General features: G+C 41.9%; 1 long non-coding RNA gene across 1 annotated transcript; it reads left to right on the top strand.

Moving 5' to 3' along the window:
* Positions 1–10,981: 10,981 nt before the first annotated feature.
* Positions 10,982–34,060, top strand: LOC309840869. The gene is made up of 4 exons (XR_014298831.1): positions 10,982–11,147; positions 27,263–27,323; positions 32,227–32,298; positions 33,120–34,060. It is a non-coding gene; the product is annotated as an uncharacterized lncRNA (long non-coding RNA).
* The last annotated feature ends 38,029 nt before the right edge of the window (positions 34,061–72,089 follow it).

Here is a 72,089-nt window from a genome sequence, read left to right on the forward strand (position 1 = left end):
CTGGTTATCCTATTACTATGGTATTCTCTCCCTCTTGGCTAATGCCACCCAAGAAACAAGTGATATATATTATTATGTTCATTCATGGAGTGAAGAGTTAGCCTGAGAGAGAGAAGAAGAAATGCAGAAAGGAAAATGACTCATTCACGAACAGGTGTGCCAATGGAGACCCAAGACAGAATGGAGTTAAGCCCTAGATCTTACTATAGTATCCCTGGCCACTTATAGCTCAGGAAAACAGGGTGGGACAAAACTTCAGTATGCTAGCCCATTCACTAGGCTCCCAGAGGTTGCTGAGACCTCATGCGCTTGTCAGTGGGGGCAGGGCTATGAAGAGGTAGGACTTTGAATGTTCACTGATATTTTCTCCAGCATCCTTTGCCAAAAGTTGTGACTATCAATGCCTATCTATTCTCTGGGATATTTGTCTTGGGAAGGAAATATCGAATGGGGCTGATATTTGTATGTATAATACAGGTGGGCATGTATATTTATATTTGTAGGTAGACTAAGAGGTAATAAAACATATTTTAAAATACCTGTTCTGGGGGCGCCTGGGTGGCTCAGTGGGTTAAGCCTCTGCCTTCGGCTCGGGTCATGATCTCAGGGTCCTGGGATCAAGCCCCGCATCGGGCTCTCTTCTCAGCAGAGAGCCTGCTTCCTCCTCTCTCTCTGCTTGCCTCTCTGCCTACTTGTGATCTCTCTCTCTCTGTCAATAAATAAAATATTAAAAAAAAATAAAATACCTGTTCTGTATATGACAAAATATTGATGGTATACTTGGTAAGACCAGAGAAGAACTACAAAAAAGAAGAACTAAAGCAATTAAATATCTGAATAGAACTTCAAGATAGCGATGAAGGAGGTGCTTCAGAAGATAGACAAAAATATTTTTTGAAGACTTTCCAGATGTCAACACTGGTTCACATATATAATTTCTTCTGATTCTGTGAGAACACTGTGAGGTGTGGAGTATCAGGGTCCCATCTTACAGACGACCAAGTACATTGGGAGGGTAAAGAGATTGTCCAGAGTAAATGGCAGGAGGAGAACTGAACCTAGGTTTGTAGACTCAAAATCTCTTGTTCTTGTGTTATTGCACTAATAAGCAGTGGCATTTTTTTATCTTATCTCTCATTTTTTATTTTTTAATATAAGACATTTTATATATCTTAGATCTAATCATTCTATAAAAAAATCTGAGTGTTATTCTGATAGGAAGTCACTTTTCCTGAGAATGGCATTTATAGATGCATAGCCTGTTTCTCTGTGATGTCCAATAAAGCTTACAGACATAAAATTTTTCTAGAATATTACTGGGAATAAATTTAAGGTGATATTTTAATTGTTATTCTGAGCACCCTGTGTCCACTTTGACTTTGTATCCCACTGATGCCACCCACCACTTCCATAGGGGGTTCAGAAGATAGCGGACTCCCTGGTGTAGAGGTGGGGGGCACTTCTGGAAGGTGGTGGAGGAAAACTTTAAAAAAGCTCTGGTGGTGTTCGCTTCAACAGCACATTTACTAAAATTGGAATGATGCAGAGAAGATTAACATGGCCCCTGCATAAGGATAACACATAAATTTGTGAAGCATTCCATATTAAAGAAGCAAGCAAGCAAGCTTGGGTGGCTGTGCTGGGCATGGAGATGCAAGGGAGGATTTGTTGCCCTTGGTTCTGGGAGTGATGTCAGCAGACAGCCTCCAGCACTCAGCCCCTTTGGGAGTTGCCTCACCCGTGGGCACGCATTCCAGGGGTTTGCCCACTTCCAATAACCGATTGAGGCAGAGGGTAAAAGTGCAGCTCTTTTGGGTCCATTGGAGGCCAACTCTGAGGGGTTATTTGCTCCAGTATGTCCCATGGAGTCAGCTGAGGCTATTGGACCAGCATCGCAGCCAGACTTCTCCCTGTGCCCACTGCCGCTTCCTTTCTCTCCCTTCCAGAGGTGTGGATCCCAGAGGCATTCCCTATTTAACATCCTGAACTCTAAACTCTTTCTCAGAGTCTACTTCTTGGAGAACTTGAACTGCAACAGTTCAGTTTATCTATGCTTGCTTTTGGAGCAGGGGTGGGTAATTTTCTGTAAAGGGCCAGACAGTAAATATTTCAGCCCTTGCAGTCCAACCCTGTCTTTGTAGTGTGAAAGCAGCCATAGATAATATGTGGATAAATGAGCATGGCTGTGTTCCAATAAAACTTTATTTACAAAAAGAAGCGCTTGGCTGGATTTGGCCATGTGGATATAGTTTGCCAGAGAATTACTGATTACTGAGAATAACTGATTCATTTCAGATGATTGGAGAATTCTGGCGAATTCCTGATTAATTTCTTCATGCCCAATATTGCATAAGTTACAAAGCAGCTCATTATTGTGCATAGTGAGTGCTGAATGCTGGATAAAGCAGTAAGATACACTCTTAACAGAGCTAACAGCCCACAAATACAGTTTCAACATAGGACAGATTTATGATCTAATGCTAGAAGGTACTTTTAGAGGTTGTCTTCTGCTCTAGGCAGAGCTGTTCCCCTTTAGCCTGGTTCATTAGCAACTTGGCATTCCCTTCTCAGGATCCATGGAGATGGAGAAAGAAGACTCCCAAAGGGAAGAGTGAGGGAAGGAAATGGCCCAGGCCTCTGCCAGCACTTTTGCCTATTATTTTGCTTCCTTCACACAAGCTGAGGGTATTTGTGTCCCTACTTTGCATAGGAAGAGATTGCCTCAGAGAGGGTAAGGAGTCTGCCCTGTGGAGCTTGTAAATAGTGGAACTGATTTTAAACCCAGGTGTGTGGGACTTGAGAGACCATGCCCTTTCCACCCCCACAGGCTGACCTGTCCGCTTGGCTTTGGATTGGAGAGAGTTCCTCTTTAAACCTGATCACTTCTGCCTGAGAGGTCTTGGCACAAATGTCTGGATCCTGGACCAGCTTTCATGGCTCCATTCCTGGGGTTCATTGGAGGCTGAGTTTCCACATTCTTGCCATTAGCCAGCTCTGGGCCGTGGCATCTGATGAGCTGAGGCTTTTGGATGCCTGGGCCCGGCTGGGTGGTGCTGGCTTCGAAGTTCACTTTCAGTCCTTGCAGGTATGAGCATGGTGGGGGCCCTGCACCAAGCCCTATCACCTTCCTTCTGTCAGGCAGCTGTCATCACCCCACAGGGCTTTTCTTCACAGCCTGTTGTCAGGACGCTGGCCAACTCCTTGGGAAGGTGAGAGAGGAAATTAGAAGGCTGGGGGCTGTGGGGGAATCCTACCATCGTTATGCTCTTTCCTTAGGGCTGATGGAAATAACACTGCTCTGGCACCCGGAGAGCTGGCTGCAGCCCAGGCTCTGCTGCACATCAGCAGCGTGGTCTAGGGTGAGTCCACTAATGTCTTTGAACTGTCCTTCTCACCCATGTAAGAAAGATAAATGTTCTAGCTTGCCTACCTACTGCATGGCGATGCTGTAAGGATCAACGTGAGTGAAACGACATGTGAGAGAAAACCCCTGGAGAAGGCGGCAGGGCATAGTCCGGTGGTTCTTACATGTCAGTGGATGTTAGAACCACCTGGAGGACTTGTAACAACAAGAGTCCTGGGGCCACTATCTGAATTCCTAACTCAGGAGACGTGGGGTGGGGCCTGGGACTTTGCATTGCTAACAAGTTCCTTCCTCATCCTCCAATACCCTTTTCAAGTTTCTTTTCCGTGAAGCCTTGTTGAGGTAACACAGCTCTGGCTGCTCCGGCTGCTCTCGCCTCTGAACTTCGAAACTGGGCTGTCCCATGGTTTGTACTCCTGTGTGATCGCACCCATGATGAGCGCAGCGGTGGCTGCCTGGAGTGCTCTCTTGGGAAGGATGCTGGAGCCGCATTCTAGCTCAGGGCAGAGTGCCGGCCCTTGTTCACCTATGTGTGAACAGGGAGGAGGAGGAGGCATGCATAATAGATATTTGTCATCCCTGACTTAAAGACTCTGCTGTGTTTTCTGTGTCCTGGGCTTCTCTTTACAATTAAATTATACGCTTCTTGATGACAGATGCAATGTCTTTTACTGCTGTCTCTTCTGTAGTACTTGGCTTAGAACAAAACACCCTGAGCTCTGAGCTCCCTGACCACAGGTCTGTCTGTGTCCTGTTCATTTTAATTTCTGAAGACTAGCATAGGGCTGCCAGGCCAGGGCAGTGGCTGTAATATGCTTTGCTCAGTCAAATAAGACTTTCAAATACTGGAAGAATATTCCTCAAGTTTTTGTGCTGGTCACAAGTTTAACGACAACAGACATGAAGCACTTTCAACCTAAGCTACATTATTGACACACTCAGCACTATTTCCTTAACCCCTGGCAATCAACGAACTGATAAGTCAGGCCTTGATTTGCAGAACTGGTCAATTTTTGTGGTGAAAGGACTTCCACCCTGTTAATTTCCAACTTCTAAAGTGATACCACTGAATACAGAGCTGGGAAGAGGTGCAGAGCAGCCTACCTCTCTACAGCCCCGTGTGCACACAGTAGTTTGTTTGGAAACAAATCAAAGTACCAGTGACTGTAAACTTATTAGGAAGTGAGGGGTTTTGAGTATTTATTACCTTCTACAAATATTATTGATTTGGTCATAAGTTTGCATGACTTAACTATTAATAATGGCCATGTTTAACACCTGGTTTTTACAATTCCTGAAATTTTAACAAGTGGTTCTCATGAAGTTCTCATTAGCACACCACTGGATGAATTGGTAGAGATCTGCAGAAGTTAGGACTTTTTTGGTTGCAAGTCATAAAAGCTTATCCTAAATTGCCAAGAGGGATTTTTTTGCCTCACAAAATTTAAAGCATGTAGATGGGTAAGGTCAGTCTGGCTTCAGGCCAGGTGTCATTAGGACTTGTTCTCTCTTTCTTTTAGCTTTTCTGTCCTCTGTGTGGTGTAGAGATGCCTGTCTACAGCTGAAGCCTCATTGTCTGAGGTTTCTGTCAAGGAAGGACTTGGCTTCTTTGACTCTATGTTCTTTGTTTGGCTCTGAACCAGGCACTAGAGTGGGGAAAGTGTGGGGCTTTCTGCTGCAGTCTGAGATGGTTCCCTTCAGCATTAGTTTATATGTTGAAACTTTAACCTTTAGTATGATGGTATTTGGAGATATTAATTTAAAGGTTTTTTTTTTTTTTTTTTAATTTGAGAGACAGAGATCACAAGTAGGCAGAGAGGCAGGCAGAGAGAGAGCCCCCACTGCTGAGCAGAGAGCCTCATGTAGGGCTCGATCCCAGGACCCTGGGATCATGACCTGAGCCGAAGGCAGAGGCTTTAACCCACTGAGCCACCCAAGCACCCCTTGGAGATATAAATTTAGATGTGGTCACAAGGATAGGGTCCTCATGATGAGATTAGTGCCTTAATAAGAAGAGACTACAAAGCTTTCTCATTCTGCCACGTAAGGATATAGTAGTGAGAAGGCAGCCATCTACGAGCCAAGAAGAGAAGCCTCATGGGGAACCAAATTGATTGGCATCTTAGTCCTGGGCTTCCCTACCTCCAGACTGTAGGAAATAAATTCTCATTGCTTAATCCACTTAATCTGTGGTATTTTGTTATGGAACTCCAGGCTGACTAAGACTCTTCTCCAGGCTCGCCCTGGCAGCTTTACCCAAGTATCTGGACTGAGAGTGGAGAGGGGTTCCTCAGAGAAAATTCCAGGTATCATTACTGGAAGCGTGATTGGAAGCAGACAGCAAAGCAAACATCCATTGTAAGCTCTCTCTCTTTCTCTGGACAGAAGGAACCGTTTCTTGGCTCAGAGGGTTCAGGTGTCAGGGTAGCCTTTCTGAAAAAATGACTGGATCACTCCTTTTGGGTATAAGTGGGAAACATGGGAGAGGAGAAATTGGAAATCTGATGGGGAGCCATGGTTTGCTGGCTTGCTTTTGATGGAGTTTAGGGTAGGCTATTGGAGAATGTGCCACTTTGGCATGTGGATTATTTCAAACTGGACAATCAAGGCCTGAAAGACTCAGGAAGAGCTTTTTACCTCTCCCTTAACTGCCTAAAAGAATTTAGTTGGGGGGTCTGTTTCCATAGAGGGTATCACCAGAGATAACAACGAGGAGTCTGGGCTAGGTGTGGTAGACTAGGAGGAGTTTGGAGGGGCCTGTCTGTTAGGATTCCTCTCTCTGTTCCATTGTCTGTGCAGGGCAAAATGAACTTTTTTTTTTTTAACCCCAAACATTTGCTCTTCCCATCTTCCTGTGGATTGTCTTCCTTCCCTTTGAAGCCCAAGATCCCTTCTCCCTTTCCTTAGCTCAGGATGACATATAAACCTCAATTGCTTGACTGTCTTTTTGCCACAGAGCTGCAGGGTTCCTGTATGTAGAAAATAAAATGTATTTGTTTTTCTCCAGTTAATCTGTCTTATCTCAATTTAATTATTAGTCCAGCCAAAGAATCTAGAAGGGAAAAAAAGGGAAATTGTTCCTCTCCTACATTTCCCACCAGGGGAACCTGGCAAGACCTGGCAAGATGTTTGTGGCACAAAGCACTACTGAGAATTTTGTTCCATGAGTCCCAGGATTCAAACTTGAGCTACCTGGGTCAGAAGATTGTGCCTAGGAATGGAAGTTCTAAAAAGAAATATCTTCCCTACATGAGTATCTTGCTGATAGGAGGAGCATCTTTCTGGGGTTTGAACTCTGGACCGACTAGCCATCACAACACTCCTAAAGACCTATTACACTTGAGTCCTTAAATCTGATGTGTGAAGTTATACAGGTGCCTAGAAAAATGAGTGCAATGTGATGGTCACAGCCAATATCTCTACTAGGAAATTTTGGAAGAAAAAGACCTGGGGTCAGCAGTGGGCAAGTATAGATGCAAACTTTTATATGAACTTCTGAGGACGCAAAATGGAGAGAAACTTTGAACGGAACCAGATGTTGGTCTATCTGTTCCAGCCTAACAGCTTGGTTCTTCAGGGTCAGTCAGGGCCATGGGTATAGGAAAGAATGCCAGGCTTTCTGGCCAGCAGCAATTCCAAAATTCTCTCTATCCCTGGAGGTCAACAAGACATTGACCTGAGGTTAGCCCTGTATTTTGGGGTTTTTGAGCAGTACAGTGGGGCCAGGAGAAACCTATCATATGCATATAAGATATATAATACAATGAGAATCTCCTATGTATACTGGGCACTGTGCCAGATGTTATTATACGCATACCATCTTGTTTGATTCCTTCATCACTTGTCCTCATTTGCAGAAGAGGAAACAGGATCAGAGGCCACAGATACATAGCTAGTAAGTGGCATTGCTAGGCTCTAACCCACATCGTTCTGACTTTAATGATGGTGTTGGTTTCCTCCATGTGATGATAAGCTATAGGTGTAGCAGCCTTCGGTTGAGCACTAATCATAAATGCAATCATCACTTTAGCTATTCTTGAGGGCAAGGTTGTGTCTCACTCACAATCATACTCTCATTGGCTAGTGGTGAAAGTTAAGAAAATATAAGATTACATATACTTTTCTTTTTTTAAATTCTTCATTTTTTATTTTATTTTTTAAGATTAAAAAGAAAATATTTACTTGACAGAGAGAGCACAAGTAGGTAGAGTGGCAGGTAAAGGGAGCCTGATGTGGGGCTTGATCCCAGGATTCTGGGATCATGACCTGAGCTGAAGGGAGAAGCTTAACTGACTGAGCCACCCTGATGCCCCTACATACACTTTTCTTAATGACCCTTGGCATAGGCATTTAAAAAATTCTACTTTAGAGAAGAGGAAACTGAACCTCTGAGAATTTAGATACTTTTTCTAAGTTCTCAGAGACTTACTCGAACTCACATCTGTGTGAATTCAAAGCTCATGATCTTTACATTCCTTGGTATGTCCCCCCCTCTCCCCCCCGCCCATGGACCTGCCCTCTGCTACTCAGCTTCTCTCCCCACTGGGTAGATGTAAGCCAAATGTGCACGGATTGAAGAGGGCAGGGGTGGTGGGATGTGCATTAGTCTGGCATTGAGAGAAGCCAAGAGGTCGACCAGTAAGCTGGATTCAGGCTCAGCCCTTACTCTTCATTCAGTTGGAGTATCTGTTTTATTTATTCTGATTTCTTTATTTCTTTTTAAAAAAGTTTTTATTTATTTATTTGGCAGATAGAGATCACAAGTAGGCAGAGAGGCAGGCAGAAAGAGAGAGAGGAGGAAGCAGGTTCCCTGCTGAGCAGAGAGCCCGTTGTGGGGCTCGATCCCAGGACCCTGAGCCGAAGGCAGAGGCTTTAACCCACTGAGCCACCCAGGCGCCCCTATTCTGATTTATTTCTTAAGATTTCATTTCCTCCATCCCCTTGAACAGGAGATTCCTTTTTCTACCCTCAGGAACAGCAAATATTTCATGTACAGAAAATATTATCCAGAGGCGTGGTTTATTTATTTATTCATTTTTAAAGATTTTATTTATTTATTTGACAGAGAGAGACAGAGAAAGAGTACAAGAAAGGGGAGCAGCACGAAGAGGGAGAAGTAGGCTCCCCGCAGAGAAGGGAGCCTGATGTGGGGCTTGATCCCAGGACTCTGGGATCATGACCTGAGCCGAAGGCAAACACTTAACTGACTGAGCCACCCAGTTGCCCCCATCTTTGGTTTTTAAAAGTTGACATTTAATTTATTAAAGTTATAAATTCAGAAAGTTTTTCCTAGTTTTTCCTTAAAGTTCAATTTACAAATCTTATTATTCTATTTACAAGTTCAGTAAATATCAATTACTTTAAGTAAGTCTTTTTATTAATAATTAGGCCCACTTAAAGACTTATATATCTCTAAGCTTTTTAACTCCATTTATGAATTGAATATTCTAATTTCATTTGAAGTCCATCAATATCTTGACAAAATAAATTTTATCAGCTTCTAAGTAACTCTTATAAATTTAATAAAACATACTTACATAGATAGATAGTGATTCTTAAGTACTCTTAATAGTTCCAATACTGTGCATAACCTTAGAAAGATTACACTTAAATATATAAGTCAAAATTACACATATATTTCAAATTAGGTTTTTTTTTTTTTTAAGATTTTATTTATTTATTTGAGAATGAGAGAGAGAGAGCATGAGAGGAGAGAAGTCAGCGGGAGAAACAGACTTCCTGGTGAGCAGAGAGCCTGATGTGGGACTTGATCCTGGCACTCCAGGATCATGACCTGAGCTGAAGGCAGTCACTTAACCAACTGAGCCACCCAGGCTCTCCTCAAATTAGGTGTTTTAGTGCAAGTATATTTTATAATAGGCTAAACAACTTCTCTTGAGTATTACAAATACTTGTACTACCAAACAGGCACAGATTTATTCTTAATACAAAATTTTAATGTTCTAAGTGTGATTCTCTTCAACATTTCTATTCTTAATTCTAAATTTTCCCAGATTTGAAAGATGCTTATCCACTAAGGAAACAAGAATGCCACCTCAAGCAATTTGGGGAGAATTCAGAGATTTTAGCTAGAACTGTAGCCTGGATTTCTGCCTGCCCTATTTGTAACCCAAGCCTGGACTTCATCCTGTTACAGACTGTCGGGCTTGCATACGGCTGTGCAAACTGGTATGGTCACATGGCTACTTACCAGAGTATCTCTCCTCCTCACATTCATTTTATCCCACTGAGCCCTGCCCCAGACCACTCATGCAAGCCTGCCACTGACTCGGGCTGTCACGTGACATGATCTCGTTTTTCTTTGTCTAGGATGTATTAATTTCTTCTCCTTCTAGTTCCAGTGACTTCTGACATTGGTGGAATTCTATCTTCTTTCCATATTTTTCCTGACCAGTAGGACCACACAATTAATATAGGTATTAAAATGATATCCGATTGCATCCTGTGAATCTCACAGCTTCTGAGGCAGAATGCCTGACAGTTTTACAAAGGCTTCTATTGTTTAAAGTGATGTTTTAAAACACAACACTGATGGAATCCTCAAGGTTTAGACGAAAGAACAAATATTTTGGGAGCACCTGCTATGAGCCAAGTACTTTATGTACATTATTGCATTTGTCCTCCAGCACCCCTTCAAAGTGTTTATTTTTATCCTTACATTCAAACGTGGAAGGTGAGTTCACCATGTTTGAAGGTTCTCAAGGCCAAATGACTAATAAAGGGTAGAGCTAGAACTAGATTTTGGACTGCTTGCAAAGTTCAGGATCCTTCCACTATGCTACTTCTCAGGTTTTGAAAGTTTTATAACCTGGCTCTCTGAACAATGGACTAGTCTCCTCACTTCTGCACCTTGACAACCAAAACTTTCTAGTGTAAACCTAATCTTTCCAGACAACCACAAGGCTCAAAAGCAATCCTGTTCCCCTTCCCCTCATACTCCTTAAACCACAGATTAAGATTAAGATTTAAGGTTTCCAAGGATTTTCCTGACAGCAGCAAATTAAGGGCAAGCTGCAGGACAAGTTACAGCCACAGCCTTGGGCCAATGTTCCAGGGTCCTGAGGGGTTTGTGTAATTCAAATCCCGACCTCGACCTCGACTTAAGGTGATGGGGCCAGGGTTGGTGGCCCCAGAATGTGTCATTTTGTTGTGTTGATTATTTTGAGCTGAAGACAATCAAGGCCCAGCAGACTTAAGAGCTTTTACCTCTCCCTTAACTGTCCAAAGGAATTTGAAAAGGAAGTCTGTAATAGGAGAGAACTATTACCAAAGATAACTTTTTTTTTTTTTTTTAAACATGAGAAAGACTTCTCTGTATAGTATGGCAAACATTTATTTACCAAACATTTGTTCTTCCCATTTTCCTGTGAATTGTCTTCTTCCCTTTTGCAGTCCCAGATCCCTATTTCTGTTCTCCTACTTTGGGACGGCCTTTAAGCCTCAGCTACCTGTCAAGGGAGAGCCTCTCATTTTGTGGTGCTCCCATAGATACATAATTAAAGTTCTTTTTCTCCTGTTAACGTTTTACGTCAAGTTAATTATTAGATCAGTCAAAAAATTTGGAAAAAGAAAGAAAAGTATTTCTCCCCTGCAGTTTTAGTGCCCAACCTAGGGCTGTCCAGGGGCTGGCCAGTGCTCACTTCAGAGCTGCTAACAGGGGGAGATCCTGAGACCCAGATCTGACAGAAGCTGGCAGAAGTTAAGAGTTCTTACCATGTCAGTCTCCAAAATCTGTCTGCCGGGTCTGTTGAAAGTGAAAAAGGTGAGAATCCTTTTCTTTTTTTCTGAATTTAGATTAGCAGAAAAGAAAACACTTGTGTGAGGTAGATACTTGGGTCTAACAACTCTGGTAAAGATCTTTTCCGAGTACTCTTGATTTCTATTGATCATGTTCCTCCTAGAAATGATGGTTGTTTTCTTTTATCTTTGTCTTTTGTGTCATTTGTTAAGAGGAAAAACCAGAGGGTAGAGTACAGGCAGAGGTCCTTTAAGTCTATTGTTTGAGCTGGCCTCACAGACTGCACAGTTCATGGTTGGTTCTCACCAGAAGGTGTATCTGTTTAGATGAATTTTGCTGTGGGTCCCCTCTGAAAAAACCAGCTGAGTTTTTCCTTTTGTCATGCTCTACGTCCTGAGAGATTTACTTTGTAGTGGGTGAGAATATTCTCTCTGGTGTCTCCCATCTGGGAGTGTACATACTAGTGTGCATCTAGTGGCCAGTCCAGTGGACTGGATCTGGGACGTGAAGTCACAAACCACACTTTTTGTTGTTATTCAGCTGTGCCCACTCTCAGTGGAGTTTGTCTTGAGGGGTCCCAGTCCACAAGGGCCTTTGATGTCTCAACCTTTGCTGTCTTGTTAGTGGCGGAAAAGTCCCATTTCTGTAGCGGCTGCCTGGTGTCACAGATTAGGTGGTCTGTACTTGAAGGTGTCGAAAACCAAACTCTGTGCTTCAGGACCAAAATATAACTCGCAGACAGAGTTTGGGATAAAGAGGAATGATAGCATTATTGCTTAGCTGGGCAAAGGAGGCTGCAACAGGCTTTGACCTTCAAAACCTGCAAGCCCTTCCAGAGGAAGGGACTGGGGCACTTCATAGGGAAATACAGGCTCCAGCTGGTTTTGACAAAAATTGTGTATGTGCTACCAGCCTCCTTCCTCAGATCTTTAGGGTGGTGTGAGGTTCCTGAAATAAAAAGCTGAGAAGGGAAGAGGGGAGGTTTGCAGAAGAGTGGAAAACGGTTACTTTAAAAAATGAAGCTTCACTAAGGCATTAGTGCAGCCATTTTGATTTTTGTTCAACTTTGTTTTTAAGTGGTATCAAAGGCGTCTTATATTTCTGAAACACTGTTCTCTCTACACAGTTCTATCACTGGTGACAACAAAGGCCTTCACTTTCTTAGGCTAACTTCGGGAGTGAACTTTCTGGATCATGTGAGGATTGCATCTCTTATACTCTCTTGTGGGACACTTCTTGTGCCCTTGGTCAAGCCATAAAAAGGCTCTTGGTTTGATTTGCTCTTGAGATTAATAAACTCATCAATGGCCAGGGAATGAACTTTTTTTTTTAAAAGACTATTTGTGCATTTATTTGAGAGTGTGTGTGTGAGAGAGGGAGAGAGAGGGAAAAGCAGAGGGAAAAGAGGCAGACTCCCCACTGAGCAAGGCTCCATTCCAGAACCCTGGGATCATGATCTGAGCTGAAAGCAGAGACTCAATGGACTGAGACACCCAGGTGCTCTGGAATGTATCTTTTAAATTGAGGAAGCTTCTATATTTGAAAAAAAAAAAAAAAAATCCTTGAGATCTCCTTTTTTTTTTTTTTTTAAAGATTTTATTTATTTATTTGACAGAGAGAGAGATCACAAATAGGCAGAGAGACAGACAGAGAGAGAGATGAGGAGAAGCAGGCTCCCTGCTGAGCAGAGAGCCCAATGCGGGACTCAATCCCAGGCCCCTGGGATCATGACCTGAGCCGAAGGCAGAGGCCTAACCTACTGAGCCACCCAGGCGCCCCAGAGATCTCCTTTTAAACAATCATTTTATGGGTATCTATGGAAAGACCAAATTAAAAAGTGGATACAAAGAGGTATAATGTCTTATCCTGGGGGCTCCCTTAACAAGGTGAAAGAAATTAAATTTAGATTAAATTAAATTTAGAACAAAATTAAAGTCCACATACAATGAAAATTCCCCTTTTTAAAGTCTGGGCCCATAGCCTCGGCAAATTTCCTTAACTTCCAAAATTCTTCCACTTTGCCCAGAAAATTCCTTACACACTCTGCTGCCTGTTTCAGCTTCCCTTCTGCTACAAGATTTACACAAAGCACTCCAGACTAATCTCTAGGCCCAAGGTATGCATTCTTTCTCTGTTCCTTAAAGATGTAAATCTTACCATGTCTTTGAAATGTAAACACCACGTGAGGTAATTAAAACTCTGCCCAGACTGAAAAAAAAAAAGGAGGTGGGGTGGGGAGGAAGAGACCTTTTTAAAGTACAAACTGCTGAAAAGTCTCTTGTCCAGATTCTAGACTACAGCCTCCTACTAAAGATCACCAGTCAAGAACAATAAAAATACAAACAATACAATACAAATCTTGAAGTCTTCTCCACATATAGTAAAACGTTTTAGCCATCTTAAGCTCCTAAACTCAACTTTACTCAAACAAGTACTATGAACTAGTGAGTTTTATATTGTTATACATGATTCATTGCTGAAATTTCAAAATGAAAGTCATAAGATCTCTGTGTTTATCAATATGTTTACATATGTCTTTTGGATGTACATTATAGATATGGTATTTTTCTACCTCCAGATGTTGTTGCCAAAATTACTTTTTGAAGGGCCTCATTTAATTGACTTGAAATAGGTGCTTATAAATTAAATATTTCTAAATCTCAGAACTGTACCAGAAATGAAACTGAATATTTTTCAAGTCACATGATCTAGGACAATTTTTTGGTAAAAAAGACTAGATTCTTTAAACTTAAACTAAAACTAAACTAAACTTTAAACTTAAACTAAACTTAAACTATTAAGTTTGTTGGTTCAGTGAATACAAACATGTTTTTAGGGATATCAGTGTTAAGTATATAATACTTGTACTTCACCTATGTTTACTAAGAATAAAATAAGTATATGTTATCTCTGTTACAAAATGTCTCAATAACAACAACAAAATAACTTAAGATGAGACCCAACTGCTTCAATGTCTCCTGAAATTTTCATGAGTGATCTAAGTATGATTGTTAACAAGTAAATTAAATAGATGTGAATGAAATAAAAAAAATTTCGGTGGAGTTTTCAGTAATGTTGTTTTATGGTATGTGTATTCAAAAATAGTTACCCAAATCTCTTTGGTGACTTCCACTGATAAGAGTTTTCCTAAGGTAAATTAAATGGTAGAATTTTATTGATTATCTGAATCATTTCCAAATAAGATAAAATTCTAAAACATTAATTAATAAATGTAAGCTTTCTTTTATAGAGGAGCTGAAGATATTTGGGTCCATTAGTAAACAAAGTCTGTGCCATACAAAAAATTTACTGTAGGAAAACACATATTTTCAAAATTATACAAAGTATTTATAAATTTACCAAGCCACAGAATGCTAATGTAAAAGATGGCTCATAATTGTTTGTTTTTAAATTTTGACTAAAAAAACTAAGTTTCTTAAGGGTTAAAATTCTAATATATGGAAGTAAAGCTGCTAGAAATAAGGGACACTTCTCCAAACACAAGGAAAGCACGATGCATGTTTTCAGAGATGAACGGAAATGCATTTTTGTTGAGGGTAAAGAAAGTAATATTGTCCTAAAGAAAGGCTAGTTATTTCAAAATGAAAAAGAGGAAAAACACGACAAAATCTGAATGTAAAAAAGAAAGTCATAGAAGGTTTGTGGAAAAGGAATCTTTGGAAAGAAATTTTAATGTGTGGTCAAGCTGGCTAAGATTAGAATAAGTCTAATTAAAGTAAATAAATTTTTTTTAAAATTTAAACTTCTTTAAAAATAAGTTTTAATGTCAAGAATAAGTGGGTGCAAAAATTAGGATCTAGTTTTTTCTCTATTAAAAGCATAAAGTTTCTTGAATTATTAGTGTGTGTTTGATAAGAGGTTATAAAATGTTTTCTTTACCTTTTAATGTAATGTATCTAGAAGACAAAGATTTTGTGTCTTGTCAAAATAATTTCCTCATTGTCCTTGTTAGGTTTTTGATTACTTAAGAAAGCTAAGTCTTTTCTATTAATATAATTAATATTTTTAAACAACTATTTAACTTTTTGTATTTGCCTTTGAAGTTTTTGTTACTATGTTTAAATGGATAACTAAATATTGTTTCACAGTGACCCATGATCCTCTTTGAACAAAGGTTTAAAAATCTGACATTTTTGATAAATTTCCCTCAAATTAAATTCTAATGAAGTCTTTTGACCTCGAACTAACTTTGCAATTATATACAAGGTTCTGGAAAACTGCAAAAGAGTTGTTCTCTCTCCTTATTTAAAACAATAAAACAACCCCCCCCAAGGTGTTAAACTAATTAATCTTTTTTGATATATTAAATTACATGAAGGTCTTGTCAAACAAAAGGTAAAATAAGCCTTCTTCATGTTGTATTGTATAGGTTTATGTTAAAAATATCCTATAAATTGCATGAAATTCCTAGAAATGCACTATGTCCTAATACAACGTTATCAGTCATAATTCCAATTATTATCATCAAATGTTATGTGTCACAGAAATAAACAAATTTCTTTGCCAATTGCATTGTAATAAACTCTCATCAGATCTTTAATCATGGCCATTTTTAGGTTTTTTGACATTTATATGCTGTTATTTTTTACTCTGATGCTTTTGTGAAAGTGTTCGCAAAAGTGCTTCATCTCCAAGAAGACTCTTGAAAAGTACTCTAGAATACAGAATTCTGATAACTCTGAGTTTAAAAAAATTGAACTGGGTAAGAATTTCTAGAACTAATGAAAAAACCAAATTCAAGTAGAACAAATATTAATAACATGGGACTGAATATTTGACTTGAGAAGTATGATTATAATTTTTTATGACTTTTTTGTTTGGAATATTGTTGATTTTTATACTAGCAGCAAGTGGAAACTAGTATATGTAATTATTTTTGCATACTGGTCATTTAGAGTTACTTTGCTAAATGATCATTAATTCTAATCATTTACCTGTAGATTGTGTTAAATTTTGCATATAATGTTATTGTATCCTCCAAGAATAATGCAAATTTTTTTTTCTTTCGAAGCATATACATTTTATTTAGTTTTGTTGCTGTTTTGATGATTTGATGTTTTTGATTTTGATTTATTGTACCAGATAAAACCTCCAGGGGAAAAAAATATATCATTTACAGCTAGTGATAATGAGCAACCTTGTCTTGCTTTGAAACTCACAGGAAAATTCTACCAAGTTTTAGCATCAAACATCATTAAACATTATAAATGGTATGCTGTAGGTGTTTATTAAATACTTTTTATCAAATAAAAGAAGTTCCATTAAAAAAATTGCTAATTTAAAAAAAATGATTTGTTTTTCCACATTTAAAGAAACCCGTTGAGGCTGCTTTTAGGCAGCCACAGGCTTGAGCAATGGAAACCTGATTAAGGCCCAAGAGCCAAGAGTGACCAGGGGCTAAATGCAAACAGGCTCATTAGGCGACCCACCTCCAAATATCCGTAAGTCCTAGTTGACCACGGAGCTGCTTACAATCAGGCACAGGTACCAAAAAAGGAAAATTCCATACATTCCCGTACCGCCTCACTCTCCCCACCGCTGCCTAGCGTCAGATGGTCTCTCTTCTGTCCTGCTTACTGCTCCCTTACAACACAGTGTATTTATTTGAATACAGTGTATTCAACAAATCCTATGTCCTTTGTTCTTTCACTGTTTGAGCCACTTGCTTCCACCTGATCAGGGCCCCTACATTTTTTTTTTCTTTTTTCTTTTAGGCTACTTAGAACTTAGAGCAATTTGATAAAATATACCTTTGTGAAGAAAGATGAAACATTTATCTTTTCCCCTTTGCTTGATCCTTCCAGAATTCAAAAACTCTCAGTGAGTATTCTTATTTTCATGGCAATATAGTTACTCACACGTGTTCAACTTGTGATCCTTATAGCAAGACGCACTTAGAAACATTGGTTATAGCACCAAGGATTTGACTGGGATGTCATATATGAGAAAAAAAAAAGACCAGACAGCTTTCAGGAACTAGGGACTAAGATTGACTTTATTGAACAAATAAAGCCCCTTGAAAAACCAGTCTGGTACCTTGCTTACAGAGTTCCCAGCAGCCTTACTAGGTGTAAGAAAGGGTACTTCCTGGCAGGCCCAGGAACCTCAGGGTATTTTGAAGACCTCAAGAAGAGCGAAATTCTCACAAATCTACAGGTATTACAGGGGAAGTCTGACAGCAAGTCCTCAGTTTGGCTGCTTACCTCCAAGAAGCTGTTAAAAGTCCAATCTGAGATTCCTTATAAAAAGCTCCAGCAAAACAGATAAAAAAGATTCTATGTAGCTGTTATTCTTGCTACACTTACATAAATAATCAAGCCAAGTTTATTGAAATGGACGATTTGCAAGCAAAATACTTTACTATGGTTCTTTTTAATAAAAATAGGAGTGAATTGTAGAGACAAAAATTATGTTTCTGTAGAAAGTGTAATAGAACTCATGGAAATTAGATTCTAGTCTGTTAATTGTCTTTTGAGGTTTCATTTTCTACCTGAATTCTTCCAATATTTGGCTGTAATTCTCCAAACTAGCATTCCTAATTGTTCTCCTATCCTTCTGACTTGGAATCAGTAAGAACTAAAGCCGTCTTTTTTCTGAAGCTGTGCAGCTTACAGCTGGACAACTGAACACAAGCCACAGAGGAGTCACCACCATAGCTCATATCTAGACATGTGGCCACTGCCTGCCCTCACTCCATCTGAAGATGCTTTGAACTTGACATCTAGAAATCTTCTTGACTGCCTACCCTCAGAACTCAGAAACTGGTTTATAATTTGTTCCAATCATTGACCATTGTTTTTCTTTTGTTTCCAAAAGGTATTCTGAAAAGATATTTCCATGGAAATACCTTGTTAAGTATCTGATTTCTTGCACACTAGAGGCCTAACTTTGGGATCCCAGCTGCATCACCACCTCCTAAAATGATACCTCATTGTTTGAGTGAACTGACCTAATTTCAAGACTACAAAATTAATTCAATGAAATCATGGAGTGATCCACCAGCTCAGCTTTTAATACATGAAATGTTCAAGGAGGTTTTCAGAGGAGGGAACTGATGGGGTTCAGTATAGTCCTTCCCAGAATGTGCTGCTTTGGCATGTGGACTATTTGGAGCTGAAGGCAGTCAAATTCAAGAGATTCAAAAAGGGCTTTTTATCTCCCCCTTAAATGCCTAAAAGAATTTAGCTAAGAAGCCTATACCAGGAAGAAAGCTATTTATAAATATAATTTGTTGGTGTTGTTTTTTGTTATTTGTATTTTTTTTTATTAAATAAAAATTCTACACAGAGCATGGCAAACATTTGTTTACCAAACATTGTCTTTTTTTTCATCTTCCTGTTAACTGTCTTCCTCCCATTTGAAGTTGCAGACCTCTACCCTCTTCTCAGGTCAGGACACATAAACCTCAACTACCTGGCTGTTAGAGAAAGCCTCTCATGTCTTTGTGGGGCTCTCATGAGAATGCAATTAAATTTGTTTTTCTTGTTAATCTGTTTTATGTCGATGTAATTATTAGACCAGCTAAAGAACCTAGAAGGGAAGAAAGGAAGTGCTGGCACTCCTTCCACCTTGTCCTAGTAATATTTGGCTTTCTTCCATCCCTAGGAGGTATTCAAACAGTTGTAGAAATTAGCACTTTCTGCCTCCTACATTTCTTCGCCTTATTTTCTGTTTGCCCAGGTGAGAACTGCTCCCTTGACAGATCTAAAAGTCTCAGTGCGTTTAGGACTCACAGCTTCTTAGGGAAGAAGGTGGGAACTGAGGCCCATGCGCTCTAATCATTGAGTCAGTTCTTGGGCAGTGCACAGGCCAGATGAATGACATCTTTCAGTTATCCTGAATGATTGCCTGAGAGGGAAGAAGAATTCTTGACTCTGGAAGTAGGGTGCATTTGTAGAAATTTACTGTGCACTTTGCTGAGTGTTGGACCCAACAGTGGGTAGGCTTCTAGCAGAGTTTCCAACAGATGGTTGCATGTGAGTGACACCTGATGTGGAGACCCAGTGTCAACCCACAGTAGACTGAATCCACAACAAAAAGATACCGGGATGAGGAAAAGTGTCTTTGAGTTCTATCCTGGCTTTCTCATTGACTAGTTGTGTGATTTAAGACTGAACTGTAAATTATGCTCCCTCTCCCCCACCCCATTACTTAGAATTTTTATTTTAGTCAGTTAAAAAGTGCTCTTTTAGACTTAGACATAGACTTTAAAAAGTCATAAATTATTTTCAAAAATAATTTGAAATAATGAAAATATGAGTGAAATAAACTTATTAAGGTATTCCTAAAACTTCTTTACTTTTCTGAAACTTTTTTGACTTAGGCATCTAAAAGCTACATTTTTCTGCACAATTATTTTAAATGCCAGGTAAGGTTGTAATGGCATGTTGATTGAATGGTGGCAAGTAAGGTGCCTCACCAGAACGCCTGAATTCTGCCTGACTAATCACATTCACAACAAGTCTTCTGAGATTCCTAAGGCCCTACACACCCAAACAATAGCTGAAGAAGTATAAAAGTGTCATTTATCTGTCAGCACTGATAACTTGTATCAAACTAAGAACTCTAACAAAAAATCCTTGAAGTCCTTGTCATGGGGGGAACTAAATAAAGGCTTTTGCTTTGGTCTTAAATCTCAATTTGGGACCACCTTGGTCAGGTAGGGATTAATGTAGGAATAATGTGGGATTAATGTTGAGTTATCTAAAAGGTAGAACTGTCCATTTTGCACCAAGAGATTTTTCCTGAAGTTTTTCTGGTGTTCTGGTTTCTTTATCGAAGAATTAGATCAGAGCACTGTATATAGCTTCAGGCAGTGGGACCAGATCCACTCTCTCAACTGGCATGGGTACCAGTTGCTGGGCCAGGGACAACAGCTTGAATCTCAACTATGGGGTTGGGTCAGACAGTCAAAAGGAGATGCCTGAAAGAGAGTCAGTGACTCAGTGGAGCTCCATTGTTTTCTGGAAAAGAAAAGCTGTTCCACATTAATAGCCACATTCATCCTGTAGACAAAAGAACATTTGGTGAGATGATTCACCTTCCCTCTCCCAGCCATGCCTTCCCTTATCACTTCACAGGATGCCAAACAGACAGAAGGTATTTAAACCTGTTGGCTTAGGCCCAGTTTTTCATCCTACTTTAGAAAACCAGCACTGTTTCCTTTTCGTTATGGAGACCAGGCAGGGAAGCAGGAATAGGTAGGTATTAATGATGGAAAATGAACCTTTCTCCCAAATCAATTAAAAAAAAAAAAAAATCAAACTTCATGTTCTTAAGTGGCCTTGAGAAACCTTGGCTAAAGTTTCCTGTTAAGTTCCCAGGAATAGTTAAGAAACTACTTAAAGCAAACTTAGGGTGATCTTAGCCATCTGTACTTATCCAAGCAAGTGAACTGGATTGGGACACCCTGTGAGGCCAAAAAGATATGAGTATGGCTGTGTTTCAAAGTGGTTACAACCATGGGTTTGGAGCCACAGAAAGCTGGATTTGACTCTTGGCCCTGTTACTTATTCTGTGAGACTGGGCTCTCGGTTCTCTTAGAACCTCAGTTCCCATCTCCAGAGACAAATGATAACAATCCCCACCTCAAGAGTGCTGGCTCTTCTTGGGCAGTCAATAAATGATAGCTTTATTATTGCCTAGGGAGGGAAGACTAGGGGCAGATGACTCAGCACAAGACTGGGCATTTAGCGTAGAAATTCCTCTTATATTCCACTGCCTTTCCCCCCACTGCACATTCTACTCATGTCTATGAAATCTTGACAAAGTGTAGTGTCTTACCTAAAATGATATAATGGAGAAAACATTACTGGGTATGGTGAGATGTGGCGAGTATATGAATATGTGGTAAAGCAGGAATGAGAATAAGTTTATAATTCTTTCTTACTGTGACAGTGCCACCAGCAGGTGAAATTGATTGTAGTGAGGATAGTTGGCTTTTTTTTTCATTTTCAGGATAAAGATATAAGTCTTTGGTTTTTAAAGCTCCCCAGCATTTTTCTAGCCTTAATCAAAACCAACAACTATAGAAATAATTGTGTTTCTATAAATATTAGCAGTAACTGAATACCTCATCTATAAAAGGGAGTATTCTGAGTTTTATTCAGTCCTCATCATTAAGAGTTAGGACATTAAGAGGAATATTTGTGAGTTAGCAATAATTTGACAGAAGTAATAAGTTTCCTGGGGTCACAGAATGTTAGAACTCGTAGATACTTCAAAGATCATTGGACTTGGGGTGCCTGGGTGGCTCAGTGGGTTAAAGCCTCTGCCTTCAGCTCAGGTCATGATCCCAGGGTCCTGGGGTCGAGCCCCACATCGGGCTCTCTGCTTGGCGGGGAGCCTACTTCCTCCTCTCTCTCGTCCTGCCTCTCTGCCTACTTGCGATCTCTGTCTGTCAAATAAATAAATAAAATCTAAAAAAAAAAAATCATCGGACTCAATCACCTGATTTTTATAGTTGGGAATATTAGATCCAGAAGGTTAAAGTGGCTTGTCCAAGTTTATATACCTATGAAAGGCATACTGGGGATTAGGACCCTCTCTCTCAATATAAATTTTACTACATCCTGCTGATTTGAAGAAAGTGCTAATAGACAGAATGATCACAGAGGACCTTGCATGAGACACAAGATGTTTGTATGGGAAATATTTGAACTGGGCGATGACACAGAGTGGTACTTCATACAGATTGAGCTGGTGGTGATAGGCAGGAAGGATGGAAGGATTAAGCAGAGAGACCAGTTAAAGAAGCCTCAGATCTACAACAGCTATGAGATAATAGGAATTGAAGTGGTAGGAGAGCAAATGAAGAGGAAAGGATGAGTGTGAGAGAGAGAGGCTATGGGGGAGTCAGGCAATGAGAGGGGATGGAGACAAAGACTATGCTGGAAGTCCAGAGCTGACCAGTTGTCCATGGAAGAAACTACCTTATACTTTCCTCTGGCTTTTGTGGTCACTTTCCCTTAGCACTTCACTTATGTGTTCATTCTTCCTTTTGACAAACATTTCTGAGCTTGTGGAGGTGTTCCATATCCCCCCCAGCCAGTGATCAACAGAAGGTGATGGTCCTGTTGTTTTCTTGAGATCTGCCCCTTGAACTTTTCTTGGTCAGAGTTGTTAGAGGAGAAATAAGGAGAACCGCTTGGTTATTGAAAAGGAAAAAAAAAAACAAAACCACAACAAAAAAAACCCCAAACCAACAACAAAAAAAACCCCTGATTGTCTGGGAGGGTGTTGAAAAGGCAGCAAGATTTCAAATGGGAGAAGGATCAAAGTGTCTTGAGAAGGGAGGAGGCGGGCCCTGTGCACACAGAAACTCCTGGTTCTTAGGGAGAATAAAAGATCCCAGTGTGATGGCAACAAAGGGACTCTTGTGCATTCACAGCCTGGGGCCTGCAAGGGTGATGAACAGCATTGGTCCCGAGGCCAGGCTGGGGTGGCTCTAGGCTCAGAGTCCTGCCACTACCCAGGAGAGTGGAAGGGCCCATGTGTCACCTATCAGATTGAGGGCAGATGCTAAGAGCTCCTTATATCTGAGGGAGACCCAGAGACCACAGCTTTAGAAGGCTGAGGGCTGCCATAGAGTTGAGTCGATGCTTTCCTTCCCCTTCATTCTACCGGTCATTGATTCCTATCCCCCCCCCACCCAATCTTTGGATACCCTTAATAATTATGGTTTGCCCTTCTTCACTTCTTGGCTATTGTGACTGTTTTTATTCCAAAGGTTTAGTCTTACCAACTGGAACTTGAGCAAATAATAGTAAATAGGTCAGAACACACAGACTGACTAGTAGATTGGTTCTAGCCGTATGGAGAAGTATTCTGTCATATCTAGGCCAAGCATAATGGTTCTACGCACAAAGGAGACTTCAAAATGGCTTAGCTTAATTTTTGTTTCTGTCTTCCAACGATACCAAGGGAAAATAAGATATAAGGAAGTCCAAGAAAGCAGGTTAGGGAAATATGGTCAAAAACTCCAAGTCAAAGAACTTCCTATTTACCTTTCAAAATGTGTAACTTTTGTAAATGTCCTCTGGTTGCCTCTTGTACCCTTTGAGGTGAGGGGTTATGGAGAAATGCTTTGGAACCCTTGCTCTGCTATTTCTTAGTATGGGATTTTGGGTAAATTATTGAATTTCTCTGGACTTTATTTTTGATCTGTAACCTACGTATAGTATCTACTTAGCATAGTTCTAGCAGGACTATTTAGCAAGTCTCTGGCAAAGAGTAGGTGTGAATTAAGATTGGTTCTGGGTGAGACCAGTTCAGATTTAGGACTTGGTATGTAATTAATCCTGTCCTCTCAGAGTTGTTTCCTTCTGGCATCAAGGAAAATTAATCTCAAAGAAATGGGATTATCAGGAAAGAGATGACCATGTGGTGGGAATTGCCATGTTCGAGTTCATCCCAGAATTCACCTCCCTCATCATGCTGCCTTGTGTTGTCACGGCACCATGAATGGTGCCCATTTAAACTTTATTATAGGAAGCCTGAGGGCTGGGCAGTGTGTGGTTAGGAAATTCATGTCCCAGCAGGAAAGAGTCATTGACTTGTGCAAACTACAAGTTGAGCCAGGAATGCAACCCAGGCATCCTGACTCCCCACCCTATGCCCAATGATAAGGCCCATTCCTGTGTCATATATCTGGGGTTGGACATCTCTGGAGCCAAGAGGGTGACATCAGGGCATCTGGTGAGCTTAATCTGCTTCTCTGATTTGAATGTAGAGAAGTGATATCGGAGTTCCAAGGGAATGGCTTTGCAGCCTGGGTTTCTCAGAGGCCAGTGGTGGGAACAGGTCCTTCCCTGGAGACTAGAGGGAGGCAGCCAGCTTTCAGAATTCTCCACAGGCAAGGGCGGGAAGAACCACTGAAGCATTGAAGGGGAAGGGAGAGAATGATTTATGGGTAAAACCTAAATGAGCAGAACTTACAGGCTTGACCTCAGCACCAACTGAGGGGCGTGGGAGAGCATTCTGCAAATATTTGAGAAGCATTGGTGCCAGAGAACTGGATGATTGAACCTGGATGGAAGGGAAGGGAAAGAGCACAGAGCTAAGTCTGTCAAGAAAATCTTTCCCAGAGCCTCCTCCCTTAGGAACCCTTGTCTGTTTGGGCATCTCCCCATGGCAAAGGGTTTAAGGGCTGACAAATTCCAGGATACAGACCACATGGGCCAGAGAAATAGACCTAGATAATTTCTCCAGTAGAGAATTTGGGCGGAATGCATGAAGAAAGAGGCAGTGAGAACAAGATGAGTGGGATAGTCCTGCCCTTTCTTTTTATGTTCTAATTGGTTTTCTGAAAATCCCTGTTAATTTGTGTTAGTCCTGGCTTGTTCCACCTTCCCCCTGGTCCCTTACCTATAATATCTTTGTGTGTGTGTGTTTGCGTAGGGTGTGTGTATGTGTGTGTGTGTATGTGTACTTCAAATTCACGGTAGGCAGTTCAGATTCCTTCAGGAAGCCCATCCCAACCTCAAGTGGCACATTGTGGTCATTACAGTGCCCCCCCACTCCTCTCCAACCTGTCCCTGCCTGCCTGAAAAGCCAATACATTCAGCGTACCAAAGGTTCTGAGCTATACTTGGTAAAGAAATACTTTGAATTTTGTTTATCCTAATATTTCCTAAATATGTTTGATTTATGAAATTCTACTTTTAGATAAATATTTTACATGTTGGCTGAGAGCCTTCTCACTTGATGATTCATGTATATACGACTGGCACCCCCAATAGCATCCTAATGCCTCAGTGGGAAAGACGGCACATTCCAGTTCCTTTGTACCTTCCATAACACACACCGAACCCTAGGTGCTCACATTTGGGCTTAATTAAAAGACAAGAGGAGCACAAGAAAAAAAAAATGAAAAAGAAAATGACAAAACTGAGAAAAAAATTTTTTTCAGTGGAAAAATTTTGTAATACATACAAAGGAATGATATCTTACACATGGAGAAACTTTTGTAAATCAGTAAGAAAAACAATGACTGCTGCAACAGAGATGCTAAAAGTCATGAATATTCAACTCACAAAAGAAGAAATATACAAAGCTTATATAAATTGGGTAAGTCTAAAGCTCACAGATATAAAAAATATGAAGATGAAGTATTATTTTAATTAAACTGGGAAAGAAGAAAGAAATGCATTAGTGAAGTTATAGGGAAATAAGCAATCCTTTATATTGTTTACTTTTGAAAAAGTTTGTATATAACTATTTCCTCCAAGATGTGCTAAAAATAGGAATTTCCCCATCATGAGCCATTTATCAAAAATGTTATTATTGGCTGTATAATATTCCACAATATGGAGTGTCAGAATTCATATAGTTGCCATTCTGACCGGGCATTTAGGTTATTTCCAAGGTTTTGTCTGATCTCAGATTATGTCCTTATATTATAATGTGTTAGTTACATTGTGCTATGTAACAGATAGCCAACCAAATATTACATGACTCAAAACAACACTTGTAGTTAAATTTGGTTTCTACGGGTCAAAATATGATAGGGCACAGCAGAGGAAATTGTCTCTATTCAATGATTTCTGGAACCCCATCTGGAAGCCCAGAAGCTTGGGGCTAGAATCACCTGACATGCAACTTTCTCACACGTCTGCCATTGGCGCTTAACAGGGCTGTTTGCTGGAACCCCCGCATGTAGCCTCTCTGTGTGGTTTGGGCTTCCTCACAACATGGCCAAGGAATGCCCTTGGAAGCCAAGGGCAACTGAGAAGGGTATTGCACTAGCTTACTCTTGATTTTGTAACAAATTAACACAAATTTAGTGGCTTAAAGCAACATGAATTTATTCTCTTATTGTTCTGGCAGACAGAAGTCTAAGATGAGCCTTACCAGGCTAAAATCAAAGTCTTGGCAGTGATGTGTTCCTTTTGGAAGCTCCAGGGGAGAATTTGTTTCCTGGCTTTTTCCAACTTCTAAGACTGCATTCCTTGCATTCCTTGGCCTGTGGCTTCTACCTCCATCTTCAAAGCCAGCAGAAGAACACATGAGGAAGTGGTGATGCAACATGGAGGCTTAAGTGGGTAGGAGAAGAATCAATGAAACAAGATGGGATTGGGAGGGAGACAAACCATAAGTGACTCTTAATCTCACAAAACAAACTGAGGGTTGCTGGGGGGAGGGGGGTTGGGAGAAGGGGGTGGGATTATGGACATTGGGGAGGGTATGTGCTTTGGTGAGTGCTGTGAAGTGTGTAAACCTGGTGATTCACAGACCTGTACCCCTGGGGATAAAAATATATGTTTATAAAAAAAAAAAATTAAAAAAAAAAAGAAGAACATCTTGGTTCAGCGGTCACATTACTTTCTTCATCTGCTTCCCTTTAACAAGAAGAGTTGTGATTGCATTACAGAGTCCACCTGATAATCCAGGATAATCCTCCCATCTCAGCTTCCTCATATCTGTGAATTATTTTGCCATTTAAGGTAACATTCACAGAATGGTGATTGCCAGAGGGTGGGAGGTGAGGGAAATGGGGAGAGATTGGTCAAAGGACATAGACTTTCAGTTATGAGTAAATTCTGGGGATCTAATGTATAGAGTGATGAATATAGTTAATAATACTATGTTACAGGGGTGCCTGGATGGCTCAATCAATTGACTGTCCTACTCTTGATCTTGGCTCAGGTCATGATTTCAGGGTCCTGGGGATGAGCCCTAGGTCAGGCACCATGCTCAGTGGGGAGTCAGCTTAAAGATTCTTTCTCTCCTCCCCCTCTGCTGTTTCCTCTGCTTGCATCCTCTCTCTCTCTCTCAAATAAATAAATAAACATTTAAAAAATATTGTGTTATATACATTTGGAAATTTGCTAAGAGAATAGATTTTAAGTGTTCTCTCCAACACCCCCAAAACAAAAAAACATGTGAGGTGATAGATATGTTCACTGACTTGATTATGGGAATCCTTTTACAATATATGAATATATGAAATCATCATGTTGTACCCTTGAAATATATTAAAATATTATTAGCCAGCTATGTCTCATTAAAACTGGGGGAAAAAAAGGTAGAAGTCACAGGTTCTAGGTATTAAGATCTACATATATTTGTGGATCAATTTTCCGCCTGTCATAATGACCAAAATTTTTTCTCTCTTGCAGTTGGATTTATGGGAAGCCATATAGTCATACAAGGACTGCTGCATACAGAGGTGGAGTACTGGTGGGTACTGGTGGGTGACATGGGATCACCTGCTCATGCAGCATACTCATGCCCTCTGGTCCTGCTCAAGTTTAGTCCCAGAAATACCCTTTCCATTTTGGGTGTATTGTTGCTAGGCACATCAGCTTTATGACTTGGTGGGTCTGATGGAGCACAGCCTATAATAAGTGTGGTCAAGTGTATGGTCAATTGGTATCCAATGGTCAAACATCTGTCTCTACCAGGACTCAGTAATATGCTAAGAACTGGGCTCAAATAATTAATGAATTCCTGCTGCAGATGGCATAGCCTTGCTTCAGAAGTCCAAAGGTCTGCATTCTAATTTTTCCACTGAGGCTCACCATAGTATCTATTATGCTGCATCTTTTCCCAACACTGACACTATTAACACCACAGGGTGTGCCAGATCATATGGCTTGAATGTCAAGGCTTTTAGCACCATGGCTTGGCTCTACCACAGAGGCCTTTCCTATTCCAGACTTCCTCTAGGCTTCCTGGCAGCCTCGCATGTCACCCAGTGTAAGAAAAAGGGGAATATTTCTAGGTGCAGAATGTGTTACATCCGAAACTCATAAAAGCTTATCAGGTACTGTAGGTGCTAAGAACGTAAGATGGAGCGATTTGTTTTTTACTTTAGAAGGATATCCTGCTATGGTTCTTACTATTGGACCCTAAAAACTTAATTGAAGTGGATGATCCTTGAATCTTCATAGGTTTTATAATCCACCCCTGGAGCACATGTGTCTTCCCAATGCTTCTTGCTTGTCCTTCCCAGTCAGCATAAGGTGCTGATGCAATGGATCAGTGTGATATTTTGTGGGTTAAAGCAGTCAGATGTCTTTGGATTATGTTGTGGAAGAGGGTGGCAGAGTTAACATAACCTCATGGAAAATCTATGAAGGAATATTGTTTTCTGCCTCATATAAATGCAGACTGTTTCAGATTTTCTTTTTTGATTAGAATATAAAAGAATGCATTTGTAAAATCAATGGTTACCTACCCTGAGAAATATTAATTTACTCTAGGAACAGGTTACTCTGGACACAGCAGCTACAATTGGGACTCTTAAGCATTTAAGGCTTTAGTGATACACAGTCATTCTCCAGGATCTGTTGTTTTCTGTAGGGGTCAGACTAGCAAATTAAATGGAGACATTATAGATACTATAGACCCATCATCCTGTGGGTTATTAATGGTGATACACATCCTGCCTTTCTCTCAAGGATATGATATTTAGGCCGAGGGCTAGGGGGTAAAAATTCTGAAGTTTCCAGGGCGCTTGGGTGACTCAGTCAGTTAAGTGTCTGACTTCGGCTCAGGTTTTGATCTTAGGGTCCTGGGATTGAGTCCCGCATTGTCTGTCTCCACACTCAGTGGGGAGTCTTCTTCCCCCTTTCCCTCTACGCTCCCTTTACCCTTCTTCTCCCTTGGCTGGTGCTCTCTCTCATATAAATAAGATCTTTAAAAAAATACATAAAAGTGACCCATAGATCAGTTTTATTAAAAATAATTCTAAGGTTTCTAATTACCGTTTCCCATTATGATAGTGTGGCTTATGCCATAAGCCAGGGATCCGGGATGGGGGTTCCTCCTAGTGTCATGTACATAATTATATCCTTGGAGAGTGTGTGAGTTGAGTCTGAACCTGGTGGGCCCTCTGTGAGCTGAACTTTATTTAGCCATTTATTACCTGACTCCAGAGACCTTAGTTCTAACAGGGAAGCCATAATGGTGCTTTGGGTCTCTGGATATTAATATCAGCTTAGACCCTATGTGCAATTGTCCTTAAAAATTCTGGTTATTTCTCTTTCCCTGATATACAGTCACCTGAGTAAAGGCCTGTCAGGACAGTCTGGAAAATCATGTGCTCTGTATTTGCAATGGTGTTGCGGGGTCTTTCCTCCTAGGAATCCAGTCATTTGTCCCCTCAATGGTTCCAATGAGGTCTGGAAACTGAACAAGTGACAATGTTTTTTATTTGAGCTGAAGGTCTCCCTTTAGCCTCCTGCTCCTTTTTTGGATTATAGGTATTAAGCAGCACCCTTGTTGACTCTGTTTCTTTGGAGCTCTCTTATTCCTACAAATATTAATAAACCCAACTTTGTGACTGCCTTTTCTGCCATCTAATTGAACTGGAAATCCTGTAGTTCATTTGCTAAATCTGGCAACCTTGGCCCCTGCCAATCTTCTCAGTGCTTTATAGAAGAGGGGTTCCCTTCCATAAGAAGGTCTTTTGGCCTCACCTACTCTACTCCAGCTCATGCACTTTCCTCAGCCTTCTCACACCTCCCTCAATTGTCTTCCAGGGCAACTTGAGCATTTCCAATTCTTTTTTGTTTTTTTAAAATTAACATATAGTGTATTATTTGCTTCAGGGGTACAGGTCTGTGAATCATCAGTCTTACACAATTCTACACTTTTGGTGGCAATGCAGGCTGATGGAGCCAGTCTGGAAAGCAGTATGGAGATTTCTCAAAAAGTTGAAAATAGAGCTACCCTATGGCCCAGCAATTGGACTACTGGGTATTTACCCTAAAGAAACAAATGTAGTGATCTGAAGGGGCACATGCATCAGAATGTTTATAGTAGCAATGTCCACAATGACCAAACTATGGAAGTCCATCGACAGCTGAATGAATAAAGAAGATATATATATATATATATATATATATATATATATATATATATATATACACACACACACACACACACACACACACACATATGTATATATATATATGAATACTATGCAGCCATCAAGCATTTCCAATTCTTGTGTGGCTACTACCTTTCCACAGTCTTAAGAGCCATCCCAGCAACTGTTTGGCCCATCCCCTGGGGTCATTTCTAGGTTGTTAAGTCCATTAATGAGAGAAAATGCCCTGAAGTCAATTAATGTTTGCTCACCCAGTCTTATACTTTGACTACTTTGATCAAGTGTCTTCAAACTCAATCCCAAGAGTGCGCTTCTGGATTCTGCTGGTATGTGTATGCTAATTTTTGCAATGCTTTCAGTGTATAGTCTTTTTACTCCCCTGTCAGTCACAGCATATCCTTAGTTGTGTTGTTCTGGAATTTAACTCTAGTTATTGGTGTAGAAACCAGGGAGAGGCATGGGGTCAGCTTCTAAGGGGAAACCTATTGCCTTTGGAGAGATGGGCTTGAAGCATCATTTATCACTGAAGTGCTGGCTTTTTTTTTTTTTTAAAGATTTTATTTGTTTTTGTTTTTGTTTTTTTTTTTTTGAGGGAGAGTGTGAACACAAAGGGGAGGGCGGTCAGAGGGAGCAGGAGAAGCAAGCTGATCAGAAAGCCTGATGTGGGGCTCGATCCTGGAGCTGAAGGCTGATGCTTAACCTCCTGATCCACCCAGGTGCCCTAAAGTGCTAATTTTTAGTAGGGAAGTTGGGCTACCTCAGCAAGCCTAGAAGCTCTGGGGAGGAGGGGAAGACTGAAGGGTCAACATTTTTCTTTAGGAAGTTCCTTAACATATTTTGGGGTCCAAGATTTTGCCCACCAGGGCTCTTCTTTATGCATAATAGATTGACTAAGTATTCAAATATTTCTGGAGCTCTGTGAGACTAGCAGTGAGACACTGAGACTGCCACTTAGCTGTGTTTGTTGTTTCATTACAGGAGATGAGGGCCTCACTGGGACTACCCTAGAGGACCTCTAGTTCTCATACTTAGACTTTGTTAGTAGCCCTCAGTCTCTGTCCCTTTGCAGGATATTTCTATGACTTAGCAGTAATTAGCCAACCCTGAGTCTCTGTAGACTGTTCTTCCCATATTTTTATTTATTTATTTATTTATTTATTTATTTATTAGAGGCAGGGGTGCAGAGAGAGACTCTTCAGCAACCTCCATGCTCAGCATGGACCCCAACACAGGGCTTGAATTCACAACCCTGAGATTTTGACCTGAGCCAAAATTAAGAGCCAGATACTTAACCAAGTGAGCCACCCAGGTGCCCCTTCCCATATTTTAAAAAATATCACAACATTCCTCTCCACTGGAACATTTTCAAGCGTGCTATTGATGAAGCTTTAGCAATTTGAACCACTATCTCATGCTAGAGACTATCTATATGCTTCAGCTACCAACAAGGATGGTGGAGGTAGGGATCCAGTCTCAAACCTTCATCTTTTACTTCTTGGACCACTTCAGGGGCACTTGTATTGGAAATATTCTCCGAGAAGCAGATGCCATGATAAGGTGAAAGCAAACGAGGAGGGAGCTGGGGGAAGCTGGGAGAGCAGCCAGCCTGTAATACAGTTCTGTCCTCTGTGGAAGGTAAGAGGAAAAGAAAGAAGGTTGGATGGAGGTATCTCACTCTGCAGTAAAGTTCTAAGAGAGTTCAGCATGCTTGTAAGTTCAGCTAAATTAGCTTGTTAGAGGGTCAGGCCTTCTAGGTGCAAGCCTGTTTAGAATCCTCCCTGTGCTCCATCACTGGGTAGGAACAGCCCATTAGAAGTGTGGCCTCAGAATGTAAGTAGGGATGGATAGCATTCAGAGCACAGTAGCTGGGCTTTTCAATTATGTTCCTGCAGTGGGACACACAAGCGGTGCCTTTCCATGGTTTCCATATGGACCATGTCCCCTGGGACTCTCTAGAGTCTCTTTTGTCCAGGTCAGGAGATCTACTAGCATGATCTTAATTCTTCTAGAAGTTTTAACAGACGGTGTTACACCCTTGAAGTGGTCTTTATCTTGAGCTCAACATGCCATATTGGCTGCTTCCTACATTTCGCCTATGCTTAATTTAATTTAATCTCAGCTATGTTTTAATTTGAGAGCTTTCAATGGATACAGAGACTGGAGATAAGAAATTGTGTTATTTATATTAATTCTAAACTTTGAGTGCAAATTGTTCAGTTCACTTCTAAGTTTGTCTCTGTTTTATAGGATCTTACCATATATAGTGCAAGAAGTCAACTCATGTTTTCAACAATCTGCCCAAGTTCACAAGTTCACTAGGTATGCTTGTTATCTCCCAAGTTATGGTTGGATGTACGTTTCACCACTGTATAATACAAGTTGTCATTTTTCTACTTCTCCCTACTGTCCAGTTTCAATGCCATGTATTTTGGTTTTTTGTTATAGCAGAACCCAATTTTTTAAGTCAGTCATATCAATTTCTATATCATTGAATTATTTATTCTATAATAATGCATAAGAAAAATCACAGAACTCTCATACAACAATAAGCATTTGTTAATCTCATGTTTCTCTAGGTTAGCTGGTTTAGGCTGGACACAGTTGGGGCAGCTCTGCTCCACGGGTCTCATCCCTTTCTCGGGATCAGCAGGGTAGCTTGGCAGGTTCTATTCAAGATGATGGTAGAAGCACAGGAGAACAATTTCAACTGCATTAAGTCGTCTTAACCTTTTGGGTTACTGAACTTGATAACATTCAATTGGTCAAAACAAGTCACACAGCCATGCCCAAAGCCCAGGGGCAAGGTTGCATACTCTGCTTGTGGAGGTGGAGAGAGGAGAGAATAAATATCTCCAAAAATAATCTCTTTGAACCACAGGTATCAACTCTTACCACCTTTGTTGCAAAATGTATTTCCCGAGGTCAAAATTTGCTTTCAAAGATTTTTGAAGTAAAAGAAATTTGCAATGTCCTAGAACTAGAAGGTTATTTTTATAAACACTTGTGAGGCTACTTTAGACAACTTTTTGAGTCTTTTTGAATAGTCTAAGATTGTAGGTAAAGAGATGGGTTTGTACCTTACATGCCCTGCGAAGAATGGATTCCTTGTTGAAATTCTACCCTTTTCTTTTGTATCTTAGGACTCCAAGGTGAAGCCCTCAAAAGCTCTAGAAGTCTACCCATCTACTGACCCCAGGAACAGACAGACAATGACTCTCTTTCTGCTACTGTAAGACTTTATTCTTTTTCAAGTTCTCATTTCTTGACCACTGACTCTGTGTCAAGTGTTGGGTTAAGCGCTTCAAATGTGGTATCTCATGGAATCATCATCACCATGCTGTGAGGCTGTTGTTACTATTGGCCTTATCATAATCCCTTCTGGATGTAAAGTAAGTACGTCCCTAAGGCCCCAAAAAGACTTGAACTTGGGCCTCTCTGACTCCACAGCCAGTGTTTCTATTCTTATCAATATTGCTTTTTGCTTGCATCCTGCCTCGGTCACCTCTTCCATCAAAACAGAGACATCTTTACTGCCCCGGAGGTCCTTAAGATCCCAATGAAATCAACAGAAACTGCTAATGCAAGGGATTTGACTATTGTCTACTATAAGAGGAATAAATTGTGTTGGGATGTTTTGTTTCAGCCTAACATTGTGTCACCATAAGAAAGTACAGTTTTCTGGAGATTTGGTTACTGAACTTGCCAAGAGGAAGCACCCCCCTGACTCTGGTCTGTGTTGTGGAAGCACTGGTAGCAATGGAAAGGAAGGGAGTCCCTCCCTGTGGGATGCTCCCTTCCTCTTCCTGACAAAAAGTGCTGCTTCAGGAGGCTCTGTATTGCAGGGCAGGGGGTCACAAGAGGAGGGGTGGTGAAAGATTTATTTTCAGCTTACCAAAAGGCAGGGGATCCCTTTGGAAGTTTTGTCTGGGGTCTCAGGCCATCTTTACACAGCCACCTATGCAGAACTCTCCGAGCACCCTGCTCCTATAATTAATTTGCTCTGAACTCTCTTCCCCTTTATTCCATAATCCCTGCCTCACTCGCACTGTGACAACTGCCCAGTGTAGCATCTCTGGCTGGCTTCTTTGTCTTGGCAGTAAACTTTCTATCTCCATCTCTGAGGGGTTTGTCCTCGTTTCGGTGTTGGAAACTTCTCACTTTCAAATTACCCAGTCGGTTTCTGGAGAAGAATGAGATAATAGATCTGAAAATCCTGTAACAGAAGAAAGATGAAGAATGAAGAGAAAGACCCAAAGCATTGTCCCCTCTCACAACCCATGGGCATTTCGTAGAAATAAAGAGAGCCTGATTAGTCATAAAAAGTGGAGGTGTTTGGGAGAAAGGGGGCAGGGAGGGAGATTTTTAATTTTAGATATGGCCCTTTCTCAAGGGAGCATAGGAATCTGAACTTTAACTCTCTGAAAGTTGGTAGCAACATCAAGCTGAGGGCCTTGAAACTTTTTAACACAGAAACTCAGAAAGGTCTTAAAGGTTAAAAGTTCACCTAGAGGGGCGTCTGGGTGGCTCAGTGGGTTAAGCCTCTGCCTTCGGCTCAGGTCATGATCTCAGGGTCCTGGGATTGAGCCCCGCATCGGGCTCTCTGCTCAGCAGGGAGCCTGTTTCCCTTTCTCTCACTCTCTCTCTGCCTGCCTCTCCATCTACTTGTGATCTCTCTCTGTCAAATGAATAAATAAAATCTTAAAAATTAAAAAAAAGTTCACCTAGGCCAACTCTCCCCTGCTTCGCATTTCTCTTTCCATCTGATGCTTGGTTCTCTTTGATGACTTCTCTTCTGCCATCTGGTTGAATATATCCTATTTGGGGGTAAGGGATGTGACGAGTATCTGCAAAATAAGGAAGAAGGGATTTATAGCATTTTGCTGTGCAGAAGAAAGAGCAGGAAGCAGAGGGGGTAGAAAGCTACTGAGCAGGGGACACTCAGAAGCTTGCAGTCAGTGGGACATGTGCTCTGAATCCCCTGGACTGAAGAATGGGACACATTCACCCCAACTACCCTTTTAATAAATGGCAACCCCCCAGCAGGAAGTTGAATTTCCCCATACAAAGGTTTATCAAGCACTGCCTTAGCTCTAGCACACAGTTATTCCCAATGCTCAGAAAATCTGAAATGATACAGAGGGGCGCGGGGATGGTGAATAGGGGAGGTGGGGGAGTGAGGAAGGGAGGGTTGGAGGGGCTGCACTGTGGGCAGGAAAAGATGGAGAGAAGGTGGGAGGAAAGGGAGAGAAAAAAGAGGAAGAGGTGGGGCAGAGGGAAATGGGTAGAGGGAAGGCTGAAGAGAGAGAAACAGAAAGACATGAAGAGACACTGAGATACTCAGTGTATCAAAGGGAGTGGCAGCGAGTCTAGACAGGGAGAAAATTGTGAAGAGTTAAAGGAAAGTAGAAGACCAAGGAAATGAAGTAAATGACCTGGATGGCTATCTACTGCAGGAGGGTCTGTAATGGGACCATCCTGGCTCCAGATTTCTGGATGCCTTGCTTCATCTCTTGGGCAACCTGACTCCTCCCAGAGGAGTGGCTCCCAGGCTGGGGAACTTGGGCAGGATACAGAGGGAAGTGGGTACTGCATGAGGAGGGCTGTGGAAGTTGAGTACTGACATGAGGCACTGGCCTGAATGCCCTTGTACCCTGACTGCTCCGGAAAACAGGCACAGGCAGGGTGGGTTGGGCAGAACTGCCAAGAATTCTTATTTGTCACTCACCCTGGTCTTGGTGCCTGCCACCACTCTGGTCTCTCCTTACTGTTGGAGAGGGTGATGGAGCTGAAAGGTGGGCCCTCCCATCCCCGCTAGCCTGGTAGCTGCCATCCTTCTGACTCCAAAGCTAGGCAGCATGTTGGCCCCACTGGGGACCCGAGATGGTATGGGAGGAGCACAGGGTATACGTACAGTTGACCCCCAATGCTCGCCACCTCTGGGTCCATTTATGAAACAGGAGGAGAGAAATTCCATGCTGGCTTCCCCTTCCCAGGCTTAGGAAGACTGACTAACAGTTGGGTGTGTGGGCCAAGTTGGCTGGGGAAGTAGGCACAGTGTTTTCGTTTTAATTTTCATCAGTGAAACCTGTCTGTGAATACCTTTTCAAAGCTCTGAAAGCTATTTATTATTAACTGTATTCTCACCCCAAGCCAATGAGGAATGTGGTTCCTACTTTAAGAAAGAAGAGACAAACACAGGGATGGCTCAAAGAGTTGTGTGGTAAGACTCCAAATCTAGTGCTCCTGCTGTGGTGTAATAGAAGCTTCTCTCTTGAAGGCTTAAGACAGCTTATTCCTGGGCCTTGGTAACTAGGGGGAGTAGGAAGGAGTTGGCTTTTCACTTTCTTTCTTATTTTTTAAGGTTTGAGAGAGAGATCAAATCTCTTGACAGAAAGATCACAAGTAGGCAGAGAGGCAGGCAGAGATGAGGGGAAAGCAGGCTCTCCACTGAGCAGAGAGCCCGATGCGGGGCTCAATCCCAGGACCCTGAGATCATGACCTGAGCTGAAGGCAGAGGCTTAACCCACTGAACCACCCAGGTGCCCCTGGCTTTTCACTTTCTTTTTTTTTTTTTTTTAAAGATTTTATTTATTTATCAGAGAGAGAGAGAGGGAGAGAGAGCGAGCACAGGCAGACAGAATGGCAGGCAGAGGCAGAGGGAGAAGCAGGCTCCCCGCCGAGCATGGAGCCCGATGTGGGACTCGATCCCAGGATGCCGGGATCATGACCTGAGCCGAAGGCAGCTGCTTAACCAACTGAGCCACCCAGGCGACCCAGCTTTTCACTTTCTTTAGAGGTCTGCCTGCATTGCCTGTGGAGCAGCATGGAGAAAAGGAAGAAAATCATTCACTCTCTTTGTTTCTCCCTCCCCCAAATAAAGCCACCAGCTGCTAAGCACATGACCATGATAAAATGTCTTTCTCCTGCTGGGGCTCACATATCCAGGAAAGTACATTCTGAGCCCAGTTAAAAAGCAGAATGGTCTTCCTCTTATGTAAAACTGTAGAGCAAGAAGAGAAACAATTAGACACCAGTAGCATTCTGCAGGGCGCTATGGGGGGAATCTTGATGTCACTCAATAGCTCCAGACCCTTCCTTGCCCACAATGGGCAGGCTATCAGAACCTAAGAAACTTGGGTTGGTAGGATCCAAATTTAACTCTGCAAGTCTTTATTGTCTGCAAGGTCTGTACATTTTGCTGCAGGAGGTAGAAACTGAGCAAACTAGTCGAGTCTCACCGTCTGATAGAAGACCAGTATGACTAGAAGTGCAGTACACAGAACCACACATGAGCTGCAAGAAAGGAGAGGGTCAGGGCTGTGTGGGACCGGAGGAGGCACGCAGTCACATTGGGCTAGAGAGTGAGAAATCGGGAAAAGTTTCACAGAAGAGGGTGGCAGTCAGGATGCCATTCGGGATAAAACATGTGGAGCTTCACAGTGTAGAAGACTTTTGTGTACATTATTTTGTTATACACTATTATGGTAGCAGATGTTGGTGAGGTAGAGAAACAAACACCAGCCTGCTTCTGAGAGTGTGAATGGTTATGGTTTATGGGAAAAGCAATTTGACACTCTCAGGAATTCAAAATTCTAGGACTGGATGCTACAACCACCCTGACACATAATGGGAAGATATACATGAACAAGAGACCCACTATAACAATGGTAGTAGTAGCAAAAGACTGAAAACAACGCAAGTGTTCATCCCTAGAGACCAGGTTATGAATTCCAGGGCATCCAAGCAGTGGAAACCCATGCGGCCATTAAAGAGAATAAGGTAGCTATTAAAACATTCTCCAAAATATAATATTAGGCAAAACATAAAAGGCAAAGAATGGTATGTACAGAATACTCTCATCTGTGTAACAATTGAGTTTGACTGTTTATATATGAACAGATAGTTTCCAGAGGCATACGCAAGGATCTTTTAACAGTGGTCACTTCCGGGGTACTAGATTGAAGGTCTGGAGTAGGGACTGTTAAAACATTTTCAATAACTGTGAAATGTACCGTATATTTAGAAGAGTACGGAAAACATATGTACTCTCTGAAAACTAATTACAGAGCACAGCAGACTCATTGCATATTGTGTAATAAATTCTTGTACTCTGAATTTTATATCATTTGCATATGGCAGTATGTTACTTTTGCAGTGTAAAATAATCTCGGTGAGGAAGACAAGAAGATTTGTTCCCATCCCTTTTTCTAAGGGACTAATAGGAGCAGGGAGCTTAGAAGAGGGCCTTGATATGCCTAGGGATGGCAAGGAGATTGGTTGCTCTGAGGGCAGAGTGAGGGTTGGGAGGAGTGTCAGAAGGGAAGCCAAGCTCCAAGCTGAGTGGAGGATTGCCAGGCCAGTCTGGAATGTGTTAGCTTCTGAGGACTTGTTAAATGTTTGAGGGAGAGATGCCATTCAAGTTTTACAGAGAATCTAAAATCCAATTCTCTGATGGTCAGCAAGTCCAGCAACCAAGCAGAGCAGCATGGGTCAGGGGTGGGAACGGGTTTGTTTTCCCTGTGCTCAGCTGTGAGAAATCACTTGCTGATAGTCTGAATGCACTGACCATGTTGATTGCATTGTTAACCTCATAACATGACTAGGTCGATTGTCAGTTCCCATTCTCCAGGTAAAGGCACTGACTCTTAGAGCAGGTAACCTGCTGAGGGCCTCTCAAGGGGAACATAGCAGAGGTGGGATTTGACTCTACTAGAGCGTGCGTGACTCTGCGTGGGCCCCACTGCCCCACTTACTCTTGCTTTGTTTGACAACTGCTCATTTGTCAGATGGACTTTCCTGCATCTTATTCTGGGGGGTGTTATTTCTCTCATCTTCTTGTGATGTCAGCCATGCTGCTAAGCTGAATGTGCAGTGGAATCCAAGGTAAATACGCATGACATGGGAGGTATCTAGGCTTCTCTTGGGGTCTTCACCTGCCTTCCATAAATCATGGAGGCCCTCTCTCTGCATGAGAAAATTGCAGGGTGGTAGAGCAGTGCCAGAGAACACAGGCTTTAGGTGTGTATGGACTTTGGAACCAGACTCCTGGGCTCTTGCTTTGCTTCTCTCCAACACTGGGGTCCTTGGAATGGTGCCAGACAGGCCTCTGTACTTATGTCAAAGCTTTACTAGGTATCTATATGCAGTGCACCACTTTTGAGGAGAGGAAGGCATTAATGGCCTTCTTCCCATTCCTGCCCTCATGAAGCATGCCAGTTTTATTTTTCTGTCCCATGGACAAGCACCATTTCCTGGTGTCTCATGATTCCATAGCAAGATTTGGCCAGGATCTTGCAAAAGGAAAGAAAGGGCAGATGCCGTGGGGTGGCCTGTGCTCTGGACTATGACCCCTGGGCCCTCCCTGTTTCTACAAAAACATGAGGGATGCCAGGGATGCCCAGAGTCTTTGTAGAAGAGGTGAAGAGCCTGGTCAGTTTTATAGTCTGGATCTGGTCATGTGCTGCCTGGGATGATGGTTGGGTTTGGTCCAAGGGCCTGGTGTGTTCTGGTGAAACCACAGGCGACAATGGAGGCCTGCAGTCTTGCCTCCCCTTTCTGGGAGTTTGTTGGAAGCACCAGTGTAATAATCCTGATTTATATCTCTAGCCAACCCCCAAACACAGCTCCAGTCCCTGACAAAAGTAATTCTCTCTTGGACAGTAACGTATGGAAATATGCCAGTTTGAGCCTGTACTGTACATTCTTCTCCCTGACAGGACAGAGCTTGATGAATATTTCACCTTCATAATCTTGGCCACAGTCGGGGGTTTGCGAAGCTGTCTAGATCCAGTTTATCAGCAGGAATAAATGCCCTCGGACTTAAAAAGTGGGAAGCAGAACTTGGCTCTATTGGGCTGCTGATTTATGAAGAACACCGAGCTGGGAATGGATGAGGTAAGAGGGGGAGGGAAGGAAGACAAGAGTCTGTGGGATTCCACTCACAACCTATAAAAGCAGCAACATGTACTCTAACGAGAGATCATATTCCAAGATACATTTCCTCCTGTGAAGGATATGGCGTCTGGCATCCATCACTTGGAGGGACAGAAGAACTCTGTAGGGACGAAGCTGCCTTTGGGGTGCTTGAGAAGTGCAGGATGGGGCTGGATCTGTAAGAACCATGGCCTTGAGGTTGCGTGTTCTTTCCCTTGGCTGCCCACAGGACCCTCCGTACCTGTATTCCCACAGCCTATTAGGCCTTATCTTTCCACCATCCAGCAACTCCTGAACTATTCTCTCTAAATATCATCTCTGGCTGAAGCCTAATTGGAGTGTCCTTTCCCTCCACAATGACCACTTTGGGACCTTTGGTGGCCCAGTCAAATCAATAGCCTTCTTACTTGCAAAGTCTGCTTTTTGTTTCATCTTTGTGACATTTGCAAGGTCACCCTCTTTCAAAGAATAAGCTATGTGTTAGAGACCATGAGGTGGGAGCCAGACTGCGTGGGCTGGCATCGAACCAATAGTTGGGTGATCTCGGTGAGTTTTCTTCTGTGCCTGACTTTTCTCACCTGTAATATGGGGACAGTCATAGCATGATTAAACTCTCTGGTTGGTTAGAAGAGTTAAATGGAACTATAGCAGCCTGGTGTCTAGCACATTGCTATCATTCACTACGTGCGGTCTCGTCAGAATGATGACGATGGTGAAGTGATGCTGATAAGAGTAGCAGGGCTTTTTGGACACTAAAAACACTGTGAATAAATAAGATTATTTATTTATTTATTTATTATTTTAAAAATAAGTTTTAAATTGTTTTATAAACATATAATGTATTATTAGCCCCAGGACTGCAGGTCTGTGAATCACCAGGTTTACACACTTCACAGCACTCACTACAGCACATACCCTCCCCAATGTCCATAACACCACCATCCCCTCTCCCCTACCTTCTAGCCCCCCGGCAACCCTCAGTTTGTTTTGTGAGATTAAGAGTCTCCTATGGTTTGTCTCCCTCCCGATTCCATCTTGTTTCATTTATTTAAATGTTTTTTTTTTTTAAGATTTTATTTATTTATTTGAGAGGGACAGAGAGAACATGTGCACACACAAGAAGGTGGAGCAACAGGCAGAGGGAGAAGCAGACTCTCTGCTGAGCAGGGAACCCGACGTGGGGCTCGGTCCCAGGACCCTGAGATCATGACCTGATCCGAAGGCAGACATTTAACTGACTGAGACACCTAGGCCCCCCATTGAACAAACAAGAGTTTTAAAGAGCAAAACTTTTGCAGATTCTGCAACTTGGCTATATTTTCCTTTTTTGATGGTTTTGCAATAACCAGCACCAGAGCCTCTTCTCAGTTCCTACCCAGGCACAGTGCAGTGCAAAGAGCATGAGCTTTGGAGTTACACAGGCCTGGAGCTGAACTGTGATCATGGATGGAGAGATCACTTCATTTCTGTGAGCCTCAGTTTCCTCATCTATAGAACAGGAACAGTATAGCTACTTTGTACGACTGTGGGCGCATCGAATGAGATCGCTCTGGTAGCTTGTAGAATACAGGAGAAACATAATGAGCATCCAGACACTGGCTTCCTTGCCCCACCCCTGCCCCACAAGGGCTCATCGAACTAAACCTTCTTTCTTTCTCAAGATTTGTTTGAAACTTGCCTCCTCCATGAATTCTTCCTTCCATGGGTGGACATATTCTGTCCTTAATAAATTGATAGCCTTGGGTCACTGAGCTGAGGTTTCCAGGTCTGACTCACCTGCCAGGTTGGACTGCCATCACTTTGGGTTTCATAGCTCTGAAGTCAATTCCGTTAAACTCTGGAGTTTGCCAGGAAGATGTTGATGTGATTTGCTTCTCAGCTAGAATGAAGGCTCCTTGGAGGTGGTTTTTCTGCCTCATCCATGTGTGAGAATCTTGCTCCTAGTATAAGGGCTGACAAATAGTAGGCTTGATGTGTGATCGCTGAAGGAAGGAAGGAATGAGGCTCCAGTGAGGTAGAAGAGACCATTTACAATTTAGAGAGAACTCGCTGACTGTAGGTGGCTTCTCACAGCTCTGGGAGGAAGCTCTTCCCCAGCATCAGCCCTGGAGTTAGGTCAGATGGGCTCAGGCCTCCAGAGTGTGGCTCTGTAAACAATGGGAAAAAAACAAAAGCTTTCTGATCAGCCTGTTCTGTTTGGATTGGCAGGAGATTTCCAATTGGAATTAGTGCCTCGGACATGAATATTGGAGTCCTTCCATATGAGAGGAAGGCTTGCTGGCTCAGCCTCTAACTTTGATGTGGAGCACATGGACCCGGGGATATGACTATAAGAGAGGAAGGGAGAAAGACATAGAAGGCCCGGCTGTATTTGGAACTTGCCGGTTCCTTCCCAGGTCATTCCCATCGGCTAAGCATGCTGACCGTCCCAGTGTCGTTAGGGGGCAGGAATAGCAGGTTCTAACCTGTGCTTTGCTACTAGGCTAGCTGTGTGACCCTAGGCAAGTTACCTCACCTCTCTGGGCTTTAGTTTCCCCATTTGTAAAATAACAAGGTAGAGTAGATGATCCCTAGGGTCCCTTCTCCCTGTTCTATGAAATTCTTGTTAGTCTGTAACTGCATATCCTGACCAGGAAGTACTGACCTTTTTGAAGAATTTTTGAGGAGTTTGGGGAAGAGGGAGGGGATACTGAGAAACAGGGATATAAAATGCACACTGCAGTGGGACCCAAGATTCTTTTCCCTGGTCCTTTGTACTTGTCACAACCCTCTCTTCTGATTTTGCCTGCCTTCCACCCACCCCCAAAGATGATCCTTGTGGGAGATGAGCACATGCTCTGGTGCAAGCCCAGGACATCCCTTAATCTGCACGCCTTGGTTTTCTCATCTGCACCGGGATGCTGATGCCACTTCCCTTACTCAGAGGCTCTGAGGATCAAGTGAAGTCAAAAATGTGCTGTGCCTTGGAAACTGTCAAACACCACATAAACGTAAGGAATTGCTATTATGGCATAAAGCTGACCCCGATGGGAAAAATATCAGCAAACGGCACTCTATCAGGTGGCTCCTTTCTTTCTGGAAGATGTTTCAGTGCGAGGGATGCTTCCACTGTTGTCTGTCAGTGGCCTGCCCTGTTTGGTTTTCTCGGCTCCTTTGAAACAGAAACACTGCTGTCTGAGTCTTCATTTCCTTGCATACTTTTCCACTAGAGCAGAAAAAGCATTTTCCATATGATTTGGCTTATCCTGCTTAGCATGTACGACAGCATCTCTGGGTCTTCGAGTGAGAAGATTTTCTCGTAGTCTCTGGAGCAGAGAGGTCCAGGAGCTGGGCTGGGAGCAGATGCCAGGAAGTGGCGGCCAGACTGATGTTCTTTTTCATGACTGGGTCAGAGTTGGAGGTACAGAGAAGAGAAGCAGTGGTTGCTGGTTTTGGGTTTCACTACATATTAGTTGAGAATAGGAGGGGACCTCAAATAATGTTCAGTCTAGCTTCCCTCTGAGACTGGAGAGTTAGGGGCTTGTCTGAAGTCAGCCAGCTAGTTCACAAAGGAGCGAGGACTGGAACCCCTCTCTGGACTCAGTGCCAGCGTTCTTTCCAGCCTACCACATGGCTCCTTTTTCTTTCTTCTTCAACTCACCTCCTCTGCCCCCAATTCCTCCCTTCACCTCTGTCCTTTAACGTCCCTTTTCTGACCGCATTTGAAGCAACTTTTATTTTATTTTATTTTATTTTTTTTAAGATTTTATTAATTTATCAGAGAGAGAGGGGGGAGAGAGCAAGCACAGGCAGACAGAATGGCAGGCAGAGGCAAAGGGAGAAGCAGGCTCCCTGCCGATCAAGGAGCCCGATATGGGACTCGATCCCAGGACGCCGGGATCATGACCTGAGCCGAAGGCAGCTGCTTAACCAACTGAGTCACCCAGGCGTCCCTTGAAGCAACTTTTAGAATGGAAAAGTTTTCAGAGTTTCTGGGGCAAGTGGGTTGTTTGGTCTAGTTGGGTGATGTCCTCAAAGCACTGTGGGTATGTTCCCAGGATGCTAGATCACCAGGAAACACTCAGGGCATCAGGTCACTGCACTGACCTTTTCCCTGAGAGCCCACCCACAGCCCCATGGCTAAGGGCTCAAGGACGCCAGCTATGAACGGGGGTTCTGTGGTGGCAGGTGCCCACTCTCCCACTCCCATTCTGTCATTGACGTGGAAGGAGGGCCAGTGTGTGCTGAACACCCACAACACGAGCGTGGCCCAGGATCTCCTTCCCGGGGTCCTACCTTCACCACCCCTACTATCTCACTCCCCAGAGGGGCATTCCAAAGCCGCGTGGATGAGCCATGCAGCGTCTTACTTGGCAGCCATCTCCAGAATCAGCCAGATAGTGCTGGCCCCAGTTCAAGTGCCCATGCAGCCCAACGCTGCGGCGGCTTGTCTAGGGGAACTCACCGTGGTTAGATTTTTACCCTCTGGCAACAGCTGACTCTATTTATTCAGATGAGAACAGTTTTCTCTCCCTTGCACTTTCAACAAGTTCGACCTCAAGGCCCCCCCTGCTCTGCTGCCAAAACCAATAAAAGCCAGAAGCGGGAGGTAGGGGGTGAGGGATCAGCTGAGCCTTGGGTTTCCTGGATCTGGGGTGTCTCATGGCCCAAATGGGCCAGTTTGCAGCTCATGGGGAAGGGAGCTGTTTTACTTCCTAATCAGTCTTGGAGATAAGTGTGCTCAGTGTGTGTGGGAGAGGCCCCTGTGGAAGTAGCTTCTGACCAGCCGCCTCATGGCTGTTCTTCCTCGGGGGCTGGGGTGGAACTGCCTCCGTTGGAAACTGATCTGTAACTTGGGTTTGGGGGTGGGAGCATCAGGAAGGCCTCAGTGCTGTGTCTGTGATGTGCCAAATGAACAGTCAGGAGCCGGGGTCCAGCACACCCTGAATCTGAGGCCCAGAGAGGGGCTCAGCCCTCACCTGAGCACTAGCCCCTGTTGGTTTTGTTAGCTTTTCACTCTTTGTATATATTAGTGACTACACTTAAGTGCGATTATTGGACTCATAGTCCCCATGGAGGAACGTTCTGGAGTATCATTTTCTTTGGCTTTCTGTGGTCTTTGAGTTTCATATTAAAAAAGAAGTATGTATTGGATGTGTGATTGGACCCGGCCACTTCTTGGTGTTGAGGCCACACTGAGCTCAAGGCTGGAAAGCTGGGCTCATTCCATCCTGGGGTATGGATGGCTTGGGATCCTATCAGGTTGGGGAGGCAGAAGGGAAGGGCAGTGAGCAGGTTCCCTAAAGTGTGGAAGTAGCACAGAAGCCAACATTACTATCACTTGAAAACACTTACTCTCCTCAGCTTGCTATTCAAGACCCTCCATTCTCTGCCCTGTTTACCTTCCCAATCTCATGTCATTCTCCTGGTCCTGCTCCCCATCCTCATCCAGATTCATGTTTCCATGAACATTCCTGGCACTTGAGAGTGATTTTGCTCTCATTGCTCCTTCTGTCCCCACTGTCCTTTCTTCATGTCCAAATCATACCCCAAAATTGAGAATGTAATTATATCCTACTTCTTCCCTAATTCATTTGCCTCTCATTCTGAGGCCTCTTCTGTTTCCTCTGGACCCCCTTGATCCCTCCCCTAGAGCACAGAGAATAGTTTATTTTATGTCAGTTTCTCATAAATGGTGCTGTCTCTCTCCTGGGATTGAACTCCCCGAAGAGAGATTTCCTGTTTTCTCATTGCCATGTCTCCATATGGCCTAGGACCGGGCCCTGTGGGGATAAGTGTGAGATAAAGGCCTATAAAGATGAAACCTCTTGAAGTATGTATTAACATATATTTGCATATAGCATATATCACATTAACATGGAACACTATAAAGGTGGAGTTCCTGCTCTCGGTAGCTCTCAGTCTTAAATTCTGATGGGGACAAATAAATGAAAAGGTTCCAAGGTTCTCAGGGTTAGAAACAGCAAATTTCAGGGCTGAAAGAGGTGATAAAGATCATCTAGTTGGGGGAACCAGGTGGTGGGTATTAAAGAGGGCACGGACTGCATGGAGCACTGGGTGTGGTGCAAAAACAATGAATACTGTTACGCTGAAAATAAATTAAAAAAAAAAAAAGAAGAGAAAAAACAAAACATAATCTAGTCCAAAATCTTACTTTATAGACGGAGAAACTAAGTTTCCAAGAGGTGCCTTGTTTTAACAGTCTTTTAAGCAGGTGATAGCTTTGGTCTGATGATTCTTATACCTGTTTTGTGGTTGTTGGAGGATTTCTACCAATGCTCCCAGGGTTTTCAGCAATAGTGCTGAGGTCCCCTGTATTGCCCTGTCAGTCTCAACTTGCCATGTTCTAGTTTCAGAATCCTGGGAAACTTGCTCAAGACCTGTCTATGCTGTATCCCGGAGGGGAACAAACTTAAATTCAAACACTACTTGCTCTGGTACCCCAAGTTGTTAGGCACCTTCCAGCAGCACTGCTGGATTTCTTGCTCTGCCTCCTGGGGGATGACTTTGCAGTGAATTTCAGATTGTAGTTGATGGAAAAAACAGAAAATTGAGATGAAATTAAAAATAAATGAGACTAGCGTATAGAAATATGGGGAGGACAGATCTGGAAGCCAGGGCCCTGGGTTCCAAAAGGAGAAAGATGTTCTCCCTGTGAGAAAATTGTCTGCAAGTTTCAACTGAGGCTCTATGAGGGACAGAGACTCCCCATAGCTCCAGATTCCCACCCCTCCCCCCAAGAAGAGGAGAAGGTTCTGCACTAGAGCTTTCTCTAGATGTTAGGTTCATAGAATTGGGCTTAGGCTCTGTGCTGGTGAATGTGGCATCTCAGAACAATTGGGATGTCCTCTCAGAATAGCTCTTGCAACTCGATTTAGAGACCAACTGAGGTGAAGGGGAGAGGAACAAATATCTCCCCTCCTCATCCTCACTCCCCTAACTTTATCAGCTCCCAAGCTTGGAAAATAAGTGATTTCTAACTATCTCTTCCTTGTCCAGAGCTCTTTGGAGAAAATAAGACAAACAGGGTCAGAAGGAGGGCAGCCCAGCCAGGCGGGTGTCCCAGCTGGGGATGTTCCAGCAGAGCCTGGGCATGAGCTTGACAGGCACCCTCCATCCAAATTGGCCTGGGTTAGCCCAGCTCTTCCATTCATTGGCCCCAAGGTGATGGGGAGGCAGGGGGCCTGGTGGTGTCCTTTCATGCTGTCCCTGTCTCAGTGTTCCCCTTTTCCTTAAAAAAAAGTTTGTTTTATTATTTGACCCGAGAGAATATCACTTCAAGACACTCTGAAACCAAAAGAATGTCCTTTATCTGCAAACCAGGGACCTTCTTTGAGCACCTCCTAGCAACAGAGAACAGAACTGGCCAGAGGGAGGATAGTCAGAGGTCCAATGGCAATTTTCCTTGAGTCCCAGATGTGAGCTATGGCTTCCAGGTAGGGGCTGAGAGGTTTGGATTTGCCATGTCCCCACATGGCTTTTGGCTGCAGAGCTAAGGGACACTGCAGCCTGAAAACCTACTGCCAGAAGGAACTTGCTCCCACAGTCCGGCTGACTCTGAGCCTGATGGCATTGTCCAAGAAACCACGGCCTGCAGACCACAGGAATGGTCGGATATTGTGGTGTGGGCACTGTTTAATCAGCAGCATTGTTGGCACGAAGAGTTTTCAAAACTTCTCCACCACACACATCCACTTTGAATTTTTTCTTGACCCTGACCACATTGTCTCAGCATCATGAGCATTTATTTCCCATGTCTCTGTGCTCAGAACAGAAACTCTCTTAGGCTTACCAGGTGTTTGAAGTGGGACAGGATTTCCAGCAAACCTGAAACTCAGAGCTCAGTAGAAGGAATGGAAAAGGATATCCTAAGCCTTCTGTTACTTCCTGTAGTCAAATAGACATTGAAGAAGCTGTCTTATGTCCCCCCAACTCCGCCTTTTTTTTTCAATTTCTATGACACAAAAGCTCTCTTCTTAATAATTTTTTTGGTATTGTGTGTTTATGTGTTTACTTCAGGCCCTGGATCCTTTGCCTAGATTTCTTTAGATTGGCTGTGGAAACCAAAGCACAGGGAAATTAGTGCTGTTATTTTCCAAAGTCTACAAAGCATAAGGACATGTTTTCTGACCTCAGAGAAAGTTGAGAGATCCTCCCTTACTTCTTGAATCCTCTTGTCTTACCCGAGGGGAACAACACTGGATGTCTTCTCCAAGATCTCTACCCATCCAGGAAGAGAAGCATGTGGAAGGATTGGCCAAACTGGGAATAAGAAAACTCAGCTGGAACTAGAGCTGGCTAGACTGAGGGCCCATTATCCATCCTTGGAATTAGGCTAGTTGGAGTCCCTTGAGATTTTCCTGAGGGCATGATGTCCCCGAATTCCACCTTTGCCTCATTTCAGAAGGCCCAGCCTAGCAATCAAGAGCAATTTTCTAGGAGTGAAATTTTTGCCCTTCTCCCCTTGATTTCAAATCTTATCTCTATGCTACTGACTTCTTTAGTTTCTGTTTTTAAAACAAGAACCTTTAAAAATAAGAAAACAAGACCTCTACTGGTTGTCATGTGTCCTTCCAGAAATAGCATTCAACTACTATTTAAGACCTTGAAGTCTGAATTTCCAAGGAAGCATCTGGGGTGGGCTCACTTGCAGTGGCCCAGGTGACTTGCAGTCTGCCCCACATATGGGACTGGGTAGTTGGGCTGTCTCTTCCTCTAGGTTCCATCTGGCTAGTTTGCAGCAGAGCAGCCCCCAGTGGATTTAGAAAAAGATCTGGCCCTCAGCTGACCCAGATTTTAGCCAGCACTACTGACTTCCAAGAGATTTAGGGATCTAGTGTAGACCAGAGTTTAAGAGCAAGTGCTGTGCAGCCAGACCCAGTTCTATGTTTCTGACCCATGTAACCTCAAGGAAGTTTTTAATGTCTCCAAGCCTCTAAGTCCTCATACATAAGTGAGGGATAATAATATCTTCCTTATAAAGTTGCTGTAATGATTAAATGACATTGAGGAAATGCTCAGCAAAGGCATAGGCCATACTGAACACTCAATATATGTTAGCTGTGAGCAAATATACATTTACCTATAGTGATGCTTCTTTTTTGGTTTGCACGTGTCTCTGTAACTGCTACAGGCTACAGGCAGTTGCTGACTTGCTTGGCTGTGCCACCTTGTAGATTGTGAATTTCTTGTTTTGTTTAGTTAATCTCCAGTGTTGATCCCAATGCCTGGAAACTAGGAGATTTTCTCTAAGTGCTTGTTTAATGAATTAATAATGAACTGATTCAATTAGGTGGGGAGGGAGGCACCTCCTATGGTTAATGTCTAACTGCTTCTTTGGAGAATAGAGTAAAATTATTACTGAGGCCATCAGGCAGGTACTGTGTTCAGCCATTTTGCTTAGGGAATGCTTCAAGTTCTCAGATGCTGGAGAAGTTGCTGAGGCTGAGAATTTGCTTGGGAATGGCGATATTAGAACGCCTTACCATTTCTGTTCTGCCCCTAACACAGGAGGCCTTATGACTTCAGCAAAGACACTTCTAGGCTTCTCATTGTGCACACACTGTCAGGCCACCATTTACTTTAAAGTCATTGTGAGTGGTGCCTGACAGAGTTATGTCTTGCATGGCCTGAAAGGCCACATGTGGCCATCCTGGACACGTTTAATATTGGGAACAACCTGCATTCCTTGACAGTAGGACTTATCTTCCAAAGGTGGATTCATTTTCAAATGGCCTCAAAGAAATGAAAGTGGTAGAAAGATTAAGGGCAATTAAAATTTCTCCCCTAGAGACAGGTCTACAGGAGTAGAGGGATATTTGGAGGGTTCTCGTGTGCTGGACCTGGCTCACACTAGGCCACAAGACCCAGTGGGGTGGATTTTTCCCAACTTCATGGTGGAGGGAAAATGGGATATGCTACAAACCCAGGCTCCCTCCCCATTCTTGTTGAGTATTCACACTGGAGGCCAAAGATGTCCATAAGAAACAACACAGGATGGTGAGGAAGAGGCTGAAAAAAAAATCCTGGGGATGCGACAGGGGCCTGTGCAAACACCACTGAGGAAATGGAATTTTGCTTGCTGAATGCATTTTGAAAAGTGTTTGCAGGCCCAAGCTGCTGAGAATTGTTCTATTTTCAGTTTTGAGTGCTATAGCACAGGAATTTGGCAACAACTCCTTCTGGGGCCAATCCTGCTTTGACAGATAGGGTATGCCTTGGGATTGAGCCATTTAGAGTTTAAGGAAGCAAAGTAGGTAAGGAAAGGGGCAGAAGCAGCCCGTGTTAAGGCAGCCACAGGCCCTAGATAGTTTGCAGTATTGTGCCCTGCCCTCCGAGGTTTGTGCCATTTGTGCCACAGTTTTTCACCCTTTCCCCTTTATGTGCCTAGAACAAATTCCAATAGGTAAGACCCAAAGAGTAATTTGAATTTCACTCAGTGGTGTATAGCCCATAGTGGACATATTAAAAAGATTTTCACTGCATCGTGAATCAAGGGTTTAGGTATACTCTGTATAATTTTCTTTATAGATATTATCTCATGTAAGGCTAGGAACTGTATGAATCAAGCACTATTTTTCTATCCTCATTGTGCCCTGAGACACAGAGACATAGCACCTGGAAATGACAGACCCCTGAGGCCAACACAGGGCTTTCCGAGTCCACAGCCCCCATATCTAACTGCTATGCTAACCACTTCGTTGGGATTTGAACGTATATCAAGGAGAGAAAGGAGGAAGACACAGTGCGACTTGTCTAACTATATTATCACACAATGCAACTTGTCTAACTATATTATCTCGGAGTGGGCTTGGACATGAGGCTTGGTTTTATTCTGGGGGCTTTGACACTGACTGGCATGGCTGGCTCACACTGTAACACCTCATTCTACTGTTCAACGATTTAAAGAGCATCCACTGATTCCATGCTTCCAACTCGGCTCTCACCTCCCATTTGTTCTCCTAGCCACTCATGAAAGCTGGCTTACTCCTGGGAAAGTTGTACTCTGTATCCTGCCGTGTGTGTGTGTGTGTGTGTGTGTGTGTGTGTGTAATAATAACAATAAGAAACCTTACTCCTAAGCCACATGTTTCACTTTGCTGCTTGTTAATTTTAACAAGGCAGCTGGTGGTTTTGGTTGAGAGCTTGCTTTTCTATTAACCACAGCTTTTCCTCTCTGTGGATTTCCTGTTAGTAGTTTCGGAGGTAGAGCTTTGGTAGAGGCAACTCTGAATCATTCCAACTGAACAGGATCAGCTCTCAAGAACGTAGGCCAAGGAGGCCTTGCACCAGGCCAACCTTGGTCTTTCAAAATAACATTTTATAGCATGTTGGTTATGGGCTAGGCAGTCTGCTCAGCATGGGAGACACAGCTGACTTGAAGATGACCAGGACCTCCAAGAAGCACATGGTCTAGGAGTAGTAGGGATTAGACATGCCCGAAGAGTTAGTATAAAAACTGTACTAGGTACTCTAAGAGAGCCACAGGGCAGTGGCTGGAAAACAGAGGAAATAGCAGATTCTGGATCTGCAGTCTTCATGGAGAAAGTTAGATTTGAATTGGCCTTTGAGGAGCAGCAGGTCTTTTTATTTATTGTTTTGTTTTTGTTTTTTATAGGCAGGGGTGAGGAGAAGGACATTGCAAGCAGGGAATAACTCCATGAGCAAAGGCCCAGAGGTGAGCAGTCGTGGACATAGTAACTCCCCTGGTTGACCAGATAAGAGCAAATGTGAGGGCAAAGGTAAGACAACAAAGGCACCTGGGAGCTAGGTTATGGTTTTCATGTAAGGTCTTATAAGGAGTTTGAATTGTTTTTAGGCAAATTATGGTCACTATGGAGTACCATGTGCTAAAGGGATATGTATTCCAGAAAGATAACTGGTAAGTGGTCCTTAGGGTCTAGAGATGGGTGTTAGGTAGGAGGCTGTCTGGGAGTTACAAGAAAAAGATTGGGTGCAGGAGAAAATTCAGGGAGGGACTGAGGACAGATGAAGTTGACTCTGAGGTTTTGAACCTGGGTGATTTTGATGACATTAACAGGACAAGAAAGATGAAGAATTAAGGAGGAAGGGAGAGGAGACTTTTTGACGACATGAGTTTGAAGTGCTGGTGAGTCTTTGAAGGGGAAAGATCCAACTGCCAGCTAGAAATGTAGGTCGGGTAGAAAGCAAGCTCAGGACCAGGGTATCGATGTTTTATTTATATGGATGCAGGTGAAGCAGAAATTCTAAGAGGAAAACAATCACAGAAGGCAACACAAAAGGTGTAATTGGACAGCTAGGGAAGGAGCTAGGGGAGTTCAGGGCTCCAAAGCCAAGGGGAGAAGAGCCACAAGGGGTCAGTGTGCTAGGAGCTGCAGAGTGGTAAAGGAGGGTGGGAGGTTGGTATAGACAATTGAACTTTACCATTAATAAGATACTGATGACACCCTGGGCAGAGAAGACCCAGTGGGGTGGTAGCCTCAGTGAGTCATGGCGGAAGGTTCCCCATATTGCCTGCAATTTATTCATTCACCATATGTATGCACGGAGTGCCTACTGTGTCACAGGCACAGAACTAAGTAAGCACTAGGGACACAGCAGGGGGCAAACAAGACAGAGACACTTTCTTCTTCCTTTCAGAGAGCTTGCAACTCAATAGAGGAAATAAATATTTAACCCATAAATACAAAGAGGTTATTTTATTGCATAATGATATCCTAGTTTCGGGATCAGAGAGTGCCATTGAAACTAAGATCAAGATGGAGTTAATCAGGTGAAAGAGTGATGAGAGAAGTTGGACAGCACAGAGAAGGGATAGGGGAGAAGGCCCTGAGATGAGAGGAACTTGCAAAGATGGAGGAACTGAAGGGAGATCCTTAGGACTTCTTGTATGGGAGGGAATGGCTGCCTTGGGAAGTTTGTCAGTGAAGCTAAGACAAAGATATGAGAAGCTTGAGACACTAATGGTCTAAGTGCAGTCGTGGTTATGATAAGGGAGACTCCATGTGGGAGGCCAACTAGAGGGAGTGATTCTGCTGCTGGTCTGAAAGAAGCCAACACAAATTGCCTGTGGGTAGGGGGCGCATGTGGCAGGGAGCTGCTGGTGGCTCCTTGGGCGTGGAGGCAGCCTCTGGACGACAGCTGTGAGAAGAGGAGGTCCTGCCCTGTGTCTTTGAGGAAGCAACTTCTGCCAATGGCCTAAATGACCTTGCATTTAGATTCTCCCCTTGTTGAGCCTCCAGATGATGATGTGGTCTAGATGATGATGCAGCCCAAGTGATGATGCCTTGATTGCAGCCCAGTGAGACTTAAGTTGTTCCCTGAAACATGCAGACTGAGAGATAATGGAAGTGTGTTATGTTAAATGGCAAGGTATGTGATAATTTTATTATCAAGAAAAACCAAATATGCTCAGTATATTTTTAGGCTAACATGTTAGAGGATGTAGGGATGGAGTAATGGAGGCTGTGATAACATAATGTTGAAAATGTTGGAAAGGCTGCCAGCCAGGTGTTCTGGGTAGTTGACGGTCATGGGGAAAACAGGAGAGGAGAGATTCAAGGAGAGAGAATTTGGGGAGAAGGAGGACAGGAGTCATTTATTCTCAGGGATGCTCTTATATTTTCCTGGATTTCCTTTCCATGAAAATTGTCCTCTGCTGTATGTTTCTTCCATCCTTCCTCCTCCCCATAGCTCGTACTCCATAGCTCACTGACTTTATCTGAAATGCTGAACCAACTAGGGCCTGGCTGGGGCAACACTGATAATCATTTGTTTTACTTATTTTTATTTATTTCTTTATTTACTTAATTATTTATTTAAAAGATTTTATTTTTATTTATTTGACAGACAGAGATCACAAATAGGCAGAGAGGCAGGTAGAGAGAGAGAGGGAAGCCCCGTTGAGCAGAGAGCCCGATTTGGGGCTCGATCCCAGGACCCTGGGATCATGACCTGAGCTGAAGGCAGAGGCTCTAACTCACTAAGCCACCCAGGTACCCCAACACTGATAATCATTTAAAAATGTTTTTCCTTGGGGCGCCTGCGTGGCTCGATGGGTTAAAGCCTCTGCCTTCAGCTCAGGTCATGATCTCAGAGTTCTGGGATTGAGCCCCGCCTCAGGCTCTCTGCTCAGCAGGGAGCCTGCCTCCCCCCCCCCCCCCCCCCCCGCCTCTCTGCCTGCTTGTGATTTCTGTCTGTCAAATAAATAAATTAAAAAAAAAAACCTTTAAAAATGTTTTTCCTTATTTTCATTTCCTTTGATAATAATATTATACTTGTGCTAAAGAAAAATACTTCAAGTCCATTTTTTATAATTTTTTAAACTGAAAAATATTATTCATTCAGAATTCTATCATCTTAACATATATACTGTTGTCCTTTTGATGATTCTTTCCAGGCTCTTGACATGCAAATATACTTCTACATAATTGTAAGTGCAGTTACACATAAAACTGTAATTACTATGTATATTTTGTGATTATAAAATTTATGCATGTTCCTTATACATGTGCATATAATGTAGAATTTTCATCTACTATAAATATTTTTCCATATTGTGTCACAATTTTTATTGTTATTTTAAGATTATCTAATTATCTATCATATTGAAATAATTTGATATTTATAAGTTGCTACAACTGTTAAATTTAATAGAACATGCTTCAAAACCATCTTTATGTAAATAAATCTTTTTTTGAGAATAACATTTTGAAAATAAAATTTTAGGATAAGTTCTTACAAGTGGGGTTACTGAATAACAAGTAATAAATATTTTCATGGCACTAGATGTATATATCCATTAAAAATAAACAACTAAAGGTAACTGACATACTACTCTTCCTTGTATCACAGAGGAAGCAGTTACTTGAAATAATTCCTTTAACATTTATCCCTATGATCAATAGGCCAGGCAATGATTTATGAAGGTGACCTATTTAGGACATAGAGGTATAATTCTCAGAGATCATCTATCCATCCACTTACCCATCCACCCTTTCAGCCAGCCAGCCACCTGTCAACCCATCCACCTTCCACTCATTTATTCACCCATGTGTTCATTCATCCATTCACCTGTCTACCCATCTTTCCATCTACCTATTCACCCATCTATCCATCTACTTATCTACACCAATTCCCATCTACCTGTCCATCTATTCATTCATCCATCCATTGACCTGTCCACCCACCCACACAACACCTATCTGCCTGTCCATCCATCCATCCATCCATCCATCCATCCATTTAACAGATACACGATAAGCATCCATTCTTAGTCAGGCACAGTGTTTCTACCATTACTGAAACAAAGTGATTAGGGATGCTCCCGTCCTTCTTCCATATATAACTGAACTTTTTGTGACTTCCTTTCCCTTCTCTGCTTTTGATGTTCACTTTATTTATTTATTTAAAAAGATTTTATTTATTTATTTGACACAGAGAGAGAAAACATGTAGGCAGAGCAGCAGGCAGAGCGAGAGGGGAAAAGCAGGCTCTCTGCTGAGCAGCCAACATGGAGTTCGATCCCTGGATGCTGGGATCATGCCAGAGCCAAAGGCGGCCCTTTAACTAACTAAGCCACCCAGGTGCCCCAAATGTTCACTTTAATCAATCTTCCTGAGTTTAAAAGTTTTGACAGAAAGAAAACCTTGGCCTCTCTTATTTGCCTCCCTTCTCGTCCTTATAAGGACACCTCTGCTCATGTCTCAGACAATAGTAAAGATAGAATAGTATTTTTTTTCCATCTAAAGAAAAACATCTCAAGTGTTTCACAGGAAGTTGGTGATACGGTGTTTTTCCTAATGCCAGGCCTGTCAAGACATATGACAAGGTAATCTTACTGAGACAAAGCGTATTATTTTCTACAGTGTGAAGAAAATTAAAGCAAGGCCATTAACTCAATGGTTCTTAAGATCCGGACATTCTCCCTTTAGGTTTTATACTCTACATAATTATGATTTTCATAAATTTCCATGTGGCAAGTTGGGTAGTATCTTTGCTGAGTGCCTACTAAGAGCAGAGCTTTAGAAAGGAAGAGAGGAGAAATAGAAGATATGACCACTACTGGATCTTGTAGCCAGACTGGAAGGTAGATTTTTCTTTCCTTCCTCTTTCCCTTCTTTTTTCCCCTTGTTCTTTCCTTCCCTCCTTTTCAACATTTCTGAACCAAGTAATAGGAACTAAATTAGTTGTTTCACTTAGTCACATTCTTGAACATCTCTGGCTTTATACATACACATACACACACAGAAACAAATACACAGAGACACAGACACACAGAGACAGACACACATGCGCGCGCGTGCGCGCGCACACACACACGCACACGCACACACACAAAGAGACACACAGCTTTGACATCATTAAAAGAAGGAAATGATTAGTTTCCTTTCTTCTGAAGGCTTCTCTCTCTTCTAGTGACCAAATGAATATTTTCTAACAAAACTTGCTTTGGTTCCCATTACAGTCTTCCACACTTAGAAAAACGACTTTGTCTGAAACAAAATGCATTATGTGTCTAGTACTATGTGACCTGACACCATTGACACTAATTGTTTCCATTCTTAACTAGGCCCCAGCGTTTATTTGAAACTATTATTCATCCTCCCCCTACTTCCCTTTCCCACTTGCTTTTTGGAGCCATATCCTTTTATTTACCTTTTTCCTGTATGTTTCTTTCTTTCATTCTTTTCCTTCTATTCTTTCACTGGAGTCTTAACCAAGCTCCAAGTCTTTCTAGTTCATGTGAGGCTTCTTATAAGAAACATTTTTCTCCGTTCACTTTTTCTGCAGTTTTCCTTTTTAAAGTAATCCTGACTCTATACACAAAATCAACTGATAAATATGTACTTTGTGTTTATGTGTAGGACATTGTGGTGGGTGTCTTGAAAGAAAGAAGAAGAAACTTGATTTCTGTCCACAAGGAACTTACAGAGTATTTGCAGAAAGGACAGAGGTGCTTTAAGAAAATTACCCCCCCAAATCCCAATACAAAGCAAAACTAAAAAACCAATGACAATGTGGTTTGGTATATTCCTGTGAATGCCTCTCTTAACAGCTGTTACTTCACTGATTTGATTTCTTCACTACACTCTGAATTCTCCTTGAGACAGGGAGTTTCATCTGTGTAGGTTCCATTTAGATCTTAACATACTCAGCCATTAATCCAGAAAACTTTTTACTGACAGTCTATGATTTGTCAGGCACTGTGTTGAGCTAGATATCAGTAACAAGTCTGGTCAAGCCAGATAGTCAAACGGTTATAAGACTTTAGAAAAGGAGAAGAGAGATCACTTTGGGTTGAGTGGTTAGGGAATGGGCAAGAGGGTAGGCACCAAGAATGTGTAGCATTTGGGTATATGGGCAGAGAAGGGCTACAGAGGCTTTCCAAGCAAGAGAAATGGAACAAACAGGAGCCTGGGCACTGGGTTCTGCCCTGGGGTGGGGGAGGCAGTCGTGGTAAGTGAGTAGAACCGTCTGGCTACCGCGGGAGGCTTATGTTTATATCGGGATGTCCTGGAAGATAAGGGTGGAGAAAGAAGGCTTTTGTGTTGGAGAAACTCCGTGGTTGCTTCGACCCACACTGGCTCCTATTGCCAGCCTTCCCACCTGTTTTTAGGCAGTTTCTATTTCTTCCTGGCCCCTTCCATCGTTTTTTCTCTGAAGGATTAGAGCTGGATTTGTGCAGGCATATCAGATTGCAAGTTATAATATAATGTTTGGATACTGTACATTGCTGTGCTCTTAATTAAAACATCTGGCTTACCTCTGCATAAACCTGTCTGCTCTCGAGTGCCCCTGCGCCTCCGTGTTTACAGAAGGCTCTTGACTGCTTTGTGTATTTACAATCCTCTGCTTCAGTTCTCACACAGAAAAGTCTAATAATCTAGTATCTCTTAGCTAAAACCATAAAATCATATAATGTCAGAGTTAGAAGGGATTTTTGCAGCTTATTCATCCAACCTCCTCATTGCACAGATGGTGAAACTGAGACCCACAGAAGGTAGTCATTTACCCAAGTCTACATTACTGACTTGCTTATTCCTCATTAATTCGCCCTTTTGTTCATTTAGTGAAACATTTTTAAAATGCCCATAAAGGCCATCTGTTGGCACAAATATGAATTAGACATGAGGAATAGACTCGAGGAACTCACATTCTAATGGGAAGAATTAGAAATGGAGAATTAACACCCATGATAGAATAGTGACATGAGCAGCGTGGGGAGAAAGGGGTTAACTTTGTCTTGGCGATCCAGGGAAGACTTTGTGGCAGAGATATCTTTAGAACTTGTACTGAAAGATGTGGAAGGGGTCACTGGGCAGAGATGAAGCATGAGCATTCCAGGCGAGAAGACAAAAAAGCCAAGAATCATGGAAAGGGATGCTTGTCAATGATAAAGTACATTGTGGCTTGAGGGCCCTTGGCAAGGGTGGGTGGGAGTTAGGGCCAGAGAAGAAGGTAGGGGTCATATTGCAAAGGGCCAAAGGGGCTGTGACAGTATGACATTTAGTTGTTGGAGGTCAACAGTAAATGACTTGATTTGATGTTTTTCTTTGGTACAAGAACATGTATGATATTATGGCAAATGACATGGAGGATGAAAGGCTGATATTAGAGACATTAATAAGATGACAGATACTTAAAATAAATCCTGATGTAGCCCTGAGTTAATCTGGTGGTAACATATTTGCAGAAGGTGGACATGTTTTTGAAGATGTGTCTAAGTAGAATTGATAGCAGTTGGTAGCCAAGGGATCTGGAGGATGAGGAAGATGGAAGAGAGGAGAATGACAGACATTTTTAGCTTTATGGGTTGGTCATTAATGATGGAGGGATGCCATTAGATTAGAGAATGCAGAAGGATGAGTAGGTATGAATAGAGAGCGAGGGAAGAGAGGCTGTATTTGAGCAGGCTATAGTTCTTCCAGGGGCAAGGGCCAGCAGGGGGCTTGACTTTTAGGCTTGGGTGTTACCACACTAGAAGTGGATGTGTCAGGGCAAAGTGAAATGTACTGGGTCCCATGGCCATGCTCTCATTGGTACAAACATGCTGTTTATTCTCCCTTTCTTTATCCAGAGTCCAGTTCTGATGGGAATCTGACTGGAGTGAAGGGAATGAGCTAAATGGCCTCTCTCACTTTGGTTGAGACCAAGGAGTCTTTGTTGTGTTTTTTTTTTTCTCAAGTCATTTCCCAGGACTGATGGCACCCCAGGACTCCAGGGGAGGGCCTGTCAGATGGAGTTTATTTATTTAATGAAAAGAACTTAATGATTTGGTTTTGTTTCCCCCTGGTTCTTTATTTTTCTTTCTACCTCTTTCTTTTTCCCTGGGCTTTGCAGGGCAGGAAATGGGTCAGCAGCTTGGCCAAAATTTTCTCAAGTATTTAATTCTTTAGCTGTTTTATAAGCCTGCCTGGGTTATGTAGCTAATCTCTCTTCTGCTTGTCTCTAGAGGAATGTATATATATGTGTGTGTGTGTGTGTGTGTGTGTGTGTGTGTGTGTGTGTGTGTGTGTGTTGGAAGGTAAGGGAGGGGCAGGATGCATGGGCAGGGGCCTGGTTCAGTCAAGAGAACTAAAAGCATACTAAAGTTTGGAGTGCTGCTTGTGCTCTGGCTGTTTATTCCTCACTATGTCAGCCTTTCACTGGGACTGTATTTCTGGGCATACACTACTTGTGCCTTCTTGCTCAGTCTGAGGAAATTGAGAGATGGTTTGTCTCAAGGTTTGCATGAGGTTTGGAGACTCTGGGAAGGTGCAGAGAAACCAGCAGTGTTGGAAAGGGTGCAATGGCAGGGGAGTGGGCCTTGGGATTCAGGAAAGTGTGGGTGGTAGTGGTGGTGTCTCTCCCATCACACACCTGTTTCTGTGTTAGAAAATGGGATGACTCTGGGATTTCGAAGTTCTCAAATGGATTTCATCTTAGGAAAGTGTGTACATTCCTGATGGAGGGACAATGGAAAAGGAACAGGGTTTTTTGGGTGCTTATTATATGTTAGGCCTTGTGCAAAGGCTCATACAGATCATCGCACTAAACTTGACAAATCCTTGAAAAATAGGCATTACTGCTACTCTACTACTATTACTACTACTACTATTACTTTTTAGTTTATATTATACAAATGAAGAAACTGAAAGTCAGGGTTAGATGATGTGTCCAAGGTGGCTCTGCTAATAAGCACAGAGCTGAGCCTGGATTTCCTAGACCCCACACTTTTAGGAATATTTTACAACATTTTTTTCATGCATTCACATATCAGATTCCCCACCACAAAAATGTGTGGCCAGACTGCGTATGATTATCCCCATTAGACAAATGAGGAAACTGTGCCTAATAAAGGTGAAGTGACTTGGCTAGAGCCACAGAGCTAATTAGTAGTAGAAGCAGACTTAGATCTTGATCTCTTGATGCTTAGTGCAGACTTCTCCTAACTACTCTAAGCTGCCTGTTCTTTCTTGTCACTGCTATACTCAATCTTATTTCTGAGTCTTGATTTTTGAAGGCTGGAAAATTTGCCTGTTTTAATCTCCAAACTTAAAGTGTAACTTAAAGAGCCCCAGGGAAAACAAATCAACTGCAGCACTTTCCGTCAAGGCTACAAAATCCACTCCTGAATTAATAAGATAGTTATTGTATATAAAATGTTAACCTGATTAAAAACATATTTATTGAGGATTAGCAAGTTTGTAATAGCTATAAATCTCCTTCATGGTCATTAAAATCTTAAAGTATGTTTCCAATAATAATACAATTATTTATATAATAATTGCCTGAGTAAAAGGGAATTAAATGCATATTTGGTGAGTATAGATTTCAATCTGTAACACATAGAGAGCCTGGGATTGTGGGGTGGGAAAATAGGAAGAATGAAGATCTCCTTAAAAGAAGAGAGAGTGAGTAGGAGCATAAGCAAGTCCCACCCCCCACCCCTCCCACCCACTGTGTCTTGGACCTGCCTGGGCCTCATTGACATTTCACATGGTGTCTATGCCAAGTATTTTCATTGTGTTTCCAGATGTACCTAAAGTATTTCCTGGGCGAGAGTGGAAGAAGTAAGGCAGCAAGGCCAGCAAATTGTGGTGATGCAGATAGCCTAGGTGGCTTGCTATACCCTTGCCCTGCCCCAGTCAACTCTCTGAATTGTTGTTGAAATGATGTAAATAAGAAGAATTACATAATAGTATCATTTTGTGGGCGTAAGTTTAAAAAAATCACTGTAGAATTGTTGCAATTTCTTTTTAAATTTTCTTTATTTTTATTTTTATTATTTTTATTTTTTTTTAATTTTTTATTTTTTATAAACATATATTTTTATCCCCAGGGGTACAGGTCTGTGAATCACCAGGTTTACACACTTCACAGCACTCACCCAAGCACATACCCTCCCCAATGTCCATAATCCCACCCCCTTCTCCCAAACCCCCTCCCCCCAGCAACCCTCAGTTTGTTTTGTGAGATTAAGAGTCACTTATGGTTTGTCTCCCTCCCAATCCCATCTTGTTTCATTTATTCTTCTCCTACCCACTTAAGCCTCCATGTTGCATCACCACTTCCTCATATCAGGGAGATCATATGATAGTTGTCTTTCTCTGCTTGACTTATTTCGCTAAGCATGATACGCTCTAGTTCCATCCATGTTGTCGCAAATGGCAAGATTTCATTTCTTTTGATGGCTGCATAGTATTCCATTGTGTATATATACCACATCTTCTTGATCCATTCATCTGTTGATGGACATCTAGGTTCTTTCCATAGTTTGGCTATTGTGGACATTGCTGCTATAAACATTCGGGTGCATGTGCCCCTTTGGATCACTACATTTGTATCTTTAGGGTAAATACCCAATAGTGCAATTGCTGGGTCATAGGGCAGTTCTATTTTCAACATTCTGAGGAACCTCCATGCTGTTTTCCAGAGTGGCTGCACCAGCTTGCATTCCCACCAACAGTGTAGGAGGGTTCCCCTTTCTCCGCATCCTCGCCAGCATCTGTCATTTCCTGACTTGTTGATTTTAGCCATTCTGACTGGTGTGAGGTGATATCTCATTGTGGTTTTGATTTGTATTTCCCTGATGCCGAGTGATATGGAGCACTTTTTCATGTGTCTGTTGGCCATCTGGATGTCTTCTTTGCAGAAATGTCTGTTCATGTCCTCTGCCCATTTCTTGATTGGATTATTTGTTCTTTGGGTGTTGAGTAAATTTTCTATTTTTTATTAACATATAATATATTATTAGCTCCAGGGGTACAGGTCTGTGAATCACCAGGTTTACACACTTCACAGCACTCACCATAGCACATACCCTCCCCAATGTCCATAACCCCACCTCCCTCTCCCTACCTGCCCCCCACCCCAGCGATCCTCAGTTTGTTTTGTGAGATTAAGAGTCTCTTATGGTTTGTCTCCCTCCCAATCCCATCTTGTTTCATTTATTCTTTTCCTCCCCCCCATACCCCCCACGTTGCCTCTCAACTTCCTCAAATCAGGGCGATCATATGATAATTGTCTTTCTCTGATTGACTTATTTCTCTCAGCATAATACTCTCTAGTTGAATTGTTGCAATTTCAGTGACAGAATTTTACTGTCACTGTGATCTTAGGGGGCATTATTTACGATACACTAAGATGGAATTGATGGCATAATAACCTGTTCAACAGATGGTGTTTCCTATATTAGATGTGACCACGTGGTCTTACTCATACACTCCCATATGTCAGGCCTTACATTATTTATTTGTTTGCTCATCAAACAAATAACTTCTGAGTGCTAATTAATCACTAGGCACTGGGTAGGCATTATAAGTGAATATGTAAAAGGGATAGAATAAGCCATACCCTCTTGGTGTGATTTCAGCATGTGGGGAAAAGTCCTGGAATAAACTGTCCCATCTACTTCTTGTTTCATTTATTCAACATATGTTTATTGAATACTTTTTAAGTAGTAGGAATGAGTTTAGGTGCTAATTCTATAGCAGGGAACTAAACAAATTCTTGCTCTAATGTAGCATACATTCTTGGTGCCCAAAATTAGTTTGTAGGGAGTACTTGTACTTCATTGCATAATAAGAGATAAGACTTGAAAGGGTATCCATATTGGGGAGAAAAAGCAAACTTATCTCTATTTGTAGATGACATGGTCTTGTATATAGATAATCCTAATAATGCACAAAAAAACTATTAGATCTCATTAGTGAATTCAACAAGGTTTCATGATATAAAATAAAAATACAGAATCCATTATATTTTTATTCATTAACAATGAATGATCCAAAGATAAAGTTAAGAAAACAATTCCAGGGGCACCTGGGTGGCTTAGTGGGTTAAAGCCTTTGCCTTTGGTTTGGGTCATGATCCCAGGGTCCTGGGCTTGAGCTGCACATTGGGCTCTCTGCTCAGCTGTGAGCCTACTTCCCCTTCTCTCTCTCTGCCTGTCTCTCTGTCTGTCAAATAAATAAATAAAATCTTAAAAAAAAAAGAAAATTCTGTTTATGGAAGCATCAAAAATAATAAAATACTCAAGAATAAATTAAAAAAAAAGAAGTGTAAGACTTGTATATTGAAAACTATAGAATTTTATGGAAAAAATTAAACAATAGCAAAATAAATGGAAAGACATCTTGCACTTACGGGTTCAAGACGTAGTATTACTAAAATGGTAACACCTCCCAAATTGATCTACAGATTCAATGCAATCCCTATCAAAATTTCAGCTGCCTTTTTTTTTTGTAAAAATTGACAAGTTGTTCCTAAAATTTGCATGTAAGTGCAAGGAACACAGAATAGCCCAGATAATTTTGAAAAAGAAGAATAAAGATAAAGTATTCACACTTCTCAATTTCAAAAGTTATTACAAAGTTACAGTGATGAAGAGTCTGTGGTACTGGCATAAGGAAAGACATACAGGTCAAAGGAATCAAATCAAGAATTTGTGGTTGGTTGATTTTCAACATGAGTGCCAATACAATTGAGTGGAGAATGACTAGTCTTTTTAACAAATTGTGCTGAGGCAACTGGATATCCACATACAAAAGAATGAATTTGGATCCCTACCTCACATCGTATAAAAAAAAATGAACTAACACCAGATATTAGATCTAAACATAAGTGCTAATTCTGGGGTGCCTGGTAGCTCAGTCTCTTGTATCCACCTTCAGCTACCTTCAGCTCTGGTCATGATCCCAAAATCCTGGGGTAGAGCCTCATGTTGGGGTCCCTGCTCAATGGGGAGACTGCTTCTCTCTCTTCCTCTGCTGCACCCCCTGCTTGTGTTCCCTCTCTCCCTATCAAATAAATAAATAAATAAATAAGCCTTTAAAAAGTATAAATGCTAAAACCATGAAACCTCTAGAGAAAACAAAGACATAAATTCCCATGACTTTGAATTAGACAATGGTTCATTGCATACGAAACCAAAAGCACAAACAATCAAGGGAAAAAATTGCACTTGGGCATCATCAAAATCACAAACTTTTCTGCTTCAAAAGTCATAATATGGAACATGGAAAAAGACAGCCTACAGAATTGGAGAATATATTTATAAATCATCTATCTGATAGGATAGTAGTAAAGTACTACTAGCCAGTGGGTTTTAAGTGATATGTCATTGAGGTTTTGATTTCTACTTCCCTAATAACTAATAACACTGAGCACCTTTTCCTGTGCTTAATAACCATATATACATCTTCTTTAGAGAAATAATCTATTCAAATACTTTGCCCATTTTTATTGGGCTAATTTTCTTTTTATTGCTGAGTAGTAAATTTTTGTGGGTTTTTTTTTGTTGTTGTTCTGGATACTAGTATCCTATTTTCTTCCTACTCTGGACTGGTTTGGGATTTGCTCCCCAGGTATCCCTAGTGCCTGGTACTACTGGGTTCTCTATGGATACTTGTTTAATAAATGAATGATTAAAACTTCAGGAGCTTGTTTGAGACTCCTTGTTAATTTTGGGGAGAGATGGAGTTTGAGAAAAGTTGCAGATCTTTGGTAAGAAAGCCAAATTTACTTTTGAAACAGGATCCTCCTATTGGACAGAAAAGCTAAGCTCTGGCCCCTTAGCCCTCTTCATAGCTCTGCACAAAGTTAGGAATCTCCCTTGCCTCATCTCGTATAGTGTGGCCTGGAGCTAAGCCAGACCATAAGAGGGAAAGAGCAGATCTTCTAGTTACTGGTGGACTTGTTCTGACCCAAGGGTTCAGTTCTGTCTCTGAGCTGTGCAGTTGAGAGGATTGGCCTTTCAGCTGCGGCGGGTTTTATGGGAATGTTCACCGTAAGGATTGTATTCAGGCAACAGTACACACATGTATATGCATGGCTTTGTGTATCTATGTTATTAAAGATAGTATCAAATGTACAAAACACACATTTATGTGTATAAGAGAAGTATATATTCACTCAACAAATAATTCATTGCATACCTTTAAGAATACTTTTAATAAACAAATTTATTGAAATAATCTAAGAAGAACAGGACCAATTTTTTATCTTGCTCTTTCACTAAGTGTGGTTCTTTGGACATGTGGCCTTACCTCTCTGGCTTCCAGGTCCTCACTTGCAGAAATCCAGTTTCATTTTGAACTTTTGAGTTTGCCTTTTAGCACTTACATGACAAAGGTAATAAGGGGCAAGGAACACTAAAACTAAGGCCTTTAAAAAAATAATTATTAACAAATAAAGTCAACATGAAATGAAGATTAACTTCTCTTATAAAATCAGGGAGCAATAAAATAATAATAGATTTTATTGTCCTGTAAACTAAGGTATGTTTGGGGTTAAAAAAGAGGGACCCAAGAAAGCCTTTAACTCAACTAGTGGAACAGATGAGATACCCACCTCTGCAATCAAGCACTGTGAGCAGGGTAGCTCTATGTAATCATTATCTTTCAAGTCCTAAAATAATGTGATAGCAGCTAACATATTTTTAGCTGAATGCCAGTCATTATGTTAAATAGTGTACTGTGATCATGCCATTTAAGGTTCACAACTGTCTTATGAAGTAGGTATAATTATTGTTTCCTTTTTACAGTTGAATAAACTGAGACCCAGGAAAGTTAAGGATCTTGCTCAAAGACAACAGTTAGCAAATGACAGAGACAGATTTCAAACCCAGGCAGTGTATTTCCAGGCCCAGCACTCTTTTAACTACTATACAATAGTGCCTCTTACTTTATGATTCTCAGATATGAAATTATGAATTGAGCATATTGTGATCATCCCTTCCCAAACTATAATGTAAGATACAAGTGGTTTATCACCAACAGATGAAGGACCAATTCTTAAACCATATCACAATTATACAAGAGGATTCCTTTTGGTGAGTTAAGGTGGGTTAGTCAGAGTTGGCCCAGCCACTGGGACAGGTCCTGCAAACCCAGGTATGGGATTTAGATTTCATCCTGTATGTCCTTCTTAGGCAAGCTGCAGTGCCAGTCTTCAAAGTCTTGATTTTCTATGATGGTCCACCCCTTGGTTCTTATTTGGTTTCTGGGCATGGAGAAAATAGAGAAGGTAAGGGAAGAAAGGAGTCCTTTTACAGGTGGAACTGAAGGATGTTTCAGGGAGTCTACCAATTCCTCTGATTCAGAGGTGAAAATAGCCAGCAAGTGTCCAAAAAAATGGGATAGTAGGCCAGAAGGGAGTTCAGTTTGATCCCTGCTGTCCATGGTTAGATTCTCAGGATTTGGTTTATGAGCAGTAAATTCCTCCATGAGGTTTGTCTTTTCATTTTATTGGAAAAAGGTCCCTCATAAAGTTCCTCTCCAGACCATCAAAACTCACTCAAAGTCTTGGGAACTATACATTCCATCTGGATGCCTTGTGGTTTCCTCCCCCACAATGTATCTTCTTCCCTCTTCTGTTAGCAGATGCATCTCAATCTTTTTTCCTTTCCCTCTATTCCATATCAACTAATGATCCCAAGAAACTTTGTTTTCCTGGAGCTGCCACTTTGAAAATGTCACTTCCTACTCTAGGAACTGCTTTATGAGTAAGACAGGATACCTCTTCACTTATCTGTAGGATGGGAGAAAAACCTAAAGTTAGTATGGTGTTTAGATCTTATTTACTTGGGCCTTCTTCCAAAAATGAAAATGGTCTTTATGTCAAGTGGTCGGTCATCTAGTGGCTTTTAAACAAGGAACAATCAGTTTAATTTTCAGACAATTCTGTTAGAAACTTTTTTGTTATAGGACAGAAATATGGTATCTACCCATAATTTCCATTTCTGCTCTCATTCATGAGACAAGCCTTTAAGATCTCTTTCATGGTTTTTGCTCCATTAGCCATCCTAAGACATCATCTACTTTCTTTATTAATGCTACATATCTTGTTTTTTCATGATTCCTATGTATTTTTTCTTCTTTCTTCTTCTATATATATTTTTTGTAATTAAGTAGGCTCCACATCCAGAATGGAGTCCAGTGCAGGGCTCAAACTCACAATCCTGAGATCAAGACCTGAGCTGAGATCAAGAATCACTTGCTTAACCAACTGTGTCACCCAGGTGTCCAGTCAATGATTCCTATGTGTTATCAACAAATCTTGGGGCCCTTAGGTCACACAACTGGTTAAGGGTCTGACTTTTAGTTTCAGCTCAGCTCATAATCTCAGGATCTTGGTCTCAGGATCTTGAGATCAAGTTCCATATCAGGCTCTGAGCTCAGTGAAGAGTCTGCTGAAGTTTCTCTCTCCCTCACCCTCTATCCCTCCCTGTGCGCTCTCTCTCTAAAATAAATAAATACATCTTAAAAAAAAAAAAAAAGCTTTCTTAAAGGGTGAGTCTAAAAGTGAATCAAGCATATTCCAGCTGTGGACCAGCAATGCTAAGGAAGAGACAATGGCACGGATGAGGTAGCTTCTATATTCTGTGTTCCATATCCTAAGAATATGTTATTTTTTTTTTTTTGGAAACTTACTTCTATGTTAACTTTTTAGGAAATTAAATCCTTACATTTTTCTTACTATTGCTGTTATTCAGGCCTATTGGGTCCTCTATGACCCAATAATAAGATAGTAAGTGGACCAAGCACAGTGGTCTTTAGCAGTGGGAGACATTCTCTGAGTAGGGTTCCATGCTGTCATGAGATTGACTTAATTACATCGTGAATGAACCTGAGTAAGCTCTGCTCTCAAATAAGCCAAAGGTACTGAGGTAAAAGAAAAAAGGCTGTTAGATATTTAGCTTATGGGTACTTGAATTTGATATGGAAATCAGTGGTGGAATTTGCCAAAGAAGCCAGAGAAAGAATATCTATGATCAGGAAAGAGGAATCCAGTGGGAAGAAAGTTAGACATGGTATCTCCTGTCTGAGCTGATGTTGTATAAGTTATGAGCATTTAGTGCAATATATAGACCTTGATAAATTCTCATTCCTGAACTGAAAGCATTTGTGTTGCAATCAGAAAAAATGTCTCATGTGTTCTTAGCTAAGACCCTAGCTCATCACTGAGAAACTATAGGAAAAGAACCACAGGATGTGTTTCTAAGTCCTTCTTCTTCTTCTCCTTCTCCTTCTCCTTCTCCTTCTCCTCCTTCTCCTTCTCCTCCTCCTCCTCCTCCTCCTCCTCCTTCTTCTTCTTCTTCTTCTTCTTCAAAAAGATTTTATTTATTTATTTATTTATTTATTTATTTGAGAGAGAGGGGAGTGTGTGCACAAGCAGGTGAAGCAACAGGCAGAGGGAGAAGCAAGCTTGCTGCCAAGCAAGGAGACTGATGCAGAACTCAATCCCAGGTACCTCAGATCATGACCTGAGCCAAAGGCAGATGCTCAACCAACTGAGCCACCCAAGTGTCCTTCTAAGCACCCCTTCTTAAAGTTTCCTAAAAGTGGGGAGACTGATTTCTTTCCATAATCCTCCAGGCATCCCATGGTCATAGATTTACTAAATATTTTGGTTACAAACTCAAAACAGGGATGGCCGCCACCTTCTAATCCCATGTAAGGAGGAGGCTCCCCAGCACAGGTGATAGTAGAATAGTCACTGGGGTCAGAGGAAAAGCACTGGTGAGAGGAGCGAAGGGTGACATCTTCTCACAGTGGCTCTCTCCCTGCCCATTGCTTCCCCATTGCACCTCACACTATGGATTAGACAAGCTGGGGAGCTTATCCCTTGGCTTGGAACTAGGGGAAGAGGGCATAGAGGGGGTGGCTCATCATTTTCTCCAGACCTCAATCCTAAGTAAGAGTGCAACAGGACTTGGGGGGAGCTTCCTATATGGGCTAGTCCAGCTTTCAAGGCTGAAGTCTTAGGCAATATTAATGGATCTGTTTGTCCTGAGAGCATTCCTGTCTAACTGGCCATTTAGGAACTAAGCAGGGATGGTGTTTCAAAAGAGTCCCAGAGAGCTCACCATCTCTCAACTTTCTTGATAAAGCCTGGCCCTAGAACAACCTTTTGGGTCATCCAGGGATATGAATTCCTAGCACAATGGCTGGTATCTCTGAGGCACTAAATCCACATGAACAATATCATAATTAAAAATCAGATTAGTTTTCTAAAATAGGGTTAACGATTCTCAAACATTTTGAATATGGAGGACCTGAAAGAATTTGGGGTTACATGAATCACCATAGAAGAACTATACAGAAAATGATTTTGTTTTTCTTATTCCTGACAGATAGCTAAGCACAAAGTGACTTCCTGAAAAACCCCACAGAGTGTTAGGAAAGGCCTTGGGAAAGAACTAGGAGCCCTGCCTTGTCCCTTGCTATGTTAGGCAGAAAACACTCCTTTCCTTTGCCAGGAACAGCAACCTGACAATGCTCCTTCTGCCAGATACTAGCTTCCCTGCCGAGTCAGGCAGGAATGGGAAGGCAGATGTTAGCCAAGTGGAGCTTGATTTGAGTCATATCCCAGTAAATGTGTGTCAGAAGCAGGTGAAAGATGTTAAATTTCATACAAACTGTGCATCAGATGAAAGGTTAGGAATATAGAAGCCCTCAGATTTACCTTCATGCCCAAACCACTTTTTGGCATGCAGAAAGAAGCACACCACAAAGTTACAGAACAGAATGCAGTGTTTTCCCCTGGGGACTAGGAGTTAGGATGCAGGGGGCAGCAAGAGTGTTGACATTGGGGTCTAGTTTCCATTAACCCTGGGATATTGAGGCTTTAAAGAGGCAACAATTGCACAATGATTTGAATGTAATTAATACCATCGAACTGCACACTTAAAAATAGTTCAGATTGAAAATTTTATGTGTATTTTACAATTAAAAAAACAAATGGACAACATGAACAACAAAGTATTAAGCAACAACAGCAGCAAGAACAAAGGTAATAATTCTTCTGTGCAAGCAGTATAATAGGGGACAAAAGGACTTCCTTTCAAGCTGAGCTCGAGGACCAAGTGGGACATTGTGTGTGCAAGTTCTCTGTAAGGCTCTACCAATGTACAGTTTATCATGGCTTGTCTGTGTTTCTGACCACTTGTCATCAAAGACATCTGTGAAAAACCCACAGTGTATATCATTCTCAATGGGGAAAGACTGAGAGGTTTTCCCCTAAGATCAGGAACATGGCAGGGATTTCCACTATTAATCACCACTATTCAACATAGTATACTAGAAGTCCTAGCTCCAGCAATCAGACAACAACAACAAAAAATTAAAGGCATCCGAATCAGCAAAGAAAAAATCAAACTCTCACTCTGCAGATGATCGGATACTTTATGTGGAAAACCCAAAGAACTCCACTCCAGAACTACTACAACTTATACAGGAATTCAGTAAAGTGTCAGGATATAAATCAATGCACAGAAATCAGTTGCATTTCTATACACCAACAACAAGACAGAAGAAAGAAAGTAAGGAGTCAATCCCATTTACAATTGTACCCCAAACCACAAGATACCTAGGAATAAACCCTACTAAAAAGGCAAAGAATCTGTTCTCAGAAAACTATAAAGTACTAATGAAAGAAATTGAGAAAGGCATAAGGATGGAAAAGCATTTTATGCCCATGGATTGGAAGAACAAATATTGTGAAAATGTCTATGCCACCTAAGGCAATCTACACATTTAATGCAAGCCCTATCAAAATACTATCAACTTCTTTCAAAGAAATGGAACAAATAATCCTAAAATTTCTATGGAACCAGAAAAGACCCTGAATAGCCAGAGAAAAGTTGAAAAAGAAAGCAAAGTTGGTAGCATCACAATTTCAGACTTCAAACTCTACTACAAAGCTGTCATCATCAGGATAGTATGGTACTGGAACAAAAACAGACACATAGATCAATGGAACAGAACAGAGAATCCAGAAATAGACACTCAACTCTACGGTCAACTAATCTTTGACAAAACAGGAAAGAATGTCCAATGGAAAAAAGAGTCTCTTCAACAAATGGTGTTGAGAAAATTGGACAGCCACATGCAGAAGAATGAAATCGGACCATTTTCTTATACCACACACAAAAATAGACTCAAAATGGATGAAAGACCTCAATGTGAGACAGGAATCCATCAAAATCCTTGAGGAGAATACAGGCAGCAACCTCTTCAACCTCAGCCACAGCAACCACTGCGACCTCACCAAAGGTGAGCAACCTCACCAAAGGCAAGGGAAGCAAGGACAAAAATGAACTACTGGGACTTTATCAAGATGAAAGCTTTTATACAGCGAAGGAAACAGTCAAAACCAAAAGACGACTTATAGAATGGGAGAAGATATTGGCAAATGACATATGAGATAAAGGGCTAGTATCCAAACTCTATAAAGAACTTACTAAACTCAACAGCCAAAGAACAAATAATCCAATCAAGAAATAGGCAGAAGACATGAACAGACATTTCTTCAAAGACATTCAGATGGCCTATAGACACATGAAAAAGTGCTCCATATCACTTGGCATCAGGGAAATACAAATAAAAATCACAGTGAGATACCACCTCACACTGGTCAGAATGGCTAAAATTAACATGTCAGGAAATGACAGGTGTTGGCAAAAATGCAAAGAAAGCTGAACTCTCCTACCCTATTGGTGGGAATGCAAGCTGCTGCAGCCAGTCTAGAAAACAGTAGGGAGGTTCCTTAAAAAGTTGAAAATAGAGCTACTCTATGACCCAGCAGTCACACTACTGGGTATTTATCCTAAAGATACATATGTAGTGATTTGAAGGGGCACATGCACCCCAATATTTATAGCAGCAATGTCCACAATGGTCAAACTACAGAAAAAACCTAGATGTACATCA

This window comes from Mustela nivalis (genome assembly GCF_964662115.1).
Source record: "Mustela nivalis genome assembly, chromosome: 9".
Classification (NCBI taxonomy): domain Eukaryota; kingdom Metazoa; phylum Chordata; class Mammalia; order Carnivora; family Mustelidae; genus Mustela; species Mustela nivalis.